Source organism: Primulina eburnea, chromosome 11, assembly GCF_022965805.1.
Source record: "Primulina eburnea isolate SZY01 chromosome 11, ASM2296580v1, whole genome shotgun sequence".
Lineage (NCBI taxonomy): Eukaryota > Viridiplantae > Streptophyta > Magnoliopsida > Lamiales > Gesneriaceae > Primulina > Primulina eburnea.
This window is the reverse complement of record NC_133111.1, coordinates 4,412,033-4,472,980: the sequence shown is the minus strand read 5'-3', so window position 1 is coordinate 4,472,980 and position 60,948 is coordinate 4,412,033. Positions and strand designations below refer to the sequence as shown.

The following is a 60,948-nucleotide window of genomic DNA, read 5'->3' as shown; positions in this document are numbered from 1 at the left end:
ATAATTTTATTACAAATAAGTTTTTGAAAATAAAATGACAAAATTAATTTGCAAAACTCTCATTTCAATAGAGTAATTATATATATTATGTTGTACATCCATCCGTATATATTCATACGAACATCACTTATTATTTCATTACACAATAAATACGTTTCTGTTCATTGATGTTTAGCGTATCAAAATTATGAGTAGATCGTCTTACGGATCTTAATTTGTGAGACATGTACCTATATTCACAATAAAAAGTAATATTTTTAACATAAAAAATAATACTTTTTCATGGATAACCCAAATAAGATATTCGTCTCATAAATACGACCCGTGAGACCGTCTACACGAGTGTTTGTCCAAAATTATATATATATAAATTTTAAAAAATATATATATCTATATGTTGGCTGTTGCTGACACGCCTCCTGAGCCATATATATTTTTATATATATATTTTGAGCAATGTATGGTTTGGGAATCAATTCATGATTGATTTTTTATATATATATATTTATTTATCAAACCTACTCTGCACCTCTTATCATTGATTTCCACCAAATTATTCCTCCCCTCAAACTCCCAAAATTTGTATACCCTTTGTTTTCCTGAAATTATCAGTACTATTATTCCAATTCCAAGAAAGCTAGAAGATGGTGAATTACTGGAAATCCAAGGTCCTTCCCAAGATCAAGAAAGCTTTCGAGAACCCCAAGAAGACCGCCGCCGCCGAAACTTGCAAGGCTTTCGATGAGTCGAAGGTGTATATATATACGTACAGATGCATACATACATATATGTAGATAGATATAAGCATACGTGTAGATGTACGTACGTGTGTGTGTGTGTGTGTGTATACAGTATACATACATACTGAACATGTTAGTCATGGATTGTGCAGGAGGAATACTCTAAAGCCTTTGAAGACAACAAGACTGAGCTTCAACCTAAGGTGGTTGAAATCTATGAAGCTTGCTCAGCTGAAATCAAGGTATCCAATATATATATATATATATATATATATATATATATATATATATATATATTGATGACTGAGTTTACTTTCTTGCTGGAACATCGATCTTTGGTTATTTTTTAATGATTACTTTTAGTCCAGAAGATTTGTTCTTCTCAGTTGGAGTAAAATGTATTTGTATCGAGAAATATTCCTACATGTGATATATTTCGTTTTGATCTTTCTTTGTTTAGCCTTTTCGAGATGGGATTTTTAATTTTATATTTATATTTATTGGAGAAGATGTATGTAAATCCACCCTTTTTAATTTTTTTTTTTTTGTTTTCAATATTTTATTTAGATAAGTAGAATATTTTAATTCAGAAAAAAAATTGTTAAATCTTCACACACACATATATTTATACTTAATTTTTTTCCAGAGACTAATTTGCTAAATTAATTATTGACGCGTTCTTTAATTAAGGTGAAGCTTTGCTAAAGATCCAAGTTCTAATTATAAATTTTTAATTATTCATTAATATATATTTGAAAAAATAACAGACTTTGGTGAAGCAGCCGAAGGAATCAGGTCTGAAGAAGCACTCAGCAGCAGTTCAGAAATTTCTTGATGAACTCGCTAAAATTGGTACGTATCAATTTAACACACACACACACACACACACACACACATATATATATATATAAATATATATATATATTGATCAGGGTTTGTATATATATATATATTGATAATCATGAATTGTTCACCATCTCAAAAAAAAAAAAAAAAAAAAAAAAAAGAATTCCCTGGAAGCAAACCAGTGAGCGAAGCAGCCACAAAAGTCGGGCCCGGAAACTTACCAGGTCCAATCTTTTTCGTGTTCGAGAAAGTCTCTACGTTTGTAGTGACGGAGGAGAAGAGAGAAGTGGTGGTGGAGGCGCCGCCGCCGCCTGCTGCGGAGAAAACTGAAGAAGAAACGTCTACCAGTGCTGAAGTCAAAGAGAAGGAGATTGTACCGGAGGAGAAAGCACCGCCGCCTCCTCCCGAGGTTGAGAAAGTCGAACCGCCACCACCAGTGGCCGAAGCCGAGCGACCAAAGGTTGAAGAAGTGCCGCCGGAGAAAGCGCCTTGAGGAGGAGCTCCGGCCCATGCCATACCTTGTGTAAAGTTTGTGTAAAATTTACCATCCTGTTGTCAGAGAGAAGACAGACCATTATTATCATTATTGTTATACTATGATTTTTTATTATTCTTTGTTACGTGTAATTGTTGTTTAAAGTTGTAATTTTGTGTTAAAGCTTTTCTTTGTGAATTATTAATTAATTTAATGTTCGCGTGATTAAATTTTTTTTCCCAAATTAAACAAAGTACATTTCTTTTAAATCTCATTATGTTAGCTGAATTGGTTATCTTCCTCGTTCATTCATTGAATATATATATATATATATATATATATATATATATATATATATATATATATAATTGATAGATAAAAAACTTGTGTGAGAGAGTCTCACAAATTGTATTTTGTGCGACGGATGTTTTATTTGGATCATCAACGAAAAAATATTACTTTTTATGTTACGAGTATTATTTTTAAGAGTGGGTCTCATGTGAGACCGTCTCACGGATTTTTTTCTGTGAGATGGGTCAATCCTACCCATATTCACAATAAAAAGTAATACTCTTAGCATAAAAAGAATACTTTTTCATTGATGATCCAAATAAGAAATACGTCTCACAAATACGATTCGTAAGACCGTTTCATACAAGTTTTTACCTATTTTTTATTATTAATATTGGTAGGGTTGATCCGTCTTACAGATAAAGATTTGTGAGATCGTCTCATAAAAAATCTACTCTAATTGATATATCATGACCCAACCGATCGAGTCATTATTTAGATAAACTCAACTAGGCTTTCAAAAGTTGTACAACTCGTCAAAAATATATAAATAAACAACATTATCACATTCTGAATATACATTCAGTGCAGTAACTATGGATTTGGATGTTAGACCGTCTTCGCTGCTTTGTGATGCAAATAACAGTCCACAGATTTTTTTTCTTTAGAATATGGAGTATTGAGATCTGATCATCTGGGTGAAAATATCATCTCAAGTATTAAATATACTTGGTGTTACGTATGAATAAGGATGGTAATAGCACGGGGTGGATTTGTCATTTTCATCTTCAAATTCCATCTCTATCTTCATACTCATCCCGATCGTGAACCCAAAACCGCGAGGATCAAATCCTCTTTCCCGCCCCCAACTCCATTTTAAAAATATTAATGGATGGGTAAAAATTTGTGTGAGACGGTCTCACGGGTCGTATCTGTGAGATGGATCGCTTATTTGGATCACATGAAAAAGTATTACTTTTATGCTAAAAGTATTACTTTTTATTGTGAATATGTGTAGGATTGACCCGTCTCACAGATTATGATCCGAGAGACAGTATCATATGAGACTTACATTAAAGGAGGAAGACGGGATTATGTACGAAAATTCCCCAAATCAAAACTTATCATATATTATTATTAGTGATAATATTAATATTAATACTAATACTATTAATATTAATAATATTATTATTTTAATTATTAATATTGTTTTCGGGCCGTGTTCGGAAATGAAGATAATATCTCTATATCTGCTCAAATTAGTTCGGAGATGTTAAAAATCTTTGAACCCGAACTCGAAAAAATCAGATATTTCCGTCTTTATTTTGGATTTTTTCCACAAGAAAATTTTGAAAGTTGATTAATTAATTTAATATCCGAATTATTTCCGTGATTCGTACAAGTACCAGAGAAAAAACCTTCATTTTTTTGACAGAGGGAAAAAAAAGAAGCCCTTCACTTTTACTAGGGTGTTTTTTAAAACTAATTTAAATTTTAAATTTTTTTTCAAAAATAATGCAAAAAAAAGTGTTGCAAAATTACGGCAAACCGTGCTTACAAAGCACGGACGCTGCACATGTGGAGCAGCGTCCGTGCTTAGTAAGCACGGATTGAGTCCACGTTGGCTTATTAGCGACGGTTTCACAAATCCGTCGCAACTAGCGACGGTTTAATAACCGTCGCTACTAGCGACAGGTTACAAAACTGTTGCCAACTCAAATTTTGCGACGGTTGTGTAAAACCGTCGCTATATTATGGAATTTTTCCATACCCCATCCAAATGGGAAAAAAGTTTATACCGGTACCGGTTCGGTGTACCGAAATATTTTCGGTAGACCGATTTAAATTTAAAAAAATAATAATAATAAAAAATTATTTTTCGTTATTTCGGTATATACCGAAATATCGAAAAAAAAATATTTCATACTGATACAGATACCGAAATTTTCAGTACGGTATCCTTTTCGGTATACCGATTTTTTCGGTAAGTTCGATATTCTTTTCGGTAAGTTCGATATTTTTTTCTGTACGATTTTTCGGTATTTCGGTATTTTTTCCCAACCCTTGCCGTGAATAGTAAATGACGACGTGCGATTAATGTACGCCGTTAATGTCCAGACATAATGTTTTTAAAAATATTTTACTATTAACAGCGCACATAAAGATGCACGCCGTTGATAATACATTGAACGGCGTGGCGTGTCTTTATTGTGCGCTGCGAAAATTGCATATGTTATTAACAGCACACATAAATACAAGCTGCAGATAATACTATAAATGCACGCCGCGGATAGTAATATTTGGAGCTTGCATTTATGTGTGATGTTAATAACATATGCAATTTTAGCAGCGCACAATAAAGACACGCCACGCCGTTCATAGTATTATCAACGGCGTGCATCTTTATGCACGCTGTTAATAGTAAAATATTTTTAAAAACATTATGTGGACATTAACGGCGTACATTAATCGCATGTCGTCATTTACTATTCACGGCTAGGGCTGAGAAAAAATATCGAAATACCGAAAAATCGTACAGAAAAAAATATCGAACTTACCGAAAAATCGGTATACCGAAAAGGATACCGTACTGAAAACTTCGGTATCGGTATGAAATAATTATTTTTCGTTATTTCGGTAATTTAGCGACAGTTTTATATAACCGTCGCCAAATTTTGCTTTGGCGACGGATATTTAAACCGTCGCGATTAGCGACGGTAAATAAACCGTCGCTAGTAGCGACTGAATGTAAAACCGTCGCTAATAAGCCAACGTGGACCTAATCCGTGCTTTGTAAGCACGGTTTGCCGTAATTTTGCAACACTTTTTTTTTTTTTTGCATTATTTTTGAAAAAAAATTTAAAATTTAAATTAGTTTTAAAAAAAACCCCTTTTAATAAAACAAAAAGAGCATAAAATAAGTAAAAAAAATTTTGTATAAATATACACTATAATAATTATCCACGCATATTATTCGATGATGGGCGTATATTTTTGAGTAAGTCTCATGTGAGACCGTCTCACGGATCTTAATCTGTGAGACAGGTCAATACTACTCATATTCACAATAAAAAGTAATACTATTAACATAAAATATAATACTTTTTTATGTATGACCCAAATAAAAGATCCGTCTCACAATTACGACCCGTAAGACCGTTTCATGCAAGTTTTTGTCTATATTTTTTAAAAAATATGGGAGATTTTTCAAGTGTGTGTCTATATATATATATATATATATATATATATATATATATATATATATATATATATATATATATATGAGACCGTCTCATGTGAGACCGTCTCATGTGAGACCGTCTCACGGGTCATAATCCGTGAGACGGGTCAACAATACCCATATTCATAATAAAAAATAGTACTCTTAGCATAAAAAGTAATACTCTTTTATGGGTGACCCAAATAAGAGATCCGTCTCACAAATAATACCCGTGAGACCGTCTCACATAAGTTTTTGCCTATATATATATATATATATATATATAGAGACAAATTTAAAATCTACCTGCCTGGATCATCAGTTAGATGACACCTAGCCATGATTGATTAATTTGTTCATATATATATATATATATATATATATATGTTGGGAGTGTGGGGACGTTAAAAATCTAAAAATTTATATGCTTGCGGGTATAACACTATACTATATTATTTGATGAAGAAAGTGACTCAATTACTGATCATTTGGCTTGTCAAAATTGATCTTCATGAAAACAAAATAAAAAAAAGAAAAAGAAAATTCAGAAATCAAGAAATTCGATGCCTATAACCAAAGTGTCGGATTTGAAGATGCCCTGCTTAAAACGGATCGGATCCGGATTACTCTAAGCATAAAGTAGATTTAAATTAAGTAAGAAGAAAATTGTATAGTTGGTGCCCAGCGACTATCAACAATTATGTTGTTTGTGTTTTAGTGCATATAATGTCAACCACTTCATAGAGAGAATTATGGGGACATTAGACAGCAACTAAATTTTTTGAATTTTAATTTTGCTTTTTCTACTCAAAGTTTTCATACTTTGTACATCAATTAAAGGATAGGTAGTCGATTTAATGATTTATGTTGTCATTTTTTGTCTTCCGACTGGTTAAATTTGTATTTTAATCTTGTAATTTTGGTTTTTGTTTGTTTTTAGTCATCTTTCACCGGAATGCTATCGTGGTTTCTGATATATAATCAACTTTCGATGTCATGTCAAGCATTTCTCAGTATCATATCAGCATGTATCGTTTCACGTTAGCACTCCGACGAAACATGATTAAAACCAACAACTAAAAAAAACAAAGTTATACATAACTAAGACACAATTTGTACAAGTCAGAAGACCAAAATAAAATACTTGGAAAACTAAATTTAGTGGCAACGGATTTTCAAGCATATCAATCAATACCATACAAATGAATTTAAAATTTGTATAAAAAGTATGCATAAAATAATAATTATTCTTAACCTCCAGAATTAAGAATTGTACGACGTGGGAAGAACTCAAAACAATAGCAAGTCAAAGGATTAAACATGCCGATCACAACCAGAAAAACTACGTGCATGGCACCCACGAATTTCATCAGCTCTTATTTATTATAAGTAGCAGACAAATGTATCACTCCAAATTACGTGAACAAAACAACATGGCAAAGAACAAGCCTCACGCTGATCTCTGCACACAAGAAATCACTAATTTCAACATACAACTGCTTACTGATCTATGTTCAAGTAGCACTCGTGAAAGCTTAAATTGGGAAAAGCCCAAGTTTCAAAAAGGAGGAACACAAAACGAGAAGCAAATCTCAGTGGATCCGGTTTCAATAAAACCAGCTCAGAATTCTAAATGGGAGGGAAAGGGCGGTATCAGTAGCAAGTTCCTGAGCTTTAGCCTCCCAAGCTCGGTCACTTCGTCACCGTCGAAGCAGCAGCAGCAGCAGAAGAAGGCCAAACGTAAAGGTGGTCATCACGTCACCAACCCATTATATCGTCAGCAATCGGTGGCCATCACCAATTTGGAGCAGCTCCGTGAGAGGCACATGAGGAGGAGCAAGTCTTGTGGGGAAGGCCGGACGTGCCAACCATCAGTCGACTTTGATCTTTTGTCTCATGCTATCAAGATCGATACCCTTCAAGAAACTGAGAAAAGACCAGAATACTCTGGAGCCGATGATCATCATTTGCATCATGGTATGGTACTTAAAAACTCGGAATCGGTTCCGTGTGACCAAGCCGACAGGTTCAAATGTGGAGTACTTTGCTTGTTCCTCCCAGGATTCGGAAAGAATGCAAAACCGGTGAGGTCAAGAAAACATATTCCACATCCAGCTGATCACATGGGAGTCAATGAAGGACATGTAGTGGTCTCCCAGAGAGTTTCTCTCGAGAAGTTCGAATGCGGGTCGTGGAGATCATCGGCCATTTATATGAACAATGAAGATGACGGGGACAGCTCTTCAAGTCTGTTTTTTGATCTGCCGATGGAGCTAATACGGTGCAGTAATGTTAATGATGCTGAGCTCCCCGTCACGACTGGTTTCGTGTTCGATAAAAGCACCACCACCAACAACAGTAATACAAGTAGAAAAGGAGGTCTCAAGAATAGCAGTACGGTCAACAACACTGTTAATTCAAGTGCAGCATCTGCATCCAGACTGTTGCACAGTGTATCTATGTCTAATTCATGTCGCCATGTTCATTTTTCTGCATTGTCTCCTACACTCAGTCCTGCTTCACCGAGTTCTTGCATCACGCCACGCCTCCGCAAAGCCAGAGAGGAATTTAATGCATTTTTAGAAGCACAGAATGCATGAGAAGACAGACCTTAAAGATCCCATACTCTTGCCAGAAATACAAGTCTTGATTACATGCACGTTTTCATCTCCACCTTTAGTACATATAAATAAGAACTTGAACATTTTGTTTGCTTGGCCGGGTTGTTCAAGCAAGGTCGAGATCGATCACAAGTTTTACATCTGTGATCAACCAATTAGCTCACTGGTGAAGCAAATAGTTTTTAGGGACTTTCGATTGATTCTGATCAAAATCAACGAGTATAGTGGTGAAATCTGGCCTACCACCACCAATACATAAACACACACACTAAATGACTAGACATTCAAATAATTGCTAAACGGATAAACTCCGATGGAAATCTAGATATAGAAGACATCCAACTATAAAAGATTAATATATGTTATACGATAAGAAACATATTCAATGAATGCATGAATATTGATAATACTTCCAGCAAAAATATCACATTTTTTAGCAAAAAAGTCTAAAACCGCACCAGCAAATAGCATGACTCAATGCACGAAGGGGTAAAATTCCACTTTACTGTCCAAAAAACAGCGCAAGATCCTCTCATTATGGTTCTGCAAATGATTTTATTCTTTGCTGCGATGGGTGACAAATGCTCATATATCTTTTTACAGTTTGATCATGTTATACGAGCCTTTATTGAGATATATATTATAAAAAGGCAGGCATATATTTTATGATCGGATTAAGAAACGAAGAAAAGTACTTCACCCTGTAAGTGTGATTTTAAGTGCTATGCGGAAAATCCAGCAAATCAGCTATCATAACAGGTCTCTATTCTGTGCAAGGAATCCGGCTTTCTTTGAGGGAGTTCAGCACATTCTTGCAAGCTATTATTTTGGCTTTATATTTATGTGCTGCAGAGCTTGAATATGTATGTACACAACACCATAATTGGCCTCAACATCTACCGTAACATATGCTACCCCATCTTGGTGAGAAAACTACAGGTTTCTTGATCATGTAATGTTTAGTTTGGCATAGCTCAGTCAACTCTCTCACGCGGTGGAGAGTCAGACTATCGATTGTAATCATGGGATCAAAAAGAGGCCACAAACACTGAAAAACAATCTCCATATCGTAGCCAGAATCAACTACGATTGCCCCAGCCAAAGACGAACCTGTATTATTATCCATAAATGTAGCGCATGATCAAAGTAATTAACATTATACTATGACATGATTAAAACATAAGAGTACGTACTTTTTCACAGCATACGAGTTGCGGCTTAACTAATTTTCAGTCAAGCTCAAACTCAAGTAAATTTTCGAGCTTAGAGGGCTACCTGATTTTGTTAGTTTATTGTCCCATTTTCAAAAATTGAACTGAAATAGTACAGCATACGACTTTATAAACGAAATTTGATAAATTTTTGAAAGATGAATACAATTCAGGCATGCCTTTGAGAAAATTGCCTCAGTTGCTTTTGACTTTTCATTTTTTGCTAAATTAAGTTCATACGGAACATAGATTGATCGTGACTAGGTTCGGAAAAGGGGCACTAAATTGATTGTGACTAGGTTCGGAAACCATATTTTGAAAGAAAAGATTCTTACACACGAACAGTTGGAGCATATCAAAGTCTCCCACAATACTTCGTCCTTTCTTCCATCCAATCTCCGGATCACTTAAGTCCCAGAAAGAATCAGCTTTCTCTTTATGATTCACCCCATCAACAAAAATATGTTTGTTACGTGAATTCTTGGAAGTTGCTCCAAGTACTTCTACACGGGTTTTCTTAGGATATCTTATTTCTTCATCGCCAGTTTTCTTTCGCACTTCTTCGGGAATTCTTTTCCTCGCCTCTCCCCCTTCAACATTCGCAACTCGAGAGTCTGAAACTTTGTTTGACAAAGAAGAAGTAGTTTTCTTGGAAACTTGAAGATCTGAACCACGGACAGCCTCAGGTAGTGCAGATGACATACCCCTGCGTCCATTATCATGTGAAACATGAGCTCCACGTTCACCATGCACTCTATTGTTCCCTGCGAACGGAGATTGTCTCTCCGTTGCGGCCTTGCGAGCCCGAATGGTAGCCAAATCAAGCCTATCACCTGCAAATAAATAAAACCATGGTACACATGAAATACAAGGAGATCAACAAAAATACAGACAATAACACATGAAAACGAATACGCATCCAACAAATGATACATGGAAAATACCATTGCCCAGTAAACTCCTAGGGTCAAACAATTCATCAAAAAGACCTAAGGCACGACACTGCAGTTGGTAAGCACGACGAGCCTCTGTCATAACGATCACACGCAACCCCGAGCTCCAAACTACGAGTACACTCCCCACCCACAATCCTTAAGATAGAAAAAATGGGATTTCCAAATACTCTTTGAAGAAGGAATTCTGGACAAAAATTTGCAATTAGTCCGAGGCTGAAAGTGGATCCGCGCATCAGGTCGGCTTCGACACGCTGAGAAAAGGGAGTGAAACAACTCTACGCTCAAGGGCATTCCAATTTCGGTCATCTTATGACAAAAGACCGAAAAAACAATAACAGCGTTTGGCGTTAACTGGCTAAAGCTCATACCAAGACTTATTACTAATTCAAATAAAAGCGGTTGTGGAGGAAATAATAGCCTACAAGCAAAAAATTCGAGGAACACAGTGAAATATCCAGACGGTGGATCGTGACAATCATCTCCTAATATCGGAAACCTAAGGTCGCACTCGGGCGGGATTCTTAACACGTTACATAGACTCTCGACATCTTGAAAAATTAGAGCACCCTTATCGCTACCATCTGAACATTCACCCAACCCCAGGTCGTCGGGCACTGAATCCATTTTAAAGGAATGGTAACTATCAGAGTCTTCATCCCCACTAGAGCTACCCGATAAATTTCGGCTCGGCCGTCGGTTGGCCATCAACAAAGAATATTCTTTTCCTCGAGGAACGCACCCTGCAAAAAAGTATATCTAAATTCCTACAAAAATTATCCAAACACAAAATTTGATATTAAATTTTATTACTTCAAATATAATGATAATTAAGTGAAGTTTAAGAAAATAAACTCCTAGACACCAACACCAAGATCCCGCCACCCCCATTGATGGTTGCCACCAAGACTTGTAATCTCCGTCACAATACCAACACTGCCATCGACGAGACCGCAACAACAACAGCAATGAGCTGACCGCCATAAACATTTTAAAATAGCCCAAATTACGCCTCCTTGATTGATAATCGCTTCCTCAAATTTTCGACAGCAAATCACCACACCATAGCATCGATCGAAAAAAATCCACTCGAAATCGTCGCTAGGCGCAAAATCAGCCATATACTCGTAGGGACGCACACCGCTAGCCTCGTCATCGCCGAAAGTTAGCTACGTCCATCTTCACGCCTCCTCGAACAATAACGGAATCCTCCTTTCTTCGGGGCTGGAAATAGGCAGCCTCATCATCTATTGGATCGAAAGACTACCATCGGAGTGATCATCGACTAACTCATCATCGCCTACAAGGAATATCAGCCATCTTCCCTTAACCTGGAGCAGCTACGAGCAATTTTTTCAATGCCTGCAGCAATACTGCACATCCTACTTCTTCCTGGATCAGAACCATCATAGTCGGGAATGAACATCGATTACTTCGTCATCGAGTGAAGCAAAGCAACGATCCTGACATCTTCACTTGGAAAAAACAAGGTACCTTTCTGTCCACCGATTAGCCAAGAGATCCATATTTGACTGAAACAGAATCTCATGTCTCGTACTCAAGAATAAAATATGAAAATAAAACAAGGTCAAGAGAAAAAGATGAAGACTCATATTTCAACCGTGCAACATTAATGGAGGTATAATAAAATAATATTAAAGAAGGCTGAAAAGGACATCTAGCTTACCCATCTCTCGGTCAAAGCTTCAAATGGATGATTGCTTCTTTATCTCACTATCTTCTCCTTTCCATCAAACATTATACGTTTATATAGTTATATAAGTGTCTTGAGATTTTTATCTACCAATATAAAACTTATATATGGGAAGACTATAAATTAGAATCCCAAAAATTCCGGTTGACGCGTCATAGAAAAAGGAAATTACATATTTCCTAAATAAGTTTATATAATAGAATCATTAGTAAAATTTTATGGCACGTAAATTGTAATGCCCGGAAATTTCATCCTAGTAATCTATAATTGTTGATATATAATTTGATATGATTATGAGATGATTAATCAGGACACGAAATAAGAATACGTGTGGAAATGTATGTGCGAGGACAGTAGCATCGGCGCACATGCGCGACAAAACACGCGCACATGCGCCAAGCAGACAGTAGGCCTCGCGCATATGCGCGGCGTGTATCCGCGCATCTGCACGACACAACCCGAGAGTTGTGAAGAAATCCTCGCGCATATGCGCGGAAGAGTGTCGCACATATGCGCGAGTCCCCGTGAAGCTACGCGCCGAGACAGAATGTCTCGCACATATGCGCGGAAGGTGGTCGCGCATATGCGCGAGACGTGCAGTACGCACATTCAGCCACTTGCTTTGCTGCATGTTGTGTGTGTGTATATATATATATATATATACTCGTCCATTTCAGAAAGAAAAGGAGAATCCGGGGAAAGCTTTGATCCTTGATTCCAGAATTCGATTTGCGATCAATCCGTCCGTCTGAATTGTAATCCGACTTCGGTACCGAGTTCCTAGCAACGTAGACTAGAACTTGACGTAAGTTTTACTACGTTTTGACATGCTTTGAAATTATGATGTTGTCAGAATTGAATGGAATTCATATATGATGTTCTTGACATATTAGACATCGTAGAATCGAAGTCAGATTGAGAAACAGACTGATTATGGAATTGTTATGAATTTTTAGGATATATTGATTTATACCAGACAGATTTGAATTGTGATTGAATTACAGATTGTAATGGATATGAGTTATGATTGGTAATTGATGTCTGTTGATTTGGTATTGACGGGGATACTGAGATTGTACCGTTATGCCGTTGATTTTGAATTAAATCCAGATTAATCAGATTGTTAGTAATTTAAAAGGTATATTGATATGAGATTATTGGTATTGCCATTGTCAGATTGAGGGATTGACAGAGTTTGGATTCCAGACCGAAACTGCAACGAAAGGTATAAGTCAATGTGTATTGGGACATCGACTCAAGTAGGATGTACTTGAGTTTCCCTAAATCACATACTTATTATTTGTTTATCATTGTGTTTAATGATTTGATTTAAATGCTTGTTCTATGGAGTTATAGGAGCATGCATTAGACGAGTAATCTTGTGGCAGAAGTACCTGATAGTGGCAGGTAACCACGGGTACATTGCACGATGTCACAAGATATGGTGATAGACCATAGTCTATGACGGATGCGTCTGGACACTGGATGTTTGGTTATATCGACTTGGATAGAACTGGAGTCTTTTCTATTACTGTTTGTCGATATAGGAATGCCACATCTGGACACCGGGATCCCTAGGCTAGGATTGAGTCTAGTCTGAATCGTGGAGTCACGAGTATTGTCGACAGATTGATATTGTTTACATTTCTGATTTTGATATGTATTACTGTTATCTGTTTCATGCTTTGTATTGAACATATGACTGCATGTTCTTTGATTTATACTGTGATTTATTCTCACCGGAGTTATCCGGCTGTTGTCTTGTTTGTATGTGTACATGACAACAGGTGGGACAGGTTCAGGGTCCAGGAGATGAGGAGAGATCGTGATAGAGTGGAGACTTCGGACTTGGATGTATATAGGGTTTTGACACTTGATATTCAGATGTTGAACCTTAGTTTATTTTGAGTGTATGCAGTACAGGACTTGTATTGTATTTTATACTGACATGTATATTAGTTTGATTTCACTACGTTCCGCATTTTTTTAAAAAAAATTTAGACCCTGTTTTATAATTGATTAATTAGTCCCAAATGATGATTAAGAACTTGATTAGCGTCCGTTTCCCATATATAATTATCATAGTGTGCCTTAATTAGTTCACTTTATTAAATTTGTACTCTCCATCATCTCTATTTTTTTTTAGAAATGATCGAGAGTGGGGGGCTTATGATGGGTAATAACCCAATTTAATTATTCAATTCATTTTTGAGGTCCAAGTTAATATAAAAGCCCAAGCCCATTATACAATCCAAAAATATCTATAAATAGTAGGGGTTCTCATCATTCAAAGGGAGAAGGCTTAAACTTTTTAGCTCTCAATTTACATTAGCTCGTGACGCAGGTGATAACCCACGAAGATTTCACTCCACCAGATACTTGGACCAGTTTACAAGCTAGCTAGAGTACCTTTCTGCGATTACTTAACTCCGTTTACGAAGTTGTATAATAATTCAGATAATCATAATTCTTAGCTATATCAAATAGGTATTTTATTTAATAAGTCAACCAGGCAACCGTTAATGGAATATTTTACATAATGAAATCTGGTGTATGATTTTCTGTCTATGTCTAAACATTTTAAGGAAATAGGTATTTCCTGTCTATGTCTAAACATTTTAATGAAATAGGTATTTTATTTAATAAGTCTACATATATTTAAGGAAAAAATATCATTTCTACCAAAAAGAAAAAGCATAATACCCCTTATGAAAAATAAATTATCTTACACAACCCCGTGTTTTTAAAATTTAAGCAAAAAACCCCTTTTTATTTGCATTTATAACCAAATTTTATTTCATAAAGTGAAACAACAATAAATAAAATAAATTTTATTTTATTGAAAAATTTAAATAACAAATTTAGAATTTTTGGTTAATAAAAATTCTAAATAAATTATATTTTTCAATTATTTATCATCATTATTTTTTTAAAAAAATCGAATCCTTAAATAAAAAAAATAAAAAAAAATTAGTTCTTACTAAATTTTATCTATGATGCTCGAGAAATTCCAAATGAGGTAAATACCACGAAGTAATATTAATTTATTTGTTATCATTTTTTTAGTAATATCTCTATTATAATTAATTTAATTTTGTCATTTTTTTAGTAATATCTCTATTATAATTAATTTATTTGTTAGTTTCTATTACTAATAATATTAATTTTATTAATAAACATGTATTTTTAATGTTTTTATTATTATTAATCATTTTAATATTGTTACTGGTTTCATTTTTTTAAAATAATTATTTTATTGTTATTCTATATTAATATTATTATGAATATTATTAATATAAATTATTACTATTATCATCATCAAAATTATTGTTGTTTCACCTTTTAAAATAAAATTTGGATCCAAATTTAAAGGAGGGATTTTTTTGCTTAATATTTTTTAAAAATAAAGATATATATGATCATTTATTTTTCACGAAACTTTAATGTTATTTTTCGTATGTGTTAAAAACGATATTTACCCGAGATATAAAAAATTTTCTACGATCTTTTTGAGCGGGATAGAAACTATTATAATCGAGTTTTGAATCGAAACATCGTCTCAAATTTGAAATTTTGATGTCGACGAAAATGGTGAAGGTCAAATGTTAATTCCAAATCACATTGACTGAACCAAAGTCCAGACAATGAGACTGGCACAGTGTGGCCCTTCCCTTTTTTCACTCGCGCTTCGCTAAGAAAGGCCCAATAAGACTCGGTGGTGCAAGCCATTCTCTCTACACACTTCATGCCCTCCACCGCCCCAGCGGCCGCCGCCGCCGCCGCCGCCGTTATGCAGAATCAAAATTCTACACCCCACCCGTCTTTCAAAACCGAACCGAAACTATTTTCTCAGCTCGACCTCCCGTCATCGTCATCTTCGGCGGTTCCTGTGCGAATCGATGGATTCGAAGAAGACCTAATTTTATCCAAATCGCAGTTCCTGACACGGCCGGAACTGTTAAAGCGCCGTTCACGTAGGGTCAAACAGTTGGCCCGAATTTACAGGGACCACTATTGGGCGTTGATGGAGGATCTCAAATTCAAGTACAGAGAATACTATTGGGAGTTCGGCAAAAGTCCTTTTCAAGAGGACGAAGAGGGAGATATAACTAATTGGAACCGGGGGGACTGCACCATTGTGATCGCAGAGAACGCACATGGAAATGACAATAATGGGAATCCGGGGGTTACAAATAAGAATAATAGTAGGTGTGGGGTTCACGGGTGCAAGGCTAAGGCTATGGCGATGACGAGATTTTGCCATATGCATATACTGTCCGATGCCAAGCAGAAGCTCTACAAGGCTTGCAATTTCTCCATCAAGAGGTTTGGATTTATTTTTATACTATAAACTACTTCGAGGCTGCTAATTATAGTTAATTTACAGCACTATTGTATTATATCCGCAGAGGATTGTGTATTCAAAATTTGTCTGTCTTTTGGGATGATGTTGATTGATTGGGTAGGAGGCACATGTACTCCTGTTCAATAGGAGATAAGCGGACGTCTCTTTGGTTGGTATTTGGAAATGCGTGATTGTTGTGAGGAAAGACTTATTTTTTTTCTTAATTAAAAATAGTAATGGAAATGAAAGTTGGAGGGGATTTTTCATGACTGGTGATGAAATATGGTAGAAAATTACTTAAATTCAAATCAACGAGGTTCGGGGCACGATCATGACCATTCGTCATAATCCTAATATAAAATAAGAGGACGAATCAGACCATTCTTGCTCCACATTACCTGTCTTGTGAAACGCTGGTTAGCGTGAAAGTATGAGCCAGTGACACATGTATGATTCACCCGTTAATTGCGAATTGAGAGCATTTCAGGCCCTTTGGGGTTCTAATCCTTTTGTAAATGCCATGTGTGCTGAACTTGCAAAAATTATTTTGTAATAGATTTTAAACCCGTTGTCGTCGTCCTTGTTTGGGGTTAGATCTTGTCACTGTGAGCCTGTGACATGGAATGATTCCTTTGATTTTTCAAAATTGCGTCGACTGATTTATCTATCACACCGGAAAGGTGGTAATATATTAGCATTCTTAGCATATATTTGAGTGTTTTGTTTTTCGAATTTGTGCTTGCGTAGCCTGATCCCCAATAGTCTATGCTAGGAATTGCTTTATATGATGAGCCTGTTTTAACATCTGACTGCCCAGATCTGATTCCGAGTCTCTTATGAGTTCGTAAACTGATGACGCCACATGCTATCACACCAAATTTCCCTTAACAGAAAGTCAGAAACATTCGAAGGAGAATTAAATAAATTGATACTTCTAAAATAGCTTATTAAATTATGAAATGGAAGCCCACATTTATTTTACTATCTCGTAAATGGCATAGGAAATTTGTTAGATGAAAAAAATAAATAGTTGTCATAAAGAACATCCGAGAATTGAAAGAAGATGTTTAGCTGCTATGTCTTTTGAAAACATGTTCTCTGATCCTTCTAGATATAACCTCTTTAAACATTTTGTTATTGTCAAGTTTTATAACATAGGTTGAAGGTAATGGATATAAGCATTTTTTCCAAACAAAGAGTAATTCTGTTTTTTTTTTTGGCTCAGCTGGATGTATTCATATAAGGATGAAATTAATGCAAGTATTTTGTCATGATCAATGGATTGTTGATTGATGTTGTATACTTTGCTAAAGTGAGGCATAAAACTATCTCTTCATGAAAGTTGCAGCTGTGCTGTGAGCTAATTAACGACTTTGCCTTTAAGCAATCGCTAAAATAGCTCTCCCCTTCGTAAATTTCTTTGGCTCAGCTTGATAAAATACGGGTAAAAAAATAACGTTGAGCTTTAAAACAGTGTTGAGCTACTTGTGGTTGAACTCTGTTTATTGAAGGACATTTAAAATTGGATTTCATATTGACCCGTTACACAATCTAAAGCTCTTCAAAAAGTTCTAACCGAGCTTGGATTGTTTTCTGTTTGACTTGAGCCTGATTTACGTGCCCACTTAACTGGACCTCATAATTTGTGTGATTGGGTATTACAGTTTTATCTGTAACCGAACCTCTTCATTTTGGTGCTTTTGTAGTTTGGTATTGGTACTGATGTGTACCAACACAAATTTGAGTTGATAATATATCCATTTGTACATGGGCTGGCTCTGCGTTATCATTTTCTTTTCTTCCCTCGGCACAAGCATGGCTTTATCATTGCATCCTCAAAATTTATGTAGGTTATAGGAGAATGTGTTGTTTCTACAACAATTTCATTTTGGGGCTCTAATCACTGCTCATGTCTTTAATGCTTTAGATCTTCGTGACATTAATTACATTAATTCTCACCAATAACTTAAGCTTTATATGAGGCAGTTATTCAGTAAGATGTTGGAGTTGGGGCAAATAGCATTCTGCCTCCCGTGTCAACTTTTGGTTAGTAACGATCGGCTGCTATTTCTGCTTGCTTTGGGTGTGGGGGGCTGGGAGGTGTTGCGCTTTATGTGGGTTTCAAATTGACTTTTGTGTCTAAACGTTCGTCCATCTGCATGATCCATGATTTGAATTGGTATTATACTATAGATCGCAAGTGATTAAAATGGACGGTAAGCAAAGATGGTCTTTTATTCCAGACGCTGATTGCCCCATATCTATTTGATTTTGGAGATAACTGTTATTAAATTACTGTTTCTCCATGAGCTGAGAAATATCCTTTGTTCCTGTTTTGAAGCCTTGAACTACCGTTCACATTTACAAAATTACCAAGATTTGTGATGCCTTGATGATGATTACAGTAATATTATTGGTGTGGATTTTTTCGTGCATAAGATCTAAATGGTATCTCAGCTAATTTATCGCCTTCATGGACACTGATTTTCACTACAATGAATTATTTTATTTACTTGAAGTTGACTTTCCTCGCCATTTGTGATTATTTATGCCAGTTCAACCACCGGACCAATACTTTGTGGGAAACCAATACTAAGATCAACTGTCCCTTCTTATTGCCCTATCCATTTTCAAAAGGCTGAAAAGCATATGGCATGTGCTCTCAAGAGAGCGGGACTCAATGTCTCTTCTGCTAGCAAGCTTGCTCCTAAGCTCCACATCCTCATTGCTGAGTATGTCCGACAAATCAAACACAAGAGAAGAACTGCACGAAAAGCAAAGCTGGAACATGCTGTAGTCAAGAAGGAGTACAATTCTTGAAGCTCCTTGCCCTGGAGAAATTATTTGCTTAACATGTGTATTCTTTTAACCTTGATCTAGTTGACGAATCCGCTAGTTGTAAAACAAATGAAGAACTTATTAGGTGCATATGAACTAATTCAAGTTTAATTTGGTACATAAAACCTGTGGCATATGGAATCTTATGCATTAGATCATTGTTCATAACATGTATGAAAGATCCCTGATGAATGCGAGTAAACGATGGATGCTTGATAAGATCATTGTTCTTGGATGAATAGAAAATCACATAATGATATGCTCAGCTGTACTCGAGCTCACGGTTCGCTAGCTGGGCTGATGCAGGTATGGACTTTAATAGTACACTTCTAAGTCTTTTTTTTCTTATGAAAAAGAAAGCTGTTCGCCTTCGGGGCATCCGAAACTGAAACAATGCTGCCCTTGGGAATGACATGCATGGACTTTAATAGTACTCTTTTAAGTCTACTCAAAACCGTTGCTAATTGGCGACGATGTTTTAAACACCGTCGCAGACTTTAGCGACGGTTTGATTTGAGGGACGGAAATAACCGTCGCTAATCAGAAATTTTTTTTGTGGTGCACCACCTCTTTGATGGCGCAAAATGTGCATGGACACTCGCTTCCTTTCCCAGAAATCAGCTCCACCAATATAATAATTATGATAGGTATGAGTAGCTAATTGGAACTATTGGTCGATGTGGTCCAGGAATGAAGCCCCCCACATATAGGGTGATTTATTTATTCGAAACATTTATCGATTTATTTTAATGTTTATCAGATGAATGGCGGTCGGGTTGTGTGTTGTTCGATGCTAGAATTTAAAAAATAACTCATTAGAAACAAGATTGATAATTTTCTGTCTGGATTAAATATGACAAGAATCTCTGGCTGAATAAAATTAGTTTGAAGTGCTGATCTTGAATATGGCAATGAAGTCAAGACCATATAATGCCACATGCACTGAACATAAACGCAGTCAAACTGCTCGATTCACCCACCAATATTAATTGCATTATGCATTGATGGCGATCTTGGCGGTGTTCTCGTCTGCCCAACACATGATACGTGTGTTGAGTGATAAATCATGACCATTTATCCATACATCATGGTTGAATGAGTGACCATGATTTATTCACTCATCAAATGTGTCGCGTGTTTCATGTGCTGAATGGATAAAAACACTGTTCATATGAGTAACATGAACAAAACCCTCACCAAAGTACAGTGGCTATGGTTAATTTTTTATCTATCATATGTATAGAGTGAGACATATTTTGTATATAATTTTTATTATCTAATTGGAATCATGATCCAAAATATCTGAAAATCATCGATTAAAGTTTTCAACTATTTCTGGATTTAAATACAAATTCAGATAATCCTATTTTATCTATCACATTATTTTCACTAACAAAATATCACTCAAAAACTAAGAGAAGAGAATAGCAACATATTTGATGAATTTTAGTAAAGCTCAAATCCTTCTCCCATCTATTGTATGTGTAAACAAAATACAAATATATTTCATTTTTCATTCGTTCCATATATATATATATATATATATATATATATATATATATATATATATATATATATATATATATATATTAGAGTGATCAGTTTGTGGGGGAAACGGGAGTAGAGATTTACTAATTTAAGGCATTAGACAGCATAAATTTGTACAGTTTCTTGGTGAGGGTGAGGGGGGTTGAGATTAAATTAAATGAGTTGTTCCCTACATAGTTGGATGCCTTTTGATTAGCAACGAATAGCAAATTTTCCTTTTTAAAAAACAATAATAATAAATCTTAGATCTTTGTAAAATTGGTGACACGACACTAGATATTACCGGTTTATTTCACCCTACCTTGTGAGGCATTGCCCCCATGAGGTGATCAAAGGCCCAGATTTAAACACACATACACACCATGAAGTGATCAAAGACCCAGATTTAATCACCATGTAAAATCAATGGCTGAGATCCTGTGAGGGCACTGCCCCCACAGGTAGCATCTACTCTACCGATATTACCGATGTGTCTCCAGTGACGAAATAAGAGTTAGAACTTTTATTAAAAAAAATGACAAAAACTTATGTGAGACGGTATCACGGATCGTATTTGTGAGACATATCTCTTATTTGGGTCATCCATGAAAAAATATTATTTTTTATGTTAAGAGTATTACTTTTTATTGTGAATATGGGTAGGGTTGATCTCATAGATTAAGATCCGTGAGACGGTCCACTCAAAAAAAATTGTTTTTATCAAGATCCACCTTTGGGGAGTTGTATGAAAAAAATTTAAAACATGACAATTCAGTTCTAGATAGACTATTTTTTTTAAAAAAAAAATTACTGCAGAAATAAAAAGAATTAGTTAATTGAATTAAAAATTCAATAAATGCATCACTAAATAATAATAATAATAATAATAATAATAATAATAATAATAATACACCATTGTCCTTGAAGTCAAATGGATGGACCAACTTTATGAAGCATACCATGAGGGTGGGGGGCTACAAATCACAAAATGATCATCAAGGTATAATACACTAAATGTAGATTTTTTTTATTAATATCAAAATTTTAGGTATATAATTTTGAGTAGCTATACTGTCTCAAGAATCTTTATTTGTGAGACAGATCAACCTATCAATATTCACAATAAAAAATAATACTCTTAGCATAAAAAGTAATATTTTTTCATGGATGATCCAAATAAGAGATTCGTCGCACAAAATACGATCTATGAGACCGTCTCACACAAGTTTTTGTCTATAATTTATGTACACAATTTTAATATAAAAAGTAGAATATTTGGCAACTTCACCTATAATCAATAATTTTGGACAATACACCATTTTTGGTATAATCCACCTCAAATCAAATTAAATCAATGAGAATTTTGTCGTCATCTTTTATATTTTTAATGGGAATCTTTTCCAAATATCAACATATCAAAGGTACAATTTTGTCAGCACATTCAATAAAAAACCATTAAAATCATAAAATAAAAATAAAAAATACTTTAAAAATTTGACCATATATATAAAATACAAAAATCGTAAAAAACTAAATATATAAAAATAAAAATCATAATTTTTTCTTAATATATGTCATGACGCTACCCTAGGCATATCGCAAAAAGTATATTATGTAATATATATATCACATGAGACAAATGAATATAAAAAGTCTTATGTGAGACTGTCTCACAGATCTTAATCTGTGAGACGGGTCAACCCTACCCATATTCACAATAAAAGTAATACTCTTAGCATAAAATTTAATATTTTTTCATGGATGACCCAAATGAAAGATCCGTCTCACAAATACGATACGTGAGACCGTCTCACACAAGTTTTTGGCGAATATAAATTAAGAAGGCAAGTTGGACAGCGACGAAAAAGCTTCAACTAATTTTTATGCCTGTGCGCGCGATAATTTAATGCACGTATCCTGTTTCTCTTTTAGGGCCCCATATATGTATACAGTGATGATGTCTAGTACCATAAATTCAATAATTTCAAGAATTAATTGCTCCCAACTTCCTAGTTTCTTTACAATATACGGCCATTCAAAATTATTTAATAAAGTTGGTGTTCGTTGGAAAATAATATATATTAATTTCTGATCAGAGATATGATCCTAATTAACTTCTTCATTCCAACATACATATTACTTTTAAATAGCGACGGAATCAGAAATATGACTCTGATCAAGCTAGAATTTTAAACTATAGAATCTTTTGCTATTTTAAATTGATTTACTTGAACTAATATCATATTATTTCAAGATTATACAAAATTTACATATAAATTTTTAAATAAAAAAATTGGGTCACCGGGACTAAAGTCTGGATGCATGGGCATGTGGCTCCGCCACGGCTCCCAAAGTCTGGTTTTCTTTTTTTTTTTGTTTGTCCGAAATAAATAGAATATATTCATATTTAGTCATATTTCTTCTGTTTTTCCGATATATCATTATTTAATTTGGGTTCTTGTAACAATTAGAAAGATAACAAACCATTTATAGAAACACTCCATGAATAAAAGAAAATGAGAAAAGTTGTTTGTATAATTGATATTTCTAAATGAATTTTTTAATATGTGTGAAAATAAAATATGTCTATATAAATGAAATATTAATTGCCTCATTGATAATAATAATGAGTGTAATTTATCTAAAAGTGCCTCAGATGACATAAAAATTAATATTTTTAATGAGTCGATCAAGTATGATATATGTAACACAAATTAAAATAGGCTCGTTTAATTATTGTTGTCGTTGGGGCATATCTTATCCAATATTTGCATGTGCCATAAACTTGTAACGACAATAACGTTTGATGCATTCGAATTAAAACTTATATTTTTAATTAAAGAATTAGACATACAATTTTGTCAATTAATGGGTTCCAATTAAGTAGTTCTATCCTGATTGCAGCCAGTTATAACAAAGTTCTGTTCTCGTGCAACTCTTATTTTCAACATTCAAATATTCAATACACACATTTTAAATATTATTTTTCAACACTAATTAGCTTCTTCATTCCAACATACATATTACTCTTAAATAGTGACGGAGCTAGAAATATGACTCTGACCAAGCTAGAATTTTAAACTATAGAATCTTTTACTATTTTAAATTGATTTACCTGAGCTAATATCATATTATTTCAAAATTATACAAAATTTACATATAAATGTTTAAATAAAAAAATTGGGCCACACAAACTAAAGTCCGGATGCATGAGCATGTGGCTCCGCCACTGCTCCCAAAGTCTGGTTTTCTTTTTTTGTTTGTTTGAAATAAATAGAATATATTCATATTTAGTCATATTTCTTCTGTTTTTCCGATATATCATTATTTAATTTGGGGTCTTGTAACAATTAAAAAGATAACAAACCATTTATAGAAACACTCCATGAATAAAAAAGAAAATGAGAAAAGTTGTTTGTATAATTCATATTTCTAAATGAATTTTTTAATTTGTGTGAAAAAAAAATCTGTCTATATAAATGAAATATTAATTTGACTCATTGATAATAATAATGAGTGTAATTTATCTAAAAGTGCCTCAGATTTAATTTTTTGACATAAAAATTAATATTTTTAATGATTCGATCAAGTATGATATATGTAACACAAAATAGACTCGTTTAATTATCGTTGTCGCTGGGGCATATCTTATCCAATATTTGCATGTGCCATAAACTTGTAACGACAATAACGTTTGATGAATTCGAATTAAAACTTATATTTTTAATTAAATAATTAGACATAAAATTTTGTCAATTAATGGGTGCCAATTAAGTTCTATCCTGATTGCAGCCAGTTATATAACAAAGTTCTTCTGTTCTCGTGCAACTTTACTTTCTTTATTTTGATCTTTTTTTTTTATTAGAAATCACTAAATCCGCGGAATATTACTTAGTTGGTACTGAAATTTTCATGTGTTGTTATTGTAGCAAGAATAAAATCTATGTTACTGGTTACATACATTAAAACTCATATAAGAAAAAATGAAGGATAAAAATAAAGCAAAAAATCTCCAAATATTTCGAAATTATAGAAAAAAACTTATTGTTTTTCTTTATTTTTGCTTAACTAGGTTTAGCGCGTATACAATATATACTTTATTCTCGTAACATAGGCCACATAGAAGAATGTCGTCCAAATAAGCATTATTCAGTTGATTTAGACTTTTAGTGGTTGCAAACGAGAAAGGATCAAATAAAAACAATCCAAGTTAATTACCGGATAAAAATCAAATTTTAACAAGTTACAAAACTAAAATCCAAGATTAAAATAAAATTGCAATTTTCTCCCGAGCTCGAGTAGATCTTGACTCTTAAGTCGTTAAGTCGAGTTCGAGTATGATATGTCGGGTCTGAATATTTGAGTGAGAGCAGCTAGTAATGTATTATAAATATTTACGAAGTGTTTTAACAGATGAATCAATTAGTTTTACAAAAATGAATAGGTTGTTGGAATTTGTTCAAAGTTACAAATATATAAATAAAAAAAAAAAGGATGTTTATTTCCTATTTGGCTATCCTAATTTCAATTCAAATGATGCGATAAATTTGAAGCGGTGCAATGGTTCTGAACCAAATGTCATGCATGTTCGGAAGAGCCACTCTTAACGGTTATATTTGATCGAAAAGATGTGATGAAAAGTGTTTTTCAATATCTATAAATAACAGATAACACTTTGAAAAATTGATAGCAAGAAAAAACATCAATCGTAAAACAACCAACAATTCTCAAATTTCTGAAAAATACTTTCTTCAAGTTTTCACAGCAGTGTTCTTTATTTTTGCTATACAAAGGATACGTAAGGCTTGGAAAATCCTACAAGCTATTTGCATTTGAGAACCCAATAGCAATCTTATAGAGGGTGCAAATATCGCTTAAGGACAGCGAATCATTTTCGTGGTTCAAGCCAGTACCTGATCTGATATTGGTTTTACGTTTCTATTTTCATCTTCATTTCTTCAATAGAGTTTTTATCAACAATCTTAAGCGATATTTTGTTTCTGATAAATGGAGACTGAAACTACACTGGCTACAATGAAGTTGATGAATCAAGACATGATCAAACTGGACAGGTTTGACGGTACGAACTTCAAGCGATGGCAAGACAAACTGAAATTTCTCCTTACGGCGATGAAGATTTTCTACATTCTCGATCCAAATTTAGAAAGCATTCCGGAACCGACTGATGGTGAAGAAAAGGATCTAAGGGCAAAAAGAGAGAAAAGGCAAGAAGATGAATTGATATGTCGGGGTCACATTCTAAATGCACTCTCAGACAGGCTCTATGATTTTTATATAAATACAACATCAGCAAGAGAAATTTGGGAAGCACTTGAAGCAAAATACAAAACAGAGGAAGAAGGTACGAAAAAATTTTTAATCTCCAAGTATTTTGACTTCAGGATGTTAGATAATGTGCCTATTTTGCAACAAATTCATGAGTTGCAAGTGATTGTTAACAAGTTAAAAGCAGTAAAAATTGAAGTACCAGAAACTTTTCAAGTTGGTGCAATTATTGCAAAATTACCAACATCTTGGAAAGGATACCGAAAAAGGATTCTTCATAGTTCCGAAGAATTTTCTTTGGAAAAGATTCTAAAGCATGTTAGAATTGAAGAAGAATCAAGGGCAAGAGACAAGAATGAAGATTCTTATATAGGCAGTGAGAAAACAAACATCGTGAGTACTTCAAAGTCCAACAAAGGAAATAGCAAACTAAAGAACTTTGGTCCTAAAAAGGATCAAGGTAAATTCAAGAAATCCAAGTCAAGGGGTCCTTGTTATGTTTGTGGAAAACCAGGGCATTATGCTCGTGATTGCAGATATAAAAAACATCCCAAAGATGAGGCTAAAGTGAATTGCATGAACGAAGAAATTGTCGCTACAGTAAGCGAAGTTAATGCAATTCAAGGAAAGGTTCCCGGATGGTGGTATGACACCTGTGCGACTGTTCATGTATGTTATGACAAAAATCTCTTCAAGACTTACATTGATGTCAATGATGGCCAAGAGATTCAAATGGGAAATGAAGGACGCTCCAGAATTATGGGTAAAGGAAATGCTGAGATTTTCTTTACTTCTGGCAGGAAGATTATGTTAACAAATGTACTTCATGTTCCTGATATGAACAGAAATTTAGCCAGTGGTGTTCTCTTAGGAAATGCGGGTCTTAAGTCCGTCTATGAAGCCGGCAAACTCACATTGACTAAGAATGGAAATTGTGTTGGAAAAGGTTATTCAAATGAAGGAATGATCAAGCTTTGTACTGTTGAAAATGAAATTAATAAAGTTCATTCTACTTATATGTTGTCTTCTTTTAATTTATGGCACGGTAGATTAGCACATATAGGTAAAAGTACTATGAAAAGGATGATAAAATATGGTTTATTTCAATGTGATATGAATAATACTGAGAAATGTGAAATATGTGTTAAATCTAAAATGACTAAGAAACCTTTTCAAAGTGTGGAAAGATCATCTAGTCTTTTAGATATTATTCACTCTGACATATGTGAATTAAATGGCATGTTAACAAGAGGTGGTAATAGATATTTTATCACATTTATAGATGATTGTTCTCGGTTCACATATGTATACTTACTTAAGCAGAAAGATGAGGCCTTTAATGCGTTTAAGATATACAAGGCCGAAGTAGAAAATCAATTAAATAAGAAAATTAAAATATTTAGAAGTGATAGAGGTGGTGAGTACTTTTCTAGTGATTTTAATGTCTTCTGTGAACAAAATGGAATTGTTCATCAATGCTCAGCACCAAGAACACCCGAACAAAATGGATTGGCTGAAAGAAAAAATAGAACATTCTTAGAAATGGTCAATTCTATGTTACTACATGCAAATTTACCATTTAATTTGTGGGGAGAAGCTTTACTAAGTGCGTGTCATATTACCAATCGTATTCCTTCAAAGAAGACAAAGGTTTCTCCTTATGAAATATGGAAAGGTAGGAAACCTAATATTCAATATTTTAAAGTGTGGGGATGTCTTGCTTATTATAAGGACACAAACCCGAAAAGAACAAAGTTGGGTCCAAGAGGGATCAAAAGTGTTCTTGTGGGATATGCAGCTAATAGCAAAGCATATAGACTTCTGAATCTTGAATCAAATGTGATAATAGAATCTCGTGAAGTGGAATTCTTTGAGAATTTATTATCAAGAAGTAATATTTCTCAAAGTCCTAGTACTGAAGAAATTTCAAGTCAAGTTCCTAATTCTGTAAGTTCACAAGGAAAATTTTCTTCAAAAATTATTGATGAAAAATCAAGTGAACTTCGTAGCAGTAAAAGAGTTCGAAAAATAAAAAATTTAGGACAAGATGAAATTGACTCTCAACTTATTTCTATCTACTTAGTAGAGGGAAACAGAGTTGGAGTCATAAAGACTATTCCATTTGTTTTACAAATAGAAGATGATCCTAAATCTTATAAAGAAGCTGTAGCTTCGAGGGACTCCAAATTTTGGAAAGAAGCTATTAAAGATGAGATGGATTCTATTATATCTAATAACACTTGGGAAATTGTTGATTTATACCTAGTGGCTCTAAACCCATTGGTTGCAAGTGGATATTTAAGAAAAAATATAATACTGATGGCACCTTAAATACTTTTAAGGCAAGGTTAGTCGCAAAAGGTTTTCGACAAAAGGAAGGAATAGATTATTTTGATACTTATGCACCGGTAGCTAGAATAACTTCTATTAGAATTCTGTTTGCATTAGCATCTATTCATGATTTTCATATTCATCAAATGGATGTCAAAACAGCATTCTTAAATGGTGGTCTCGAAGAGGAGATCTATATGGAACAACCGGAAGGTTTTGTCCTACCTGGTAATGAACATAAAGTATGTAAACTAATAAAATCACTATATGGTTTAAAACAAGCACCTAAGAATTGGCATGAGAAATTTGATTCTGCTATTATATCATTTGGATTTACACATAATACTGTGGATAAATGCTTGTATACTAGAGTTAGTGATAAGTTTACTGTTATTATTTGTTTATATGTCGATGATATGATCATTGTAAGTGATGACTTACAAGGTATAATGGAAACTAAAAAGTTTCTATCTTCCTCATTCAAGATGAAGGATCTTGGAGAAGTTGATACAATTTTAGGTATCAAAGTGATTAAAAATAGTGGGGGTTATTGCCTAACTCAATCACATTATATTGAGAAAGTGATCCAGAAATTTAATCACTTAAATATCAAAGAAGCTAACACTCCATTTGATCCGAGTATCAAGTTGGTAAAGAATAATGAAAGGGCCGTTGCTCAACTTGAGTATGCAAGTGTCATTGGAAGTCTCATGTATGCACTTCAAAGCACAAGACCGGATATTGCATATGCTGTTAGTAAATTAAGTAGATTTACTAGTAATCCAAGTCATGAGCATTGGAAGGCTATTGGAAGAGTTCTTGGTTATTTAAAGAAAACTAAGAATTTATGCCTACATTATTCCAGATTTCCAGAAATTTTGGAAGGATATTCAGATGCAAGTTGGATATCAAGTATTGGTGATAATAAGTCCACATCTGGATGGATTTTTATGTTAGGAGGAGGTGCTGTTTCTTGGAGATCAAAGAAACAAACTTGTATCACTCATTCTACTATGGAATCGGAATTTGTGGCTTTGGCGGATACAGGAAAAGAAGCCGAGTGGCTAAGAGATCTTTTATTTGAGATACCGTGGTTTTCAAATAAAATCTCTTCAATATCTATTTTATGTGATAGTCAAGCCACTTTAGCCAGAGCGTATAGTGATATATATAATGGAAAATCTAGACATATTAGTCTAAGACATGATTACGTAAGGAAATTAATCAAAGATGGAATAATTTCTCTTACATTTGTGAAGTCAAATGCGAATTTGGCTGATCCATTTACGAAGGCTCTTACTAGAGAGTTAGTGAGATCCACATGTACGAGAATGGGACTTAAACTCATTGACTAATTTATTGATGATGGCAACCCTACCTATGATTACTTAACCAGTTATACAAGGTTCAAAGGGTAACAACAAGTCATCAATGAATGTTTAGCATTTATATTTGAAGTCCCATTAACAGAAAGTGCTAGAGATGTTACTAATGGAGGGATGAGTTATTAAACTCTTAATAAAGCTCAGTACATAGTACAAGTATATAATGTAACATATACACTGGAAGAGCTTTACCTATATGAATTTTGAAGTGGTGCCGCTTCGATCAAGTGTTGGAGTTTTCTCTTGTAAAAAAATTCATGAAATAGGATGAGCGCACGGCCATAACATGTGCTAAGTGAGTTAATTTTGTGAACTTGAAAAATTGATAAGTGTTTATGTGGAAATAGCTTACCGGTAGTATCACAAGAAATAATTGGTTCAAAGCTTTCATGCTACCTTTAATTTCGATATTACTTTGTGATTTATTTTCTAAAGTATGGTTCAAATCAAAAGATACCATGCTGTATTAATAAACATTGTTAAATTTGAGGACCGATATATTTGTTATATTTTGAACAAGTGGGGGATTGTTGGAATTTGTTCAAAGTTACAAATATATAAATAAAAAAAAAGGATGTTTATTTCCTATTTGGCTATCCTAATTTCAATTCAAATGATGCGATAAATTTGAAGCGGTGCAATGGTTCTGAACCAAATGTCATGCATGTTCGGAAGAGCCACTCTTAACGGTTATATTTGATCGAAAAGATGTGATGAAAAGTGTTTTTCAATATCTATAAATAACAGATAACACTTTGAAAAATTGATAGCAAGAAAAAACATCAATCGTAAAACAACCAACAATTCTCAAATTTCTGAAAAATACTTTCTTCAAGTTTTCACAGCAGTGTTCTTTATTTTTGCTATACAAAGGATACGTAAGGCTTGGAAAATCCTACAAGCTATTTGCATTTGAGAACCCAATAGCAATCTTATAGAGGGTGCAAATATCGCTTAAGGACAGCGAATCATTTTCGTGGTTCAAGCCAGTACCTGATCTGATATTGGTTTTACGTTTCTATTTTCATCTTCATTTCTTCAATAGAGTTTTTATCAACATAGGTATGTTTTCATCCGCAAAAATGGAAGTCGGGAGCTGCTGTTTCGACAGCTCCAGCGTTTTCAAAATCGAATCACAAAGATTTCACGTCTGCTTGCAATCCCATGTGGTCCCCTGGATCCGCGCACTGACTAGTATATATAAATGGTCGAGTCAAGACAAGAGTATACACAAACAAACACAATATCAAATCATGGGAACTCTCGAACCTAACCACCCTTCTTCCATCCAAGACTTGAAGGTCACCATCCACAGCTCATCTCTAATATCACCATCCCGACAGAGTTCTCAAACCCCGAAACCCATTTTCTTGTCCAACATCGACAAAGTCCTCAATTTCAATGTCCAGACAGTGCATTTCTTCCCTCCGAACCCTGAGTTTCCCCTTGAAGTTGTGGCCGCTAGGCTTAAAAAGGCTATAGAGAAACTAGTCATGGTTCCGTATGATTTCTTGGCAGGGAAGTTGATACTGAACCACCAGTCCGGGCGGCCGGAGATCGAGTGTAACGGGCCGGGTGTAGGCTTCGTGGTGGCTTCGGCCGACATTACGATGGAGGAGATTGGGGATTTGGTGTATCCTAATCCAGCATATAGGGAGCTTATCATCCAGAGGTTGGATGATGTTGAAGGTGATCAGCCACTTTGCATTTTTCAGGTACATATGCACATGCATGTTCTCGATCTAAAATATTTTTAATGCCACATGCTAGTAAGAAAAATTTCAGGAAAAAAATTATAATTATTTTTAGTTAACATTCATCTCAAACGATCTCACAGATCGTATTTTGTGTGACAAATATCTTATTTGGGTTATTTATGAGACCGTTTCACAGGAGTTAAATAACATTAATTAAAGAGTTGAGTACTGTATCACTTACGCCTTTAATTAACCTAAGCAAATAAATTTTTTTGTGATTTATTTACAAATATTCGAGTATTGCATTCCGGGATTTCATTAAAGTTGCAATATTTTGTGGATGAATTTGAATTTAAAAACTTTAAATTTTTTGGTTTGTTTGTAGGATCATTAATCATGGCCGAACATAGTCATTGTCATATCATTAATTTTCTACCTATATAAAAATAAATAAATAAGCTTTTATTTATTTATTTTTAGTTTAAGCCATTAAATATTTCATAAATGAGCACGGGTTGGTGAACCCTACTCTCTCTACTCGCAAATATTTAATATATGTACTTGACCGCCTTTACTTTTTCGATTTCCTGAAATATCTTGAAAAATTTGTAACTATTTTTTAAATTAATTAAAGAGTAGGTCTTTTATGAGACGTTACCAATGAGACGGGTCAATCCTACCGATATTCACAATAAAAAATTAATACTCTTAACATAAAAAGTAATATTTTTTCATTGATGACTCAAATAAGAGATCTATCTCACGAAATACGACCAGTGAGACGGTCCACACAAGTTTTTGCCTAAATTAAATTCATAAATCGAATTTCAATCCTCGTTCTTTGATCAAGTTAAGTAATTATTTTTTGCCCTTAAATTTGTAGGTGACTTCGTTCAAGTGTGGTGGTTTTGTATTGGGAACGTCAGCTAATCATATGTTGTTTGATGGAATGAGCTTCAAACATTTCTTGGAAAACCTAGCTTCACAAGCTTTTGAGGATAAGCCATTAGCCACGGTTCCATGCAATGACCGTCGCCTCCTCGCTGCTAGGTCTCCGCCGCAAGTCACGTTCCCTCACCCTGAATTACTCAAACTCAAACTCCCGATTGGCGAAGAATTAGCAAATCTCGAGTTCCAGGCCGAACAAGAGGACCTAGAATTCAAGATCATGAACTTGAGCCCCGATGATGTAAGTTTCTTGAAGGAAAAGGCGAAAACTAGTATAGGGACTGAAATGATCAGAACTGGAACCCTAGAAACCCCCAAGATCACCAGCTTCAATGTCGTCGCCACGCATATCTGGCGGTGCAAGGCGCTGTCGCGTGACGTCGAAAACAACGCTGATCGGCTCTCGACGATTCTCTTCTCCGTGGACATACGCTCCCGGCTGAGGCCGCCGCTGCCACTCTCCTACTCCGGCAACGCGGTGCTCCCTGCTTATGCATCAGCCAAATGTTCGGAGCTCGAACACGAACCGTTCTCCAAGTTAGTGGCCATGGTCTCGGAGGGGGCGAGCCGCATGAACAACGATTACGCCAGGTCCTCCATAGACTGGGGGGAGATATACCGAGGGTTTCCAGACGGGGAGTTCTTGATTTCTTCATGGTGGAAACTAGGGTTTGACGAGGTGGTGTACCCGTGGGGGAAATCGAGCTACGGTTGCCCCGTCGTGTACCATAGAAAGGATATCATATTGCTGTTTCCTGAGATCGCCGGAGCTTCGTCCGCCAATAATGGAGTCAATGTCTTGGTCGCATTGCCACCTAAGGAATTGGAAAAATTCCAATCTCTCTTTCACAAGTTCTTGAAATGAGCGATTAATGCATGCATGAGATGAAACAGTATTGCTTAATTTTCTTGCAGTTTGTCAAAGTTTGGGATTTAGCATATATATATATATATATATGATGGTATTATTACAGTTTGTGAGGTACTAGAAAATATCAATTATACTCTATCTTCGTTCGTCTCAAATATATATATATTGCATTTCTTTTTCCGCAAATATACATTCGAAGTTCTTAATTAAATATTACCTATTAACTAAGTATTACAAGACGTGTAATAATTTCTTGAGTAGGTCTATGGTGAAACGGTCTAATGAATCTTTATCTGTGAGACGAGTTAACTCAATCTTAGCATTGAAAGTAATATTTTTTAATGGATGACCCAAATAAGAGATGTGTCTTACAAAATACGATACGTGAGACCGTCTCACACAAGTTTTTGCCTAATTTTTTAATGAATTAAATATTATTACGTTTATCCAACTTTTATGATTTTATTGTGGTAGTCCAAATACTTATTCAAAGGTGCGTTAATTTGTTTAGCTATTATGTTCTCCATTGGGCTTCACCAAACTGAGACTTAACAAGCCCATATAAATGGGACAATATGTTACAATTGGGCCTCATATTAACCAAATCCAAACAGTTCAATTCTTATCGAATCCATAAATGGGCCATAGCCAACATAAACTTTACCCGATTTGGCCTAATCGAATCTCTCAAAGTCCGATAAATGGACCCATCTTCCGTATTGGCCATTCTGCAACTATGCCTGAAAGTGAGGAAAAGGGACTTCGATCGCTTCTTCTTCTCATTCGATTATACGAGGTAATTATGTTCCTCTACTGAATTTTATTCTAGTTGAGGTGTTGAGTTTTACCGAATTGTCGTTTGGAATTTCGTGGCGAGCGAGGCAAATTTTTGTCATGGGAACTTTTGATCGACTTGAATGAAGATAGTTGGGTTTGGCTTGTTGTAGGGTAAGATTTTTCTTGTGATGAATTTGGATTTGTTTGCAAGTTCTTGACAATATGCCGATATGAATGTGCGTGTCTTTGTTGATATGAGTTTTTTATTTCTTACCGGTCATTTCCCCGAGGTGTTTCCGGTGGAACACAATCAAAATGCCAAACTCAGATGGCAAAAGAAAGTTCTCAATTTGACCTGGGAAATCGACCCAATAATTTTTTATCAGTCAAAAAGACAAAAACCATATTTTGCCATTATTTGAAAGAAATCTGGACGCCACTTCTCCAACAAGCAAAAATGATGAGTACGGAACATGATATGGAAAGTTTGGCGTTTCTTTGTCTCTCCAGATGCTTTTGTGCTTCAAGAAAGTTTCCTGCATAGATAGAACCAGAGCTAATTCAGCACGACTCTGAAAAAGATGCATACACCTAGGTTCTGAAACATCAGTATTATATAGTTGCTCAATCTCTCGAACAACCTCCCCCGCCTTTTGGACCTTATCGAATATGTTACCAAAGACTTCCTGATTCCATCAACTCAAGTCAAGTGACTTTTAAGCCTTTTCAGCGTAGAGAAGGGCCCACATCATACCTACAAGGCATAGGTAAGGTTTTAATAGAAGATTAGAACTCCTTCATTCATAAAATGAATCGATGAAGAAATGGGAAAATTTGCTGAAGCTATAATTGAAAGCCTGATTAGGAACCTTGGCATTTTAAGTAATTATTGGTACTTGACGCAGAGCACATTATTATACCTATTAAAAAGTTGGTAGTAGTAGTACTATGGAGAACGAAGAAAAAGTTGAAGATGAAGCAGAGGCAGAGGCAGTGGCTGATTTTGTTCGGAAAGAGGTTAGTGATTGGGATGACGAGGTCAAGGGACGAGCAAGATTCAAAGCCCTGAGCGGACAGAGATCTGATTGGGAACCACTTTACCTTTTCTGGAGGGATTTGATTATTAAGGTTGCTCGCCACCTCCGAATCTTCCTCATTCCGCCCCTCCCATGTTCAATGCATCTGGTTTCGCCGAAATGGTTTGTCCCCTCTGTGCCTCCAACGCATACTCGTGGAGATGTGCCGAGCCGGTGACTTATTGCCAATCTCGTCCGCCCATCCACCTACTGTAACTTCTCATCTCTCTCACTTTCTTCGCAAATCAATACATTTTTTGGTTTCTCGTCCTTCAACTTCTAATGATGATAGTCTCACTCTTTCCGGAGACAATTACATTCTTGCCGCACTCTTAGAGGTTTGCTGCCACTATTTTTCTCAACTTTTTTGGTTTTTTCAGCTACTAGTTGTTTTCTTTTTGCCACAACATTGATAATGTTATTTGTAGGAAAGAGCTTTGGAAGTAGTAAAGACTTTGTCCGAAAACCACTGGACACTTTCTTGTGTAATTTCCATGAGAAAATTTCAAGATATTTGTCTAGGATCCAAGGAAGCACTTGTGATTCTAAATTATTTGTCAACACATGGCAAGGCAAAACAACTTGTCATGAACACAGCTGAACGGATTGAGGTAATGTAAAATGCATATTGTTAAACTAGGGGAAACCTCCTCTTTTGTTTTTGTTAGCATATAGCGTAACTTTTCATCTCAGGCTTCTAGTTCTTAGATTTTGTGTTTTGAGAGTTATCTGCTATTTTTCCACTGAAATGAGGTCGTAGCTGGTACATTGTTACTAGTTCCTTGCAGTGATGATATACGTGTCATATTAAGACTTGGATTCCATTGTATAGTTCCTGATTTATGTGTTCATAATGTAGCAATTGTTCCATCAATTAAAGGGGCGGTTTCTCTCATCTTCCATAAATCCCGCTGTCTCAAATCTTGATTGCGACATTCTTTCTCTAATATAGGGAGTAAAAGTTTGTCTTACTGAGGTTGCAGTTGCTAGTGCCTCGAGTATGGACTACAGTGTTTTGCACTTAATTTGGACTGCAGAAAAGCTAGAACAGCAGCTTAATGTGATTGACCAGCGATATCATAAGTAAGACATAGTTATTTTATGTGGAAATACCAGCTTGATGAACTATAATTTCTCATCTACTGTTGAAAATTGAAGATTAATCTAATATTGATATTAAGTACAACCCTACCATGTCATAACGAAATACTCAATCTTGATGGACTCCATCACTAAAAATCTAATGGGAAATAGTTTTTTAACTGTAAATAATTTTTTTTTTGGAAATTAATTTTCACCAGTTATATTGACAGTAAGTAGCTAGCTTGTTAATCTTGAAATTGCAGCAACAGGAGTGCACAAACTTGTTGACCAACATGCTGGTAAATCATACAAAAAAAGTACCATAAAAAAACAGTTCGAACGGCATACCCAAACAAATTGGAGTTAACTGACAACCTCCATTATTGGAACACAACTATACAACAAAAAGGCCTAACATTGCTACCAATCTCAACCTGATAAATAAAATCTCAACCAAGTCATAAAACCAGCTCCAGCCCTTAAAATAGTATCAACTTAAAAACCAATTGGACATGGTGGTTGTGAAAGAGTAGGCTATCCAGATTCATTAAAAGGATGTTGAAAAGATGCTTGGAGAGAGATTACCGAACTTAGAACTACTAAAAACCCGGTGTTTCCAATTTATACTATCGACAGTGAGCAGCCCAAGTGCTGTAAATGCCAGCAGAAAGAAGGAGGCGCCATAAAATGTTCTAGTTGGTAATGTCGGTTTTCGACAGCATGGATAATTCTACATATGGGGGGATATTTTCAGAAATGAAAAGTACTTGTCTATAAATATCGATTCTCCATTAAATGAAATTCCAGTTTCTTGGTAATTTGCAATGACTTTCTTTTTCTTGAGATTTTTTTTCCTATTTAAGAACCAGGAATTCAGCTGTAGCTTTTCTTAAATCGGGAAACAAGAGAGTCGCCCTGAAATATGCAAGAGAACTGAAGCAGGTATCGCTGAGCCGAGAAAAATGCACAGCACTTTTGGAGCGGGTGGAGAAAGTTATCCAGGTCCTTGCATATGCCGAGTCATCTAAAATGGTGGGTTGATTATAGTAATCTTGCCTCAGTTTTTTCTTGCTTTATGTGACACCAGAAAGTTAGAATTTTTTTTATAAACTAGGTCTTCATCTTCATATCAACTGTGGTCTATAATTTATTTTCTTAGACCGCTTTTGAATTGTAGTTTGTGAAACTTATGGTATCCTGATTTAGGTTTCCGATGCCATACAAATCAGCAGCCGGACTATACGTGAAAATCAGATCCACAGTTGAAGAAGTTGAGCTCTGTCTACAGGAAATCGATGACAATATTCATTCTTTGAAACAAGTTGACAGTGTTTTAGGCAAGTTTATATTTATTACATTAGAACTCAAAACAAATTTTTAATGAAAACTGCAACATATCACAGATATCTGACAAGCATTTGTGTATATATGTCAGAATCATCTCCAATGTATACAGATTTGGTTGAAGAAGATATAGAAGATGAATTCAAGAAGCTTCGGCTGGAAATTAGTGGTGAAACGACCACTCAATTTTCGAACAAAAATGGGGACTGATAACTCTGTCGAGGCACCAGAGATGTCATCAACAACTGATTTATTGGGCAATGCTTTGTCAAATCTTAATCTTAAGGACGACACACCAACGGGCTCAGTGATCGAATGCTCCAGAGAGCCGGTAAGCAACAGAAGCACGCACAAAGTCCCTGTATCTGGTGTTTTGTAACAAAAATGTAGGTTTGATTAGTTAAATGTTTTGAAGAATGCAACTTTCATAGGTTCCACATGAGTAGAAATTTGAAATCACCAAATTCATTGCTGCCATTATCAGGAGAGTGAAACATTATTCATGGGAGCCTAAATCAGCTCATTACATATTAAACTATATAATCATGTCTAAAAAATATAGTTAAATACATTCCTTACTAATTTATGGTTGTGGGTTCCATATCTCACTTACCTTCAGGCAAGGATCGAATTAATCGTCCAAGGATTCATTGAATTGTTATATTAGCACAACATGTAACAATCTCATTTAAATCTTATTAACAACAAGACACATTGAGCATCAATTACTTTAAAGCTATAAATATAAGAGGTACAGGTTTTCTTTCATCCAATTGAAGTAGCTTGATGATGATGTGTTTCGAACCGTTAACATTGAATTAACGAAACTTGATGGTTGATTACGAAGAGGCGAAAAAATCCAATGACCAAAAAATAATCTGTCACATATCTTCTCATGTGAAGATGACTAAACAGCATCAGCTCAATCATGTAAAACAACCGCTTCACTTAGATGCCAGCTACAGCCACCTAAATAGCACAATATAGGCTGATTGTGAACTCAATAACATCTGCTTCTGACGGCCATGACATTTTTATGGAGCCTGCAGAAAGAATAAAGATGCATTTATTAAGCAACAACTAACGGGAACCTAAACTTAACTTACAACAGGCAACAACGTTAGCGCATACGTGGGAATACAATATGACAATGCTGCAATGGTAAAAACACTATTGTAGACTAGTCACTAATGACTTTTTACCGCCAATCATCTTATATCATCTAGTTAAATTTCCTTCTGATGATGGCCCGATTAAAAATAAGAGTTAGTATGCACTTATGCATTCAAATTCCCTAGTTTTAAAAATTTTAAGAGAGAGGAGAGAGAGTAGAAGAAAATAGTTTAAACCTTGAGCTAACCCCTCGAGCTGGCTGAAAAATACCATTTGTTGCTATCTCTGGAGCTTTCCAATTGAATGTAGGTAAACAGAGACAGAAACAACACTGCAAAAGCAATTCACGTTTTCATATATGAATTTTAAGAAGTGCACAGATCATATTTTACTTGCTTGTATCTGAATGGTGAAATTGGGAAAGTACTCACGTGGAACCAAGGAAAAAAGCAAGAGAAAGATGAAATCCAAATAGAAAAACAGACACAACAGCAGTCAAAAGCATTGCAACAGATGTAGAATAGACCTGCAAAAATAATCAAGTTAGGTAAGCATCTGTTGTTCCTTTCTCATGGGATAGAAAGGTCAGCGTTCTTATACTTCTAGGATGTGAAAATTGGGCACCCACATAAATATTTTATATTTTATCCAGTGAATGCCGCTGTGGAATCAGTCACTCCTTTATGTAGTATATTTCAATAACAAATACACACTGACTATAACATATTAACATTTAAAGCTAACTCAGTAGATCTCAGTTCCATAAACAATTGAAGGACAAAAACCACACCATCATTTATTTGTTTTTGTCCCAACTATTTCTACCACCTTGCACTTGAAGCCATGTCCAGCCAAACAAAATGTTAAGTATGGTCCCTTTAGTAATGACAAGAGTCGATCTATGTTCCATGACTTACCAGCCATGGGAGTAGAGAAAGAGGATTTCAATAAGCATATCTTAATTAAGTACTATGAACATCTCTCCACTCATCTTCCCGAAATTTATCCATGCCAAAGGAATTCACTCAATCAGCTGTCAGATGAAACAATCTAAGTCTCACCACGAATTAGTAATTGGCTGGAAACCTTCATATCTCATAAAGCAATCAAAGCCATTTCTTCTCCATTATCATGGTTATGGCTAGTAATTTGGGAGGTTTCCAGTTGCCTATAAGAACACTTACAGAAACAACATTAACCCACTCATTTAACAATAATATCTGTTTGACAGTTCTTGATATTTTATCCATATAAAGATTGTTTTGGGAATTTCTTCCTACTGCTATGCTATTGCCTACTCAATAAATGACCACAGTGTGTTCTCACAATTGGCTTGTGCTTAGCGCCGTCGAGGAAAAAAAAATCAGTCCATACCTTCACTATGTTATCTGCATACTTCATTACCATTGATACAGCAATTCCACTGCAATGACATCAACTATATCAGGTAATACCCCTAGTAAGATGAGATTCTCGGGAATAAAAGATACTAATTAATGTGTTGAAGAAAATAAATGCAGGCATCAAACAACACAACCGACTGGGAAAGATGGCATTAAATATATTTTTTAGAAATAATAAATAATCAATGAGCAGGGAGTAAAAACTCATCAAAAATCAAGTAATGAATAACATGTGATCAACCATTTTCAACTCAATATTTTCATCTCAAAGATAAACTTCCTTTCCCCACCACAGGCTAAAACGGTCTCACTCCATAGCATTTTAATTATCAAACAATAAGAGGAAGCCTGTAACCCATACTAAAATTGATGCTCTTCCAGCCAGTCGAGTCAATTCAAGATATACAAAGGAACTAATACCTGAGAGCATGGTTTAGGATCATGAGAACTGTAATTAATGAATACCCATGAAAGAATCCCCTGTAAAACAATAACATAAACGTCAATGCAGAATATATGTATACTTTTGTAACACAACAAGAGGCAGGTGATGAATATTTCAAATTTGTCTGTTTCCTTGTAAACGTATGTACATCATCCTCTAGCAAATCTTCAACCTTGGCCAGTATTCTAAGGCAAGAAAATTACCAATGGATGTGACCTTTATTATAATTCATATGGAAATATCCAGAATAAATTGTTTGGTAAATTAGATCATTCTAGGATTTGCAACTACCATCCGAGCGTCATTTTGTTGATTTGGATCTCAACAATGATCACGGTGAATAACACAGTAAATGCATAATATGGCAAGCATAACCTGCATCATTGGCATAAAATGAAGGAAAAAGTAAAATGGAAAAGCAATTGCAATGTACTTGTTGACGACAGCATCAAAATCTTGAACGAGGATTGCAACAGCATTGAAAGCCATCCCAAATACATACAACCAAAAGTTCTGGACGTTAATGTTCCTCGAAGGTCGTTTTTTAACTATAGCCTACAGGAAAAAAATATTAAGGCCAAATAACTGAAAAAAGATATTTCATAACCTTTTCAAAGAAGCTGACAGTGACACATCGAAAGCTGTGATTAATAAAAGATTCACTGTTTCTTAGGGGAATTTTTTTTTTTTATACAGATTCACCTCAGTGTAGACTCCAGCAAAACCACTGAGAAGGGCCATGATCTGGAACATATCCACAAAATGTTACTAAAAGTAACAAGCCAAAAGAATAAAGTAAATGATAATTCCCTTTTCTCTATCCAACACTCAATCAAGGGATACCATAACTGATAACACTGCCATACTCTCAATAAGAAACTTACAACTGCCATCAGCCAGCCTTGCAAAGGAGTTTGCATTACTTGATCTGAACTGCACAAACAACTCTTTCAGTATAGTGTGGAGTACAAAAAATGCATAAAGCAAATCTTATAATTATCTTGGAACAGTTGCAATATAAAGTAAATTTAGATCAAGCATCGTAATGAATATGGTGAACACTCCGAACATATGCTTAAGATAACACAAAGCATCCTTACTTAGAGTTGAGTTGTGCTGTAGTGCACCCTGCACACAATAAAATGAAAGCTGCCCACTGAATTTCACTCAACCTGACCAAACAAAATGCATTTTCTTAATTGATTAATAGTTTTTAAATTAGAAGGTCGGCCTTTGTCACCTTCTCATCCATTGTGGAGGAAAAAGATAATTACATAACACGAGAATGCATTAATCCTTTCTGTGTGCAGAGAAGAATTACAGAGCCTTTTCTAAATTTGAAATGTTGACACTAGATTCTTTAAATTGAGGAATGACTTACTTTCTCTTAAGTATGATACGGTATAACACGCCAGTGCTTATGATGTTCAGATTCTTTAATATTTGATACCCTGGAGCATCTACATATGCAAAGATGTAATACTGCCACAAACCGATACATACTAGAAATTAGCAATGCAAAAACAGAAAGTAAAATTATCGGGAAAACTTTGTTAGATAATAATGAAAACCTACTTGAAGTAAATTCTTGATAAGATAAAGAGCTGCAGGAATGGGATATACACTAACTTCATCAAATGTAGTAGTCAACCTACAGATAACATAAGTTTTTTAAGAGAGGAAAAAATTGTGGTCAGCTAAAAAGGGATTTCAAAAAGTAACAAAACCGAATGTTAGTTACAATATACCGGCGTAAAGTTAAAAGGCAATATTCATCAGTATAGACATGTCATTCTGCATGAGATCATTTTTTAGAAATATTTATAGTGCGACCTAAAGAAATTTAACGAACGTAAGCTCATAAGTTAAACTCCCACAAGTTCCGGAATATGGTAAAATGATAAAAGTTGTTGTCAAAACCCAAGCTCAGCGAGTTCAGAATTAGATTTCTGGTAATTGTATTGTCGTGGAACCTTTTACGGAGCTTTGGTTCTAGAACCTTTTATCAGGTAAAAATGATTAAAATACATGTCTAAAATCTAAGATCGCTGTTGTTTATCTCTTCATTATGGAATGACTTGAACAGTGAAGGGTAGAAAACCTGTTATCCTCAGTAACACCTTCGCTCTTCCATATTCTTACCAAGGCAGCAAGTGATAGTGCACATTTCAAAGCTTCTACCTAGTAAGAAAAAAGGAACTGAAGCTAATTTCAGAACACTCTTGTAAGAAGCCAGAAAAGTTTATTCTATGGAGAAATATGACTAAAGGTAAAACAACTGTGGTAGGGATATGACTAATAGAACAACAACTGTGGTAGGATACTGGTGTAAACAGCCTGATAGTGAACGCATAGACTCACCAAAAAGTTTGCAGTTGTGACACTGTACTCGTACTTTCCTGCCCTCTTTGACCAGACAATGAGAATTGCTTGTGAACTCGTAAGTAAAGTCAATGCAAGTGTTACAACTGACCTGTTTTTAAACAAAAAGAAGTAACAGATGAGAACTTTATTTTGCAGCATCTAGTTATTACAATGCAGAGGAATCAAAAGGCATTCATACTTGAGCTTCCACTTAGACAGTTCATTAGAGTTACCTCCAAAACCAGCCACACTACTGGGAGATCCTGTAATTCAATAGCAAACATCAGGATCATCTAACCTGCATGCATGTCTGAGGAAAAATGAGAGAATACAAGAAAAAAGAACAGTAAATGGTATAGCTGATCAAAAAACATAAGTGATAGGAGCATGGCACCTGAATGGGATCTTCCCCGTAGACTCTCTACATCATCAGCTATAGCCCTGTCCTTATCCTAAATGATTTGGAATTAAGAAATGAAAAGTGTTAAGGAAACAGGATAGAGTTGGACTGAGTTAATAGGGCAACGATTCATTTTCAGAAACTCAATTTAGAGCATCCTAACAAATGGGCGTGAAATAAAAAAAAATAAAGAACATACCCACCCACCCATATACAGTGAATGATGCAATATTGCAACAGATGTAATTCATATTGGAAAAATAGAAATCTGTACAGACACTGTGCCAGCAGACAAAAGTCGACAACATGCAGGTAAACTAGCTATGCATAAACTTTTAAAAAACGAAAAGTCAGGGCAAAAACTGAAACCTCCAAAATTTTAACACTCGCCAGGGACATATATAGCATTGGTAAGTTATTGAAAAGTAAGCAATGGAAAGAAGAATAAAACCTGATCCTTTATTCTTCTATAATCCATTTTTTGCTCCTCGCTAGCTCTTATCGTCAAATTGGGTAGGGCAATATCTCTGTCGTTATAATACTGTTAGGTGAGACTTCAGCTGCAACCAAAAGGCTGGGAAGATAAAAAAAAATCACAACTGATGATATATTCAGAATCAATAGCTAATAAGAAATCGTCCACCACAGATTGGTGTTTCTGCCAGCGTAATTGGTCAAGGTTTCACTATGAGTACGAGGAAGAAGCTTTATTTGCTGTTTATTTTGGTATTTTGATTAACCATTAACAAGAATAACTGATCGCATTTCAACGACCCAATACAATATTAGAAATCTAATTTGAGTTGGCAAACACCATTTCAAACCGAAGTCGCACAATTCAGATCAGCAAAGATACATATATTTACAACGGTACTTCCTCAGGCACTCGCAAGACACAAATCCACATTCATTAGAAAACAAATCTCACAAGTCGAACCAGCCAAACTAGCTAACTACAATAATTATATCAAGAAATACCCATTAAAATTATTACAACAAAAGTGTGAATCTTTCATCAATAACTCAAGAAATTCCAAATAACAACCGAATATACTTCGCTAAGTACAATCAAAATAAAGCTTCTTGGTACATAAATACGATTACCTCACAAAATGGAATGAGAAGAAGGATGGATCGCGATTGTCTTGAATAAAGGTATTCTTTCGTTCCTGCAGTTGTAGAGTTTAGAACCGAAAAACTTTTGCTTTTATTTTTTCGATTCAAACAATTGTTATAAAAATCTCGTATGTGATTTCCTGGGATAACTGCGTCAGATCCCGTGTCAAAAATCTAAAAGACAAACGTTTAAAAATATTGATCGGCTAGTATATCTGTGTTTTTCTCTTTGAATCAAGCACATTTAATCATGTATTAAAAAATTTCTAGTATATATCCCTTCGAGATTTATCTATTGTATCTTTACACATGATTTAGGTTTTTTTTCCCCAAAATAGGATTTCCAACACGAATCGAATTTCTTAAACATGCAACCCATGAACAAGCATTAACTACCAATCAAGTGAAATAAACCATTTTTATTTTAATATAATTTAATACGAATAAATCGTAATTCGATCTTCAAACTCATTTGTAAACACTGTAATTTTAAATTCGTTCCTAGTCGATTCAACAGCTTAAAAATAAAGATAAAAGCCGCTTGAGGTTGAGATTAGAATCTGTGATGTTGTGTACTGTGTTTCGTGGTAAGGGCATCACAATGTTCAATCATGCAGATGAGTAATCATACGATGGTTGTACCGAACAGCACTCCCTCGGACTTTCCAAATGGTTATCATTCATCGAGAGAAAAAGTCTTTGGTTGTAATTGTATGTAATTAGTCCTTACAACCCGGGAAAACATCGAGGCTCTACATTCTAGGATTGTGCTTTGACTCGTTTACCGACTCTGCGATGGTCACAAGGTGGCGAGGTTGGATGCAATTGCAACATATGTAGGAGCCAGTGCATTGTAGTCGAGAATTCACCGCTCACCTACGGGTGTAGATATCCTATGTGATCTATCGAAATAATAGTGCATGAAGTCTCTGGCCAGAGTGTGAGATGTCCATTTGAGAAAGAGTTTTCTAGTTATGCATGCGATGACATTATAAATATTTCATGATTATATCACATAGCTATCAAATCTAACATCCAACTCTCGATGAACCAATGGTTGCAGATTCGATCGCGATATATGAGATGATGGGACCGTAATGTATGTTAATCATAATCGAGTGGTTTTTGCATGCACTATCAATGATACCTAGGGAACCATGGAGCGATGATACTAGACGCTCTTACCATGATTCGATGGGTTTTTCAAAAAAATGAAAAATTCGACCACTCCATGTTTAAGGGTTCGAGCCTCCTCTTGATTTTTCTTCTCCAACGAGATAACTTCTTCAAAATTTCTAGTGCTTGAAGAGAGACAAATATTCCAGTCGTGGACCAGATTAAGAGATCGAAGAAATGGAGCTCTTAAAAAAAGTTCATAGAGATTTACAATAAGTGCTACATCCGCTAATATCGGAGTAGTTACAGCCAAGTGAAAATTGTTCACTAAAGGTATATACTAAACATCCTATGAATGTTTATTTAATTTAAACCATAGAGTGTCTAAAGAATATTTTGAATGTCAAAATAAAATGTAAAACTTTCGCTGAACCGATAAAATGCAACAGTGATATCAGAGCCAGGTTCACTTTATTGTATGGTTTAAATCATGTCGAATAATTTGTTTCTAAACACACAAGAAATTTTTTCAGCAAATTGATGCACAATTAAATTTTGATTTTTATGAGGAAAACAATTTCGGACCCACTCGGAACTGTTCCGGGCAGACCGTGCACGTAGTGTTCGCGCAGCATGCACGCGGCCTGCGCACTGCGCGCAGAGCCAGTGCCCGATACGATCGGGCACCATGCTGGGTCGTGGGCTTTAATTGTTCGGACATAGAGTTCGATTTTTTGATTTTACAAAGTCTTGGATAAAATTGATATTTTGTTAAAATTGTTCAATTTTTTCTTAAAATAAATTTTTTCTTAGTTTATAATTATTTGTAAAGTAAATAATTAGAATATGATTTTAATTATTTATAGTAAAAATATGTTTTACAAGAAATCATTTATTATTGAATAAATGAACTTTAATAATTATGGTGGTTAGTAATAGATTTATTAGATTCATGATTTAATTAATTAATTTAATTTGTTTAATTAGTTGATGTTAATATTTGATATTAAAATGCATGAAGGATGATCGAGAGCTTGACCAATTTGATATGTGTGTGTTAGGATATTTTAATGTTTTTAATTCATTTTGTTAATATTTGATATTATTAAAGTGGGCTTGGTTTATAGTCCGCTTCCACCCCATGAAATGTATCACTTATATGTCGTGACTGTTTAAAAGTAATTATTAGAAATAATGGGAGATGGAGACTAAAATATGGTGGACCACATGCACAATATGAAGACATATAAAATATTGGAAGCTCTTGTAATAAGTTGCATTTTCATCCCTGCATTCACATAGGTTTTGGGTTTGGATCCATGTCTGGCTCATATGGATCCAATAGTGTTGGTGATCGATCATCTTTATTTATTGTTGAATGTCATATTATGATATATGCGATATATAGTTGTATGCATGTGTGTATATTATTAAATAATATAGTTGCATAAATCCGGCAAACATACAAACATGGCACGCGATTTTAAATTAAAATGATGAGATAATTTTAAAATTAAAATCCCTCATTTTGAATAAGATTCAAAATTTATATCAAACCGCAAAAGTAAAAATTAAAAGAGTTTAATTTATCCTTGTCTTCCATCAACCGTGGTTGCATGTTGAACGTTATCCGTGGACAGTGTATAGCTCATATTATTGGGGAGGTCTGGTCACCAAAAGCTGTGAATTCCACCAAACATATGATGTGAATTGAGCGGAAATCCCATGACTTCGGCTCATATTATTGCGGAAACTCATGGCGACCATCCACTACAATTTGATATTGATGGATCGGTTTGACACGTGAAAATAAACGATATCATAATATTTGGTCCTTATTAAACGTGAGGCAAAACACAGAGAGATTCCATAGGGATGCAATTGGATTCTACCTTGAAATTATAATTAGCTGATATTATTCGGGATAACAATTATCTAATTGGGCTCTACGTACACACTAAGGAAATACAATTTCTCTTTTTCGTCAGATGGTGGTGGAAATGTCAAAATAGTGGGAGGGAAATTTATAAAATAAAATCCATATTTTATATCTTCAAATTATTTTAAAATAATCAGCAACCATTATTCTGTTTCTATATTAGTATAGTTTTCGATTTCATCACATATTCCATTTATGTTATTAACAAGCTAACCAAATCTAATTTTCAAGACTGGCTGGAAAAATTGTTCTAAATTCGGAAAAAAATGAGATACACATTAACGTCAGTATTGCTGAACTGATAATGCATAAAAGATGGTGGGACCATAGTATGCAAGATAAAATGTAATATGATCGCTTATATGTCAAATGAACTATAGAGACAGTTTGAGAAAATGTTGAATGATGCTAACATTCGAATACACATACAAGAGTTGCATGGTGCATGAAACTCGTACAATGATGCACACAACTTTCAAGGAGCTCATAACTACATGCATGCAAGACGGGCTCTGGCCTATGAGCGTGGTGTATATATGACTGGGCTTATTGAGAAAGTGGTGGACATGAAATAGGTGATTCCTAACGAGTTGCTTCATTACATCAATTTGTTATCATTTTCTTCCTCATTTGACGGGTTTATGGTGAACTTAAATTTGAATAAGATTAATGATAGCCTTGAAGAGTTAGTCAACATGCTTATGACTTATGAAGCCATCATAAAGCATGAAAATGTGTTTCCTATTGGGCTTCTTGTTAGGGACGAAAAGAGGACCACAAGGTAATGGAAAGAAACGATTTTCCCCTTACAAGGAAAAACAAACCCAATAAAAGGCAAAATTCGAAGGACACTTAAAGAGCCTACAAAGACCAATAATTCCGAACATATTTGTTTCACTACAAGAAGTTCGGACATGAGAAATTATCCGGGCCAAAAATGTTCTGAAAATGATAAGTGAAAGTCCAAGTAAACATGATTTCAACAACAAACAAAAGAAATTTAGATGATCAAAATCCCACACAAATATGACGCGTTAGACTAGGTCACATTTCTCAAAGAATGATGCACAAATAAGTGGGAGAATACATATTTACTTGTCAGATATAAATTCTCTATCTACTTGTGAGTCATGTCTAAAAGAAAAAAAATGATCAAGGCTCCCTTTAAGGGAAACGAGGTACATGTACATAGTGTACTGGATTTGATCCACACAAACATTTATAGCCCGCTAAGTGTTAACACAAAATATGGGCAATCATACTTCATTACCTTTACTGGTGACTATTCGAGGTATGAGCATGTCTGTTTGATGAGACACAAATCTGAATCATTTGAGAAGTTCCAAGAATTCATATCAAAAGTGAAAAAACAACTGGAAAGAAGTATTAAGACACTTCAAACTGATCGATGTGGAGAATACTTGAGTACTGAATTCTTGGATTATCTAAAAGAGGACGGGATTCTCTCACAGTGGACTCCACAAGCAACACCACAAATGGATAGTGTTTCTGAACGTCGTAATCGAACTTTGATGGACATGGTTTGATCTATGATGGGATTCACTGAATTACCTACATCGTTTTAGGGCTTTGCACTTGAAACTGCGAAAATGTTATTGAATAATATTCATACAAAAACAGTGGATAAAACGTCATATGAGATATATATGAGAAAAATGTAAGAATATTGGGATGTCCTGCTTACATAAAGCAAGCAGTAGTAGACAAATTAGATAATCGATCCATTTTGTGCTACTTTGTAGGATATACAAATGATTCTGGTGGATATTATTTCTATCATCTGAATGAAGCAAAAGTGTTTCTTTTAAGAAATGTCACCTTCCTTGATAAGGAGTTTATATTAGATAAAAAAGGTGTGATGATCGAACTTGAAGAAATTCAAGATACTCTCTCAACAATAAAAGTTGAACATGATCCCAACAATCAGTAGTTGAAGTACGCGTACCTAGAAGGTAATTAGACCACCTGCTAGATAGACGCTTCTTCATGAACAAGGTCATGATGAGCCTTGTGTTAGATGTGATCCGATGAATTTTAAAAAAGCAATATCTGATACTGATTCATCCAAATGACTTGAATCCATGCAGTCTGAAATGGACTCTATGTTTTCATACCAATTCTGACATTAGTGGATCCACCTGAGAGAATCGTTCTCATATGATACAAATGGATCTACAAAAGAAAGCTTGGGGCGAATGAGAAGGTATTGACCTTCAAAGCAAGACTGGTAGCAAAATGTTATATTCAAAGGTAAAGAATTTACTATGAGGAAAATTTTTCATCAGTAGATATTTAAATCCATAATACTACTAACCATAGTAGTATGATATGACTACGAGATATGAAAAATGGATGTAAAAACTTCATTCATCAATGGAGACATTAAAGAAGATATTTATATATCTCAACCTGATGGGTACACATCAGTAGGAAGTGAGCATAATCTATGCAAACTTCAGAGATCAATATATGGTCTCAAGCAAGCGTCAAGAAGTTGGAATCTCAGATTCGACAACACTATCAAGGAATTTGGTTTTTCTAAGAATCCTGAGGAACCATGTGTGTACAAAAAATTTAGTGGGAGTCTCTATGTTGATGATATCATGCTCATTACGAATGATGTAGGATTACTGCAATCAACTAAAATATGGTTGACAAGTAAATTTTCCATAAAATACATGGGTGAAGCATCATACATATTGAGAATACAAATCTATATAGATAGATCAAAGAAGATGTTGGGATTCACCCAAGCGATTTATATCGATATTATTCTAAAGAGATTCTCTATGGAAGAATCCAAGAAATGATATTTACTATGTGTCATGGTGTTACTCTATCTAATGCAATGTGCCCCAAGATTGATGGAGAGATAGAGATGATGACGTGTATTCCATATTCGTCAACCATTGGTAGTATCATGTATAGTATGATATCAACACGCCATGATGTTGCTTATGCTTTGATTGTTCAAGTAGATATCAGGCGAACCCTGGTTCAATGCATTGGAGAATTAAAATTGGAAGGTTAGACTGATTCTAGCTTCCAAAGTGACGTAGATGATTCGAAATCAACCTCAGGTTTTGTAATCATGCTCAATGGTGCGGCTGTCTCTTGGAAGAGTTCCAAGCAAGACACCGTTGCAGATTCCACCACTGAAGCTGAATATATTGATGCATCTACTGCAGCCAAAAAGGCAGTTTGGAAGAGAAATTTCGTTCAAAAGTTGGGCATTATTCCTAATAGAGTTGATCCAGTCCCCGTGTACTGCGACAACATTGGTGTCATTGCACAAGCAAAGGAACCAAGATCTCATCAGCGATCCAAACATATACTGAGGAAATTCCACATCATCCAGGAGATTGTGGTAAGATGAGATATAGATTGTGGTAAGATGAGATATATCAGTCGAAAGAGTCGCCTCTATAGATAACTTACTGATCCACTTACAAAGCCATTGCCAGGACCATTATTTGAAAAGCATCGCGAAGTAACGAGATTAAAATTTATGGGTAATTGGCTCTAGGGCAAGTGAGAGATTGTTAGAGTATATGCCCTGCAATCCAACGATTGACTAGGGAATTTATTGATTCAAGTGAAATAAACAATCTTTATTTTAATATAATTTAACTTTTCATGGTTTCATTTTGCTTTATCTGTATATTCATACAATCAACATAGCTAAATTCTTTGATTAGACTTTAATAAGAATAAATCGTAATTTGATCTTAAAACTCTTTGTAAGTACTGTATATTCTAAATTAGTTCATAATCGATTCAGCCGCCTAAAAATAAGGATGAAGAACGCTTTAGGTTGAGACTAGCATCTGTGATGTTGTGTACCATGTTTCGTGTTAAGGGCATAAAGATGTCCAATCATGCAGATAGGTAATCATACGATGATTGTACCGAACATCCATCTCCCAGACTTTTTAAGTGGTTATCTTTCATCGAGAAGAAAAGTCTGTGGTTGTGATTGTATATAATTAGTCCTTATAACCCAGGAAAGCACTGAGGCTTTGCATACTAGGATTGTGCTTTGACTCATTTATCGACTCGGAGATGGTAACAAGGTGGCGAGGTTGAGTGCAAATGCGACATATGTAGGAGCCAGTGCATTTTAGTCGAGAATTCACCGCTCATCTACGAGTGTGGATATCTTATGTGGTCTATCGAAATAATAGTGCATGAAATCTCTGGCCAAAGTGTGAGATGTACATTTGAGAAAGAGTTATCTAGTTGTGCATGCGGTGACACTATCATTATTTCATGATTGTATGTATCACATAGCTATCAAATCTAATATGCAACCCTCGATGAACCAATGGTTGCACATTCGATCGGTATATATGAGATGAAGGAACCGTATACGTTAATCATAACTGACTGGTTCTTGCAGGCACTATCACTGATACATAAGGAATCATGGGGCGACGCTAGTAGAAGCTCTTACCATGGTTCGATAATGATTTCCGACATTCTCATAACCAAATGTTGGTGCATGAAATGGGGCAATTTGGTTTAACCCCGAATAAAGGAAAATGTCCTGAATCACTAAGAGTTGTAAACCTCCAGCTAGTTGTATCCCTGATTGAGGTTCTCACAAACATTGGATCATTTGTTCCCGTTGAGAGAATAAATTTAGGAGTTGAATTTATGATATTTAAATTTTGAGAGAATATATTCAATGAGTTGAATATATATATATATATATATATATATATATATATATATATATATGATTATGATATAAGTAAATTTAAGAGGTTTAATTTATGATAATTATATTTTGAGAAAATAAATTCAAGTAGTTGAATTTATGAGATAATAAATTTAAAAAGTTGAATTTATGATATTTAAAATTTGGAGAGAATAAATTCAAGGAGATGAATTTATAAAATTTGAGGATTAAGTTATTAAACTCAAACGTTGAGTTTATTAAATATTAAATTAAATATAGTGAGAAGTATATTTAATGAGCTTGTAGAACTACATGTTCAACATACTAAATAATTAAAGTTCTTAATAAAATTTAATATAATTACAAAACCTAAATATACAATTAAAGTAATTAGGTTAAGGCTTTTATTTTAAGGAATGTGAGTCATAACCCTAGCATATTATATATATATATATATATATATATATATATATATATATATATATATATATAATTAAATGAATGCATGAGTCAGCCAATTTACAAGCGTAGGAGAATGTAACGCCGGATGATCTAGGCGGAGGCAATCTAGGCGGCCCGCCTACGGCCTCCCCTAGGTGGGGTCTCAAAATTTTTCTTTTATCTTTTTTATTATTGTTTTTTATTTATTTAAAAAAATAACGAGTTTCTCAAATTTTTTCGACAACTTTAAATTATTATCAACTTTTTGTATTTTTTCTTCTTTTTTATTTACATTAAAAAAAATTTCTCCTCCTTAAAGAAACTCTTTTTCTTCGTTAAATTGAGTTCTTAAAAAAGTCGTTCGTTAAATTACTTTATTTATGTGAGTTAGACTTGTCAAATTTGGTCAAATATACATCGTGTCCTTTTTTTAAATTGAATTTAATTTTTATTTTTTTTGTCGAGGTTAATATTTTTATTTTTAATTAATTTGATTTTTGGTATTTGAGATTCTATAATCTTGTAATTTACTTACTCGGCTCTTACCCTGATTTTCACTTAATTTATTCATAATTAATTCTTGCATCTATCAATATTTAAATTATAATCTGTATTTGTTATGTTCGATTTGTTTAGTAACAAATTCAATTATAGCAAAATCAATTATTTATTCTGTTTGTATTATACGTAAATTCATCTCTGACTAGTGTGATTGGACTTAGAGAGTTAATTCATCGAATTCTCTTTTAATTTATATATGATATTTTTTTTATAATTTAATAAATTTACGTATCATATTTGATATTAGGGATAATTATTATATTCAATTATCAATTAATATAATATTTTTATATTTAATAAAAAAATATTTACATAGGACCTTACTCTAAAAATTATATATGGTTATGAGAGACGTGACATTATAGGAATCTTCGCCCTCTCCTTCAAACAATGACAGCCAACCCTTTCAACCACATATATGCGGGCATTTATACATTAATATTATATTATAATTTCCATTTTTGAAATATTTCAGTATAACTAAGAAATTAATGTATAATTTAATTTAACTAAATTTAAAGATATAAAAATGTTGATCACGTTATTTAATTTAATTTATAGTTGAATTTATACCTGTTACATGAATTTTTATTGGAGTTTATTGATTATAGATTAAATCAAAAAGTCATTTATCCCACGTGTTATCGGATTAAATAGTATGTCACTCGTGCAATATAAGAAATGTTATTTTATGCAATTAATTCTTAAAATTAGTAAGTATTAATTTATTAATAATTAATAAATTATTGATATAATATAATGAATATATTTAATTTCTAAATATTACTATAAAAATTATTATATAAAAAATGTTTATGTCATATAAAACAGAGTAGGTATCTTGTGAGACGCTCTCACGAATCTTTATCTGTGAGAAGGGTCAACCCTACCGATATTCACAATAAAAGTAATACTTTTTTCATGGATGACCTAAATAAGATATATGTCTCGCAAAATACGACCCGTGAGATCGTCTCACACAAGTTTTTGCCTATAAAACAACGCTCAAATGAAGATAACAAAAGTTTCTTTACATTTTTACCTTTAATAATATTTGTTAGCCAACTTTGTAGGTACATATTTATCAATAAATGTTGTAAATCTCTCTATCTTTTTCTAGTTTTTTCTCATATTTTTCTCTAATTTATTTTAATCTAAGTAAATATTATCTAACGATTAATCAATAAGTATCATATCTTAATGATAATAAAATATATTTTTTACACAAAAAAATTATGGAAATATTTAGGAGTGAGTCTCATGTGAGACCGTCTCACGGATCTTAATCTGTGAGACGGGTCAACCCTACCCATATTTACAATAAAAAATAGTACTCTTAACATAAAAAATAGTACTTTTTCATGGATAACCTAAATAAGATATCCGTCTCACAAATATGATCCGTGAGACCGTCTTACACAAGTTTTTGCCAAAATTTAATACGGCATACATCTGCATACCTCAGATCTATAAATAGATATTATGTTACATATTAATTTGATATTTAAAAGCACATTTACTTTCATTAATTTTCCTAGTGGTTAGCTAAAATTTGCTTTAAAGCATCATTTATCCGCACGCTATGGACGAATGACATAAATTTATGTCCTTAATTATTAAAATTTTAAATCTAAAAGTATCAATAAGTTATATGTAAAACATGATGAGTAAGTCTCTTGTGAGAGAGTCTCACAAATCTTTATCTGTGAGACGCGTCGACCTTACCAATATTCACTATAAAAAATAATAATTTTTCATGAATGATCCAAATAAGATATATGTCTCACAAAATACGACCCGTAAGACCGTCTCATATAAGCTTTTGTCAAACGTGATTAATATTTAAATTGAAATAATCTACTTTCTGATTACAAAAAATTAAATTAAATTAAATGTTGGTGCAAAACTATAAATGTAATTTTTTTTTTAACATAGCAAAATAAATTGTAAATAATTGTAATCGGAAAAAAATTTAAAATGGGGAGAACGTTATTTAAAAAAATAAAATCGTCTCACGAATCTTTATGTGTGAGACGAGTCGACCCTATAAATATTCACAATAAAAAGTATTAATTTTTCATGAATGACTCAAATAAGATATCTGTCTAATAAAATATGACCGTGAGATAATCTCAAATAAGTTTTTACCAAACATGATTAATATTTAAATTGAAATAATCTACTGTATTTCTGATTACAAAAAAATTAAATGTTGCTGCAAAACTATAAATGTAATTTTTTTAACATAGAAAAATAAATTGTTAATAAATATAATCGGAAAAAAATTTAAAATGGGGAGAACGTTATTTAAAAAAATAAAATCCATAAAATTCTAGTGTGGTAGATATAACAAATTATGTTTCTCAAAGATACTATACTCCTAAATTAAATTAGGACGATTGATTCTATGAGTGGTTGGGAAAGCAGTGATAAATCTCCGTCTTATTTTTTTTATGAGGTAATTATGATAATTAATATTTTGTATTATATAAAAAAATTTTGGTTATAAAAATAAATTATACGGATATAAATTACATAAATAAATATATATTTTTAAGAGAAATTTAATTTAATAAATTTTTATTTGGATCAAATTTAATAGTTGGAAACATTGATTATCTGTAGGCTGTTTTCGCCGTATATTAGTGCGGCTGTCTCTCTGAACCCTTCACTTGTCGCTTCTCCTTCTCCGTTCCTGTCTCGCTGCTTCCTTTACTCCAAGCAAACCTACGCCTCTCTCTGTTCTTTTTGGTTTTATCAAATCTAGTTATCGAATCTAGAGAAAGTTTTGATCTTTTCAAGTATTCAAGCATTGTTTGTTGAATTCAAGAAAATGGCAATTACTCTTAGCTTCATGCCTCAACATAAGATGCCTACTTTTGGCGGCCCTCAGCTCAGATCTCACAAAATTGTCATGGCTTCAACCGTTCATTCGCCCTCTGCGTCAGTTTCCTTTTTTTTTTTTTTTTTTATTTCTTGCGTTTTCTTTGTTTCTGATTTCTGAATGATGAATACTTTAATGGGCACGAGCGATTGAAATCTTGGTTTTTTTCTGTTTTGATTTCTTGATAAATGTCGTTGCCTATGAGTGATCTTTTTTCACCTTTTTTGGGGGGTTGGTTTTATATTAATTTTAATGTTTAATCGGGCAAGAAATTGAAATGAACATGTCAAGATTGAATTTTTGTGTACTGGTAATTGATCTTGAATTATGTTTATTTGTGGTAAATGAATTGCATGGTTGAAATCTTGTGTGTGAGCATTTGTGGTTATGGGGAAATATACTTTTCCCATTTTTCCACCAACATCATATTGTTGATGGACATGTTTTTGGTATTGCAGTCGTTGAATCTTCCCAGACGAGTGTGCTCGTCTCCTGTAATTCTTCCAGTTTTTTCAATTAAAGTGATGCATATGCATGCACAGCTTTTCAATATTTGTCTTTTTTATCTTAATTTTTTTGAAGTGTTTTGATCTATGTTTTTATTTCTCAGAAAAGATGTCCCTAGTGGATCATAGCCTTCTTGGTTGTTCTATCATGTTTGGTGCTTTTTATAGGCCCCTCTTCTATTTGCTATACCTTTGCTTTCGTTGCTGCTTAGCTATTGTTTGATGCTATCTTATCTTTTTATATTTATGTTGTTTTTTTTTTTTTTTGCATTTCTTAAAAAACAAAAGTTGCATGACATAATCACCATATTTATAAACGCCTTTTCATCTTCAGTGAGATGGTATAAAGAGATTCTTGTAATTCAGCTTCTTCAATGTGTGTGTGTGTGTGTTTCCCCCAACTTTTCCTGTTTTTGCGATGCAGTGGCGAAAAGGTAGATGAAAGCATGTGACTGAAATAAACACCGCATGCATGTCACATAACTTGATGAATTCACCTGCTTTTTGTATATTTCATGTGATGCAATTGTAGTCGCCTAAAAGATATCCCAGCTTGTATATCCCGCCTATGGACTTAAATACTAGGGAAATTAAGACAAGGGTTTTAATCATGATTCTCACTGTAGATTAAGGATTTACAATCTCTCACATGACTGCTTAGTGATACTAAATTATTGTAAAAGGGTAGTTGTGGTTGAAATAAAATATATGATAGATCGGCAAGAAATAAATATTGGAAGGGACATTGCAAGAAATTATGAATGGAATGTGTGGTTGGTTTTATGTGAAGGAGTCTATCTACTTCGCGGAAGATGAATGAAAATAAATGGAAGAGCATATCATCTGGAGGCTATTTATCTTGGTAGCAAAAAATATAGAAAACGTTTACCGGCTACCTCCCCTCCCCTAAAGAGTACAATGCGTCCAGATCTTAGACAGTATTTTTGGGCTCAGATTGTGATGTCTAATTTAACAGAGTTTGCTGAAGCTTTTTTTATTTCTAATTTTTCATGTTTTTATCAATCAACTTTTTCACTTCCGTATCTTACAATCTCTGATTGATTGAATGTAGAAACGTTGGAAATGCCAAGAAGCCTTTCACTCCACCACGAGAAGTACATCTTCAGGTGACTCATTCCATGCCACCCGAAAAGCGTGAGATTTTTAATTCTCTGCACTCTTGGGCTGAAAATAACCTCCTGGTGCTCCTGAAGGACGTCAGGAAGTCTTGGCAGCCTACTGACTTTCTGCCAGACCCTGCTTCAGAAGGATTCTACGAGCAAGTTAAAGAACTGAGAGAACGATGTAAGGAGATTCCGGATGACTATCTTGTTGTGTTGGTTGGAGATATGATTACAGAGGAGGCACTTCCAACTTATCAAACCATGATCAACACGCTAGATGCCGTTCAAGATGAGACTGGTGCTAGCCCCAGTCCTTGGGCTATTTGGACAAGGGCATGGACTGCTGAAGAGAATAGGCACGGTGACCTTCTGAACAAGTATCTTTACCTTTCGGGGCGTGTAGATATGAGAGAAATAGAGAAAACCATACAATACCTGATTGGCTCGGGAATGGTAAGAGGACTATCAATTGATAGCGCTTGCATATTAAAAAGAGTCAATGGAGTTGTTCATATATTAGGTTGTCTTTGGTGTGTTATTCTTTTATGAAATTTGAAGTATCAGATTGTCGAACTATGTAACAGGATCCTCAAACAGAGAACAACCCATATCTTGGATTCATCTACACTTCATTTCAAGAAAGGGCTACTTTTATTTCTCATGGGAACACAGCAAGGCTTGCCAAAGAACACGGAGATGTGAAACTTGCTCAGATATGTGGCACCATTGCTGCAGATGAGAAACGCCATGAAACTGCCTACACCAAAATCATTGAAAAGCTCTTTGAGATTGATCCTAATGGCACGGTATTGTGTCTTGCTGACATGATGAGGAAAAAGATCTCGATGCCTGCTCATTTGATGTATGATGGGGCGGACGACAATTTATTTGAGCACTACGCTTCCGTGGCACAGAAACTAGGAGTATACACAGCAAAGGATTATGCTGATATCTTGGAATTTTTGGTAGCTAGATGGGAGGTGGAGAAATTGACCGATCTTTCTAGCGAGGGGCGTAAAGCACAGGACTATGTTTGTGGGTTGCCACCTAGAATCCGGAAGCTGGAGGAGAGAGCGGCGGCCATGGCAAAGCAGGCATCATCTGCTACATTTAGCTGGATATACGGTCGGGAAGTCAACCTTTGAATACTGCTGCATCGGCAATGAATGTAGTCGACTTAAGAAACTCGTATGGTCATATAGAGTCCAGTTTCTGTTAAAAACTGGCTAAATAAGATTTCCTTGTTTCCCTTAGCATGTGTTTTTGTAGATGCGGTATGCTTCTGTATTCTTGATTACTACTATGAGGGTAACAGTAACTAGTATCTTTATCCGTATTAGAGTGTGTTTAGTTGTATGCAATATTATGAGTACTGTAATCTGTTTATTTCTTTACTTTTATTCTGGTAAAAACATTATTATGTAAAATATTATCATAACACACGATTCATAAGTACTCATAATTAGTAGTTTAATAATTTTACTCAACTTCAATTTGTAATTATTAAATAAACGTATATATATACTTAGCACTGTAGTTAATTTTTTTTTTCATTTTCTTTCTTCAGTGTGTGTTTGCACTGTAGTTAATTTGCTAACTTTTATTAATTAATAAATAAATATAAATATATAAGGCATTAAACATAAATATGTAAGAGCATATAACAAATTTAATTAATTAATATAAGGGCATATTTGTGTGAACTCACCGGAGTTAAATTTGATATGGGAATAAAAAAAGCGAAAATATAGACAAATTGATTTTAATTTTAAAAATATCCAAAAATATTTGGTTTAAAAATAATTAAATAATAAAATGGTTTCCTCGGTCTAAATGAATTGAGAGAACAAAATTAAAATATATTCATTCAAAGTTAGTGACAAACAATGTTGTATATAACCTACCAAACAACACAATTCGTCCTAGACAAAAACTTGTGTGAGACAGTTTCACGGGTCGTATTTTGTGATACAAGTATCTTATTTGGGTTATCCGTAAAAAAATATTACTTTTTATGTTAAAAATATTACTTTTTATTGTAAATATCAATAGGATTGACCCGTCTCAGAGAAAGATTCATAAGACCGTCTCACGAGATACCTACTCTTCGTCCTATATTTTTGTCGTAATTTGGGCTAAACAATAAACAAAGCTTTTCAAATAGATATATTTTATTTATCCATTCATTTATTTATATCTCAAATATTTTATATGAGAGTAAAAATTCGATCACAAAAGAATATTTGCGTAAAATAGTTGATTTTATTGTCAGCAGCACTATTAGTGGAAATGGCTTGGCTTCTAAGACAATGTACAATCATTTGAAACACCAAATAGAATTAGTTTCAACTTTTTTTCTCTGTTCTCACCGCTCCTACCCACCTTCTTTCTGTTTTTATTTCACTTCAATTTCAAGATTTCTGCATTCTACTCAAACACACATACTCTAAACTATATTCAATGTTCTTTTAATTAATCTTTCTCCGTTTATACGAGCATGCTGTTATAGAGTTTCAAGGTAGCATAATACATTACTGTTATATAATTTAAGGGGAAGTTTAGTTGCTCCTGTAATGAAGGCCATGCTGCTGCTCTTTTCCTATCATCTGCTGATTTTCTCAACATTTCTTAGTGCCATCTATTCCGCAACAAATCCGCAAGATGGTAAAATTAAGTTCTTTTCTGCCACATGTTGTTTTAGCTTATTCTTGTGTGCGTACTGATTCTTGCATAAGAGCATGTTTGTTGTTAGAAACTCAGACTAAATATGATAGTGAAGCTCTTTGGAAGTTAGGGAAACTATTTCGACATGAACAAATCTAGTGGTCCTTGTAGTTGTGTGACTTTCTGTTTGCTTCATGATCTTCCATGTTCTATCCATGAAGATTTATCATTAAGTACTGTGGACCTATTAGGAAGGGAATGTTTATTTTGTAAAACTGTGTAAGTAAGAAGTTCAAGAGAAGAGAATAGAAAACAAAAAGTGAATTCCACTAGAGAGTCAGATTAGATAGTAACCATGCTGGAGTTTACCAAGAAACATATACTTTTTGTGTTTGGAATCGCTCTTTCAGTTTGCTAACGTTAGATCCATAAAGGGACAAGTTGAAATGTTTGCAGTAAAACATTTATAGTTCATGTTGGTGCCTAGTAATTTGAAAATGGATGTGCAGCTGCCGTACTTCGATCGCTAAAAGATCAGTGGGGGAACACACCACCGAGTTGGGATAAGTCAGATGATCCTTGTGTATCTTG

At 34.3% G+C, this 60,948-nt stretch overlaps 9 protein-coding genes across 16 annotated transcripts in view; 7 read left to right on the top strand and 2 right to left on the bottom strand.

Annotated features, from left to right (window-relative positions):
- Window positions 1-494: 494 nt before the first annotated feature.
- On the top strand, window positions 495-2,291 carry LOC140804923 (plasma membrane-associated cation-binding protein 1-like). Its single transcript, XM_073161081.1, has 4 exons — window positions 495-752; window positions 893-982; window positions 1,508-1,592; window positions 1,748-2,291. Exons 1-4 carry the CDS (start codon window positions 645-647, stop codon window positions 2,077-2,079), a joined length of 615 nt encoding a protein of 204 aa, XP_073017182.1. The 5' UTR covers window positions 495-644; the 3' UTR covers window positions 2,080-2,291.
- A 4,714-nt stretch (window positions 2,292-7,005) lies between these two features.
- On the top strand, window positions 7,006-8,425 carry LOC140804544 (uncharacterized). Its single transcript, XM_073160589.1, has one exon. The coding sequence runs from the start codon at window positions 7,006-7,008 to the stop codon at window positions 8,170-8,172; it is 1,167 nt and encodes a 388-aa protein (XP_073016690.1). The 3' UTR covers window positions 8,173-8,425.
- A 168-nt stretch (window positions 8,426-8,593) lies between these two features.
- LOC140805684 (uncharacterized) lies at window positions 8,594-12,114 on the bottom strand. 4 transcript variants are annotated; one of them, XR_012112309.1, is made up of 2 exons: window positions 10,338-12,026; window positions 8,594-10,237 (listed from the first exon to the last, which is right to left on the bottom strand). XR_012112309.1 is itself a non-coding variant. In XM_073161942.1 (2 exons), exons 1-2 carry the CDS (start codon window positions 11,904-11,906, stop codon window positions 9,639-9,641), a joined length of 654 nt encoding a protein of 217 aa, XP_073018043.1. In that variant the 5' UTR covers window positions 11,907-11,937; the 3' UTR covers window positions 9,583-9,638. The 4 variants fall into 4 exon arrangements, 3 of the variants coding, with proteins under 3 accessions (XP_073018043.1, XP_073018042.1, XP_073018044.1); XM_073161942.1 differs by having other exon boundaries at window positions 9,583-10,237; window positions 11,852-11,937; XM_073161941.1 differs by having other exon boundaries at window positions 9,584-10,237; window positions 10,349-11,946.
- Window positions 12,115-15,708: 3,594 nt separating this feature from the next.
- LOC140804853 (uncharacterized) lies at window positions 15,709-19,473 on the top strand. Its single transcript, XM_073161005.1, has 2 exons — window positions 15,709-16,397; window positions 18,972-19,473. Exons 1-2 carry the CDS (start codon window positions 15,817-15,819, stop codon window positions 19,234-19,236), a joined length of 846 nt encoding a protein of 281 aa, XP_073017106.1. The 5' UTR covers window positions 15,709-15,816; the 3' UTR covers window positions 19,237-19,473.
- Window positions 19,474-30,998: 11,525 nt separating this feature from the next.
- LOC140804310 (acyltransferase GLAUCE-like) lies at window positions 30,999-33,437 on the top strand. Its single transcript, XM_073160228.1, has 2 exons — window positions 30,999-31,498; window positions 32,364-33,437. The coding sequence occupies exons 1-2, from the start codon at window positions 31,037-31,039 to the stop codon at window positions 33,291-33,293; spliced, it is 1,392 nt and encodes a 463-aa protein (XP_073016329.1). The 5' UTR covers window positions 30,999-31,036; the 3' UTR covers window positions 33,294-33,437.
- Window positions 33,438-33,962: 525 nt separating this feature from the next.
- On the top strand, window positions 33,963-38,161 carry LOC140804311 (uncharacterized). The gene is given in 9 exon segments (XM_073160229.1): window positions 33,963-34,095; window positions 34,587-35,234; window positions 35,236-35,490; window positions 35,581-35,763; window positions 36,105-36,235; window positions 37,099-37,267; window positions 37,442-37,492; window positions 37,494-37,572; window positions 37,671-38,161. Coding segments are annotated over 8 exon segments (1,197 nt in total). The 5' UTR covers window positions 33,963-34,095; window positions 34,587-35,024; the 3' UTR covers window positions 37,790-38,161.
- LOC140804312 (CMP-sialic acid transporter 4-like) lies at window positions 37,669-44,738 on the bottom strand. 4 transcript variants are annotated; one of them, XM_073160231.1, is made up of 17 exons: window positions 44,409-44,738; window positions 43,756-43,878; window positions 43,299-43,356; window positions 43,104-43,167; window positions 42,902-43,013; window positions 42,642-42,721; window positions 42,116-42,191; window positions 41,922-42,022; window positions 41,641-41,712; window positions 41,425-41,473; window positions 41,243-41,284; window positions 40,974-41,095; window positions 40,516-40,575; window positions 40,067-40,115; window positions 39,124-39,218; window positions 38,940-39,023; window positions 37,669-38,622 (listed from the first exon to the last, which is right to left on the bottom strand). In XM_073160231.1, exons 2-16 carry the CDS (start codon window positions 43,780-43,782, stop codon window positions 38,972-38,974), a joined length of 1,059 nt encoding a protein of 352 aa, XP_073016332.1. In that variant the 5' UTR covers window positions 43,783-43,878; window positions 44,409-44,738; the 3' UTR covers window positions 37,669-38,622; window positions 38,940-38,971. The 4 variants fall into 4 exon arrangements, with proteins under 4 accessions (XP_073016332.1, XP_073016333.1, XP_073016331.1 ...); XM_073160232.1 differs by having other exon boundaries at window positions 38,929-39,023; window positions 43,756-43,831; window positions 44,409-44,737; XM_073160230.1 differs by having other exon boundaries at window positions 38,929-39,023; window positions 44,409-44,736.
- Window positions 44,739-55,806: 11,068 nt separating this feature from the next.
- Window positions 55,807-59,093, top strand: LOC140804424 (stearoyl-[acyl-carrier-protein] 9-desaturase, chloroplastic-like). Its single transcript, XM_073160444.1, has 3 exons — window positions 55,807-56,122; window positions 57,642-58,146; window positions 58,278-59,093. The coding sequence occupies exons 1-3, from the start codon at window positions 56,013-56,015 to the stop codon at window positions 58,836-58,838; spliced, it is 1,176 nt and encodes a 391-aa protein (XP_073016545.1). The 5' UTR covers window positions 55,807-56,012; the 3' UTR covers window positions 58,839-59,093.
- A 971-nt stretch (window positions 59,094-60,064) lies between these two features.
- Window positions 60,065-60,948, top strand: part of LOC140805105 (leucine-rich repeat receptor protein kinase HPCA1-like) — a 5,761-nt gene continuing 4,877 nt past the window's right edge. For both annotated transcript variants that reach the window (XM_073161296.1, XM_073161295.1), the window contains exons 1-2: window positions 60,065-60,357; window positions 60,867-60,948. The exon at window positions 60,867-60,948 is cut by the window's right edge and continues 39 nt beyond it. In XM_073161296.1, the coding sequence (XP_073017397.1) occupies window positions 60,267-60,357; window positions 60,867-60,948 (173 nt within the window). In that variant the 5' untranslated portion in view covers window positions 60,065-60,266. The remainder of the gene's footprint in view (window positions 60,358-60,866) is intronic.

What these genes read in the sequence shown, in the direction of transcription:
- LOC140804923 (XM_073161081.1), top strand. Translation starts at nt 645, where the DNA reads ATGGTGAATTACTGGAAATCCAAGGTCCTTCCCAAGATCAAGAAAGCT. An exon ending in AGGCTTTCGATGAGTCGAAG is followed by an intron (nt 753 to 892) that starts GTGTATATATAT and finishes TGGATTGTGCAG; the next exon opens with GAGGAATACTCTAAAGCCTT. An exon ending in TGATGAACTCGCTAAAATTG is followed by an intron (nt 1,593 to 1,747) that starts GTACGTATCAAT and finishes AAAAAAAAAAAG; the next exon opens with AATTCCCTGGAAGCAAACCA.
- LOC140804544 (XM_073160589.1), top strand. Translation starts at nt 7,006, where the DNA reads ATGGCAAAGAACAAGCCTCACGCTGATCTCTGCACACAAGAAATCACT.
- LOC140805684 (XM_073161941.1), bottom strand. Translation starts at nt 10,439, where the DNA reads ATGACAGAGGCTCGTCGTGCTTACCAACTGCAGTGTCGTGCCTTAGGT. An exon ending in TAGGAGTTTACTGGGCAATG is followed by an intron (nt 10,238 to 10,348) that starts GTATTTTCCATG and finishes ATTTATTTGCAG; the next exon opens with GTGATAGGCTTGATTTGGCT.
- LOC140804853 (XM_073161005.1), top strand. Translation starts at nt 15,817, where the DNA reads ATGCCCTCCACCGCCCCAGCGGCCGCCGCCGCCGCCGCCGCCGTTATG. An exon ending in TGCAATTTCTCCATCAAGAG is followed by an intron (nt 16,398 to 18,971) that starts GTTTGGATTTAT and finishes TATTTATGCCAG; the next exon opens with TTCAACCACCGGACCAATAC.
- LOC140804310 (XM_073160228.1), top strand. Translation starts at nt 31,037, where the DNA reads ATGGGAACTCTCGAACCTAACCACCCTTCTTCCATCCAAGACTTGAAG. An exon ending in AGCCACTTTGCATTTTTCAG is followed by an intron (nt 31,499 to 32,363) that starts GTACATATGCAC and finishes TTAAATTTGTAG; the next exon opens with GTGACTTCGTTCAAGTGTGG.
- LOC140804312 (XM_073160231.1), bottom strand. Translation starts at nt 43,782, where the DNA reads ATGGATTATAGAAGAATAAAGGATCAG. An exon ending in TTATCAAGAATTTACTTCAA is followed by an intron (nt 42,023 to 42,115) that starts GTAGGTTTTCAT and finishes GGTTTGTGGCAG; the next exon opens with TATTACATCTTTGCATATGT. An exon ending in TTTGATGCTGTCGTCAACAA is followed by an intron (nt 40,576 to 40,973) that starts GTACATTGCAAT and finishes ATTGTTTTACAG; the next exon opens with GGGATTCTTTCATGGGTATT.
- LOC140804424 (XM_073160444.1), top strand. Translation starts at nt 56,013, where the DNA reads ATGGCAATTACTCTTAGCTTCATGCCTCAACATAAGATGCCTACTTTT. An exon ending in ACCGTTCATTCGCCCTCTGC is followed by an intron (nt 56,123 to 57,641) that starts GTCAGTTTCCTT and finishes GATTGAATGTAG; the next exon opens with AAACGTTGGAAATGCCAAGA. An exon ending in ACCTGATTGGCTCGGGAATG is followed by an intron (nt 58,147 to 58,277) that starts GTAAGAGGACTA and finishes ACTATGTAACAG; the next exon opens with GATCCTCAAACAGAGAACAA.